The 60,715-nt window shown below is 42.0% G+C and overlaps 1 protein-coding gene across 1 annotated transcript; it reads left to right on the forward strand.

Annotated features, from left to right (window-relative positions):
- The first annotated feature begins 2,798 nt into the window (after positions 1-2,798).
- Positions 2,799-57,894, forward strand: notch2 (notch receptor 2). Its single transcript, XM_012864808.3, has 35 exons — positions 2,799-3,162; positions 18,248-18,329; positions 31,512-31,786; positions 33,029-33,236; positions 33,357-33,490; positions 33,910-34,032; positions 34,448-34,681; positions 36,051-36,206; positions 36,298-36,483; positions 37,264-37,377; positions 37,501-37,614; positions 37,716-37,949; positions 40,382-40,492; positions 40,578-40,770; positions 41,879-42,024; positions 42,227-42,340; positions 42,465-42,584; positions 42,668-42,820; positions 44,933-45,161; positions 45,276-45,477; positions 45,719-45,872; positions 46,055-46,239; positions 46,355-46,487; positions 47,756-48,007; positions 48,096-48,208; positions 48,817-49,346; positions 49,443-49,787; positions 51,194-51,339; positions 51,594-51,795; positions 51,936-52,023; positions 52,118-52,271; positions 52,358-52,677; positions 54,086-54,233; positions 54,449-54,546; positions 54,771-57,894. Exons 1-35 carry the CDS (start codon positions 3,093-3,095, stop codon positions 56,190-56,192), a joined length of 7,488 nt encoding a protein of 2,495 aa, XP_012720262.3. The 5' UTR covers positions 2,799-3,092; the 3' UTR covers positions 56,193-57,894.
- Positions 57,895-60,715: the final 2,821 nt, after the last annotated feature.

Genomic DNA, 60,715 nt, shown 5'->3' on the forward strand with positions numbered 1-60,715 from the left:
AATCTCAAGTCACTGTGCAGAAAAAAATATTCATCCAATCATACAGACCATAAATATTTAAATGATTTGAAGGTAATGCACGTATTTAAACACAGCTCTTCAAACACGCTGCCTCTGGAGCCGGATACATCCTTGGGTACAGTTTCCAGGTTTTTTGAAGGTGCCATCTTTTCATGCAAGTATATACAATAAAACAAAAGGGAATGTCCACCCGTCAAAGTTTTTCAGAAAGGAGAGGTGGTGTGAAATGTGTGACTAAACCCTCGAAGCATACGCCAACAATTCTGCTGACAGAGTTATTATCCACGGTGAAGCAACTCATGTACAGAAATCGAGAGGGGAAGAAGCTACATAAAAGCCACCGTACATTTTACAAATGTACAGAAGGACAAGGGCCTTCATTTTTTGAAGTGTTTGGCCACGACAGTCATTACATTTGGAAATAAAAGGGAAAAGCTGGAAGCTTGAAATCACCATACTAAATGTGAAGTAGGGTGGTGGCAGCATCTTGTTGTAGGGGTGTTTAGCTTTAAGAGAAAGGAACATCCCTGGGGCACAACTGGGTCTTCCAAATGGACGATGATCCTAATCTTACCACCAATTTAGTTACAAAATTTTTTAAGAACAAAAACATGAATGTTTTAGAGTGACCGTCACAGAGCCCTGGTCAGTCAGGATGAGTGGGCCAAAATTCCTGCTATACGGTTTAAAAAGAAAATCTATTGCCATAAATCAAAAGTGATCATGCACATTATATGATGGGCTGCACAGTCATATAGACTGTGCAGTTGGTAACATTGTTGACTTACAGTGCAAAGGTCCTGGGTTCAAACCCTGGATATCTCTGCATGGAGTTTGCATGTTCTCCCTGTTCATGTGTGGATTATCTCCGGGTACTCTGTTTTCCTCCCAGAGTCCAAAAACAAGACTGCTGCTTTAATTTGTCTCTCTAAATTGCCCTTAGGTGTGTGTGTGTGTGTGTGTGTGTGGTTGTTTGTCCTGTCCAGTGTGTCCCTTTGTTCCTGGAACAATAAAATTAGGCCTAAGCACAAAAAAATAAATCTGGAATACAGAAAAACAATCACATACATTTTATGAGAGATTTATGTTTATCGTTTATATGTGTTTACCTGCAGCTTTGATGAGAGGGGCGACGCCTGCATGAGTGCCCCCTATTGACAAGCTGCCACTGATGGAGAGCTTTAGCAAAGTCGAGGGGGCAGTTTTTTTTTTCAGGTCAAAGAAAATGACATGCTGAAGCTGAATTAGAAGGTCATTTCAAGGAAAAATCAGTTCAAATGTGTCATGCGAAAGTCTACTTTTGTACTCCTTAAATACTTTTTTCCAGGAGTGCAGAAAATGTCAATGTGGTCTCACCAGGTAATTTTTTTTCAAGCCGTTCAGTTTTCTATTTTGGCTATTACTTTTTTTCTTTTTGATAAAAAAAAATTGATCAAAATTTGATATTTTTGATTAAAAATTTCTGGCTTAGCATTTTAGCGAATCCGCCATTTTTGTTTTTCCGTCCTGATTTTGTAGTCCAAGCTGAAGCATGCCGAAGCAAGCGGACAAATCGAAATGTCTGGTTGTACAGCACTTTAAATTATCTTGTTATTGAAAAGTGCTCTATAAATAAACATACCTTACCTTAGCTTATTAACCCACTGGCGTGAAATGCTCCTGTGACCTGGAAAGGGGGTGGGGGGTGTGAAGTTGCTCATTTGCATTTAAAGAGACTGCACCAAAACGAGTTGTTTTCAGACGTACCTTAGAACAGAGGTAAAAGAGGGGCTTTGGGGTAACAACAACGAGGAATTCATAACAAAGCATGGCAGCTCCACTTTACATAGACCACAACTGAATGATTTAAATGTAAAGAGGAAGGCATTAAAAAGCATGATGTGTCCCCTTTAAGGATGTGCACACTTGTCAACTATTGCAGATATTTTATTGTTTACATCCCCCCTCCACCAAGATTGTTTGTTTTCCAACTTTTATGTGAAAACAGTTTTCAAGTGAGTTATCACTGGTCTCATTTATTTCACGTCGTTGATGCGTTTGAATCGCACTGTACGTTTTTTTTATATATATCTGTTAATCTTATGCATTCTCCACTCAGAAATACTGATTTCTATCTACCGAGATAAAATGGAAGCAAAATGTGAAAACAAGATGTTTTCTGTTTTTTGTTGCTGTTAAAATAAAACAGTCACCAATCATTATTTGTACATTATAGATGTACTTTTCCGTTTAATCCACCACTACTTTGTATGTGAACTCCTGTGTTTTTTTGCGGCTCAAATTACCTGAAAGCAGTGATTGGCATCTCAAAGTGGACCTGAAACCTGGGCACGCATTATGGGGACAGCTGGGGTAGTTTAAGGTGACTTAAAAAGCAGATAGCTACTAAGGCGTAGGTTTTAAGAGAGATACCGGGGGGAAAACATACAATTCACGGTGTTCGGAGAAGAACGAAAACTCATTGAACGGGTTAACTTTGAGTCATACCAGACTCCACCAGAAGTAGAAAAATGAGAAAAAAAATTCCTCCGCCACGACGACACCGAGAACGACTTACTTCTATTTTTTTTCCCCCACCTTTCATGGTTTATCCATGATAAAATATCAGTTATCTCATTCATAAAAATCGTGACAAACGCTGCTATATTTACTTTAAAAAAGTATTATTTTCAAGACATTTAACCATCTTTTTTTTCAACCCGATGAATAGATCCCCTGACTTTGAGCGGAAGGATATGTTTTTTTTTCTCGGTCGTGTTGACTTGAGCGCAGCGTAGAGGTGCGAGACTCTCTCAGCGCCGTGGCTGCGCAGATGAACTGAACTTTTTTTTTTTTTGAGGAGGGGGGTGTTTTTTTTAAGCGAATTTAGCGCAACAACTCGTAGAACACATGTAGACGAGTAGCGAGATGTTGTAAGCGGGCACCAAAGCTGGGTTTGAACCTTTTTAACTTCGCGTTAACCCTCCGGTGAGACGTTTTTTTCCTCCGTCCTACTTTTGAGAAGTAACCGTTGACGGGAGACAGCTCAACTTTTTTTGGGCTGGCTGCCCTATGTGGATTTTACAGAAAATATGGAACACCTACCCGGTTTCTTCCTGGGCACGGCTCTCCTGTTCTTCTGCCTCACTCGGCTAACGCTCGGTAAGTTTTTCCAGAACTTTGTTTCGGAGCTCATAGTTTGTGTGAAACACGTTTTTTTTTTGTGTGTGTTGCCTCGGCATCCGTGGGACGCGGGGCAGGCGTAGCATCTCTCTCTGCGTCGCTCCGCGCCTTAGGAGCTCCTGTCTGTCTCGAAAAGGCTCGGTTAAAGTTAGCAAAACGCCTCTTGACTTTAAGGGGACCCCCCATTTTACTCGCTTCCTTTAAATAGAGGGCAGTGTAGTATTTTATTCACCCCTTTTAACCAAACGTCGACGTGCGTGTGTGTGTTTTTTTTCCATTTAACCCCCTAGTCACACAGTGTAAGTTTTGAGTTTCAGCTGCTTAAAATGGTTGCCTTCTTCCCAAAAAAAAAAAAAAAAAAAAAACGCAGATAAGGGATGTATTTTGTCACGTTTAAAAAAGGGGGCCTTAAACTGAGCTGGGCTGCACCGCTGTCCAGATGTTGTCAACCAGAGCTGGAGGATTCAAAATGGACTCTTCATCTTCATTAGGCTGCCGTGCTGTAATTAGAAGAGCTGTCTGTGGGGAGGGGTAGATACGGTTTTTTTTTTTTAATTAAGAGTAAAAATGCAAGGACCTTTTGGCTTTTCTCTCCTATCAAGGCTCTGAGTTGCTAGGCGAGTTTTTTGTCACCTTTGTTGGTGTTAAATGTCAAGTGCACATCTTCTGAGTGTGTGGGATAAAAGGACAGGAAGGGTGAAACGTAGAGGTGTACTTGATCAGGCTTTTCCTGGCCAGTAAAAAGCTTCTTTTGAGATTTGACCTTCTGATTTCAGGTTTTGAGTGATTCAGATTGCTTTTACCTGAAAGGACGTGTGCGAGTTGTCGGTTTCGTTCAGGCAGACCTTTTTGTTCATAAGTGGTTTGTGAATGCAGTGAACCTCCACATACACTCACACACAGGTCAGGGCTGAGGATCAGGATTTTTCCCTTTTGGACACTGATTTCCAGTTTTCTTTGAGGGAGGTCTGAGCTTCCGGTTCCTGGTTTTCAACAGATTCAGATTCTTCTTATTTTAAGGACCATAACACTTGTGAGGAGATCAAAAGTGCTGCAGGCCCTTTGAGAGACGCTTTCGTTTTGATTCCAGCCGAAAGTGAAGGGAAATGATTCCCACTTACTCATCAAGTCCATGACCATGATCGATCATTCAATAACAATATATAACGATTGATAGACGTATATCGATGATAGAAAAAGAAAAAAAGGTCAATAAAAAGTTCAATAGAACAGGTTTCCTACCATATCTAGCATATCAAGTAGGTTAATATTACAGTCATTACATCCTCCCAACCAATCACAAACGCAGACCCAGGAACCAAGCTCCGCCCCCCTCCAAAAGTTATTCTTTTTAAAAACTTGCATTTTTGGTAAAAAGTTGGTTTAATAAAGGATTGCGTTTTAATTCAGTGCTTATGTGTTCTTTATTTACAAATAGGTCGCTAAGCAAGAGCATAGAACGCCCAATGCTGCACTTTTTTGATAATTATTGATATTTATCAATAAAATTTCAATTTTATCGATATGCTTTTTTTTCCTATATCATCCAGCCCTATGTTCATTACCTTTAATCAGATTTTAAGAAGTTAAAAAGTGCATCAGAGTGCACGATCTTGGTCAAAGTCTTACGCAGGTCTTGATGCTCAATTCAGATTTATTTTCTTTTGCTGAAATCTGATTAAAAAAAAAAAAAATACTATTAAATGCATTCGTCATCAGATTGCAGTCTAAACGGTTCAAGACCCCAAAGCCACCGGCATGCGCAGAGAACAGAAGGATAAAGTAGAAGTCAAACAGAACGTAGCTTTATAGACCAAGGTTGTGTAAAGACATGTGACACAAATCCTCAGAAGTGCCCATGCATTGTTTAATATCGCCTATCACTTAGTTTTATAAACGAGGCAGCCATATTAGATTCTGAAGTTGGAATGGGTGAGAAACCTCCGACTCCCCGACTTCAAGTTCTGACTTGAATGCATAATTACATTGTATCCCCTGATCTAGCATTCACTGAATGGATCTTTTTATGAGACAGAACTGCTTTAGAGCTGCACAATATATGGGACCCCAGTATCAATGTGTGCAATATCGCAGGTGTGAAAGATGTAAACTCTAATATTTCAGGTGACATGTCTTAATTCTCTGCATGGCTAGTGGTATCAACTTCCACCAGACTTGATGTCCAAAGACTTGGATGGTAGAAAAGCTTAAACTCACGCAAAGCGCTGGGGAAACCATGATGATGGAAAACAAAGAGAAGAGTGAGGAAAATGTGGGCTAATTGCATCTGATAAATAAATAAATAACATAATCAGAATTACATATTTCTAATATCATCCGTCACATAAACACATGTATGCTTTGGAAAGGAAATATGTGTGACTCAAAATAGAAAAATGTAAAACAGTCAGAATGTCATTAATGTCTATGAAGTTTCATTGTCTACACCTAGTTTGATGACGACTATGACCTCATGCATTTTTTTGATAATTTACATTTCTAGTCAACAGGGACTGATTTTCTTTATTTTTTTTGGCTCTTCACCATTTTATACTTTTACAGTTTTGACTGCTTGGTATGGAGCTCTTGACTTGTCCTCCCCCAGTGGAGGGAAGGTTTTGTACTTCTTTTGATAACCAGTGACAACAAAGTCATTTTTCTGTTATTTGATCATGGTGTAGTGGGAGGAAAAGGGTCTGTACACAAATGACCACCTTAGTGGACCCATCTGTGAAACGGGTGAAGTTTGCGTGCAACACCACCGGAACTGGTGTGAACCCATTTTTGTAAAAACATAAACATATTCACATAAAAAAATATGTGTGTAACATGTATTTTTTATTTGCTGTTATATAATTAATGTCTTTGCTGAGAGCAAAGTGGGAGCGAAGTCAAATTGGGAGCGAAGTCAAATTCCTTGTGTCAAAAAGCTTGTGAATAAAGCTGATTCTGGTTCTTATTCTGATCAAACGCTGTCCATCAGTGGCATGTTAGGTTGATCAGGAGTCGTAGTCTGTCGTAGTTCTTATAGACGGATCAGAACCACAACCAGAGGAAGCAGGGAGCAGCTTAAAGCCACTTACCGTTCAGTTATACGACTTCATTCAATTACAGCTGAGATTGAAGTATTTCAGGGTTGTTTATCTTCTTCATTTTTAAAAACGGACATAATTACAATGAGAAATAAATTAATAATAAATAAATGCAATGGTTTAGTACATGGTTACAAAAGGGTTTGTTTACGGGAACAAAATGGCAACACGAGTACACACTGGGGGAAGGAATTGACTTATCAACTCATGTTAGAAGGGTAAGATTTCAGGCATAGGCCCTTTTTTTAATGAAAAATGCTTTTAGTGTGTGAATTTGCTATTTTTCATTTATTTGTGTTTATAGCAGCCTTTATTTTTCCAGTGTGCGTTATACTCCTTGCTCTGGACATGGGTTACAAAAGTCGCTGTGCAGTGTTTATGCAAATGTACCCGAATAGTAAAATATATTTTTACATCAAAAGCCGTTGTAACCACTCGCTTTGGATTGACGCTTGTTGTGTTTTTCCGCGTGATGCTGTTTTTTTTTCACAGCACCATAGGTGACTTATGAATGGCGATATCACACAAAGGACGAAAACACAATGTAAAAGTGCTGCAGGCTGTGCAAGGAGAAACACTGGAATGCTGCTGGTGTTTGACATTCCTCCCTCCTTGTTTTTCTCTCCTTTTTTCTCCCAAGCACACTTGCACTCGGTGCACCAGGATTTTCTCCTCTTTCTGTTCTCTGGGCTTTTTTACCTGCTAATGATTGTTTTAGGCACTGTAATGTACCTCCCCGTTTAAAACTTTTGCAGCCTTTAGTTTTTAACCCTTACTGGATCCCTGTTAAAATTTTTTTTGTAGAAAAGCCAAAAACATGTAGCTCTTTTGTTGTTTTATATATAATTTAGACACCCTAATTAACTACTTTATTTCAAACAGATCAGTCTATAGAGTTTGAAAACAGTTATTCCATACGTTCATTAAGCGTTTTTATTTTGCTGACATTGTAAGATTAGTGCTGATTTAGCACTGAGTTAAAAAGGTTCCTAAATATATGTGCTAGACATGGTCTGTGTGAAATTCCCCCTTTATGATGACTAAATATCCGTGGTTCGACCCTATTTGAAAAGCATTGGTTTTAAAAAAAAAATTAATGGGTAAGAAAAGGGAAAACTTCATCAGTATGAAGAGATACTTAACATTCCTAGTCTGCACTATGAGTAAATGTAACTTTTTAATTTTGCATCCTCACCTCTGTCCTTTATCCGTGTAGTTTGTTGTCCAAAGTTGTGATATGTATTAGGGTTATGGCACCAGTGCAGCCAAACGTCTGCAGTAAGATTGCAAAAATAACTTAGTAGATGACTCTGGCTGGTAGTCTTCTTGGACATTTACAGTGGGCGATGCCGTGTGCATGCTGATCTGTATGTTTCCTTTCACACATTTAGTTCAATTCAATTCAGTTTTATTTATATAGCGCCAATTCATGAAGCATAACATCTCAAGGCACTTTTCAAAGTCAAATTCAATCAGATTATACAGATTGGGTCAGATTATATAGATTGGTCAAAAATTTCCTATATAAGGAAACCCAGCAGATTGCATCAAGTCTTGATAAGCAGCATTCACTCCTCCTGAAAGAGCGTAGAGCTACAGGGAGAGTCGTCTGCATTGTCCATTGCTTTGCAGCAATCCCTCATACTGAGCAAGCATGAAGCGACAGTGGAGAGGAAAACTCCCCATTAACTTGAAATTATTATTTATTTAAGGAGCACCTCTGACTTTTCATCATGTTTTTATAACACGGTGCATCCCGACAAACACTTCTCTCACATGATCTGTCAGTTCCTCTGTCATATTGTCAGAGTTTATTTATGGACAACTTCTTAAAGCGTCCTGACAGGCGTGGCGGTGGCGCGGGGTTAGAGTGAGCGACTCACGTGAAATGAGGCGGCGTCCCGGTTTCGAGTCCCAGCCCGTGGACGTTTGCCGCACGTCTCCCCCCCCCCCCCCCCCCTCTTTCTCTCAACCCCATTTCCTGCCACCGGAGTCAAGCATCTCTTATTCTCATTTGCGAAAACATCTCACCCCATCTTGCAAACTAAATTAAGATAATCTGTTTAATGCGGGAATCATTACATCATCTTCCGCTGTTGCAAACACCACCGCTCACATCTTCTCTGTGTGAAACGAAGCGACGTTTTACCACATTTCTGTCTTTCTTTTTCTGTCGTTCCCTCGAGCTTTGGGTTTTGAAGAATTTGCTGCGTTGCGTCGTTGCACGTCGTGCATCTTTTTTGAGAAAGTATGCCTGGCACGGACAGAAAGGAATGAACAAACGCATCGGACATTTAATTTTGATGGATGAAACGGTTTGAAGAAGTGCTTGAGCTAAAATTATTGACGTCATTGCTGTCACAATCATACAGAACAAGGAGATTACAGCTGAGTATCTCAGCTTTAGGAGGCAGGGGCAAGCGCTTTGACTGATGAGGAGGCGAGCAGCGTTCTCCTTGGATAAGCGTAGGTGTCATTGTTGTGCCACACGACATGGTGCTACTCTTTGGGTGTGGGCATGCGGATGGTTACATATTTTACCCCAGAGTGCGAACAATAGACAAGCTACCGTGAGTGTGTGCGGACCTTTGTGTGCGCGCATGTCTTGCCTTGTGCAAACCGACAAAGGCCAGCAATTGTGTCATCCATGGTTTACTTCCATTTGACCCAAGCTGGAGCGTGGTGTGAAATGTGATTTATCTCCATCAAGCTTCAGCCTGTGCTCAGGAAGACAAAGATCTTCATTGAACAGCCCACAGCTCTCCATTATTTACTGACCTCCAGATTGGGTTGTAACATTGTGACTGTTTATAATAATCTGCCTTAAAATACATTCTGTCTTAAACGACTCTTTCTCCTTTTTCTCTCTTATCCATCCCTCTCTGCACTCCACACTCACGTTAAACTGGGTTTGGTTTGTTCATATAAAGGAAAACACAATGTTGCTTTTGCATTGATCATCTGATATCATAATTTACCATGTCAAAAAGGCAGAATTAAGAATAACCTAGAAAGCTGATCTGCTGCTGTTGCAGGTCAGCTGTTGTGTCCAGACTGTAATGCTAGCCCTTTTTCCTGAAAGCAGAAAGGCAGAGTACTTGGAGTATAGAACATCAGATTGAAGTACAAAGGAGAACGGACGAGCTTTTAGAGAAAAGGATCAAGACAGAGGTGTTTGATTACTAAGAATGATGTCAGTGGGAACCGTTTCGGATTGTACTACGATTTGTCATCAAAATAAACCCGACAGGTATTTTCAAGAGATATCATAATCTGCAGCATTCAGTTCTGGTACCTAAGCTGTTATTACCAATTGCAGTCCAAGTATCTTTCATTGTCTGAACCTAATTGTAAAATATTTACTAAAATTGCAACACACGTTTAAAATTACAGTGTGACTCAGTGGCCAAAGTGTGTGAAAACGTTTGAGCCCAGATTGCACTACGCACCAGATTAGCTCCTCCTACCAGGCTGTCATCCTTCAGCCAGCAGAAGTCAACACTGGGAAAGTGGCTCTGTCTCCGGTCATTAGAAAGTGCCTAGAAAGATTACTGAGGCGCATCAAAGCAGCCGTCCCATCCACTCTGGGCCCTAGATCAGATTGGCACCCTATCACCCCTCCACCCCCCACCCCCCCTCTCATCTCACGGTACACCGCACCACCAAGAAAATGATCACATCTGCAGATGACATCACTGTGGTAGGGCTGATCACTTAAGGTGAGAAGATGAGAGTGCATAGAAAGAGGAGGCACAGAGACGGGCTGACGGTGTTCCTAGAACAACCTGACACTGAAGACGAAATAGAAAAAATAACCCAGGGTGTACCCCGCCTCTCGCCCATTGACTGCTGGAGATAGGGACCAGCACCCGTCGTGACCCCAATAGGGATAGACGTGGTAGAAAAATGGATGCACGGATGTTTTCAGGAGAAAAAAAAAATCAAGTAGCATCAGCCAATCCTCGTAAAAAGAGTGGAGCAAGACTCCAGTTTTAGATTCCCTGGAACACATACCTCAGAGGACCTCAGAGGACCACATGGACGTCAGACATCAACTCCCTGATCGATAAAACACAACAACGACTGAACTTCCTCAGAACACTCAGGAAGTTAGGACTGTCATAGTATCACTTAGTTTCCTTCTACCGCCGTTCCACTGAGAGAGTCCTGACCTAAAGCTGTGTTATGCTGCGTGTCTGCAGGTAAAAACCCTTTAGTTCACGGAGCAGCTTGTAAGTATGCATGTGTGTTAGTGCGTGCCTGTATGGTCATTGTTGGGAGCCCACCTGGATCTGCTCTTGTCAATATAGTAATCTTATCTTGTCTTATCTGTAGCTGATTCATCCATGGTTGAAACAGAGTAAAATCATCAGGCGTGAAGCTTTAAAAGGAGGATCATTCAGAAAAAGAAACGGGCGGGGGAAGTCCCCAACATTGGTCTTTCCCGGACCGCTCGCCTTGTTTTCGTCTCTTTCTCCAGTCGTACTCTGACGCAGGCTGACAGTAAAACCTGCGCACACCGGCGTGTTCTGCTGGCCTGTTGTTTCAGAAACAGCTCGGCTTCGTACTCTGCTAACACTCCCTAGTTTTCCAGATGTTCAGCAAGGCCACAGCCCACTTTTTAGCCCCTTTTATCCAGAACTTCATGCATCCTTTTACCCGTCTTCCCAACCAGCGTTTTCTCTTTCCAAACTACGGACCTGCAGCGTTTTGCCGGTCACGGTTTGTTGCCGTTGAATTCGAGCAGGAAGCCGTGGCACAGGGCAGTGATGTTCCTGAGGCCTGGGGTTCATCAGGTTTCAAATGCACTTCATAGTTTGGAGAACAACTGTAGAGAATTAGCTTGAGACTTCCCAGTTAATCACATGATTTACCTGTTTTTTCGCTGGCGCTAATCTATTTGTTCAGTCAGGCACCACCCTGAACCTGAAGCAGACCCGGGGCTGGAGACTCGCCGGCTGTGTGAGGTTTACGCACAGCTTGTCTGGTTGGTGTCTGTGCTGGCTGTGTGGGCCAGCAGAGCCCCCTCAGGGGTGAAACTGTTTACTTTGCGCTTTCTCTCCACTCCATGCTGAGCTGAAAGTATTTTATTGCAAATTACCATGCCGGCATTTCTTTACCTTGCCAGATAAAGAGGCTTGTGGAGCAATTCCAGGAAACGGGGTTACTTCCTCACTCAGCGCCAACAACTTCCTGCCCTCTCCTGTATGGATGTGTGCTGGTCTTCAGGGAGAGCCATTTGTGCGCTGCTTCAGAATCACTTCCCCATATTAATCCTCTGCGTTTAGCTCAAAACGTCATTCTTTCACGTTCTGTCCGCCCTTCGTTCTTTTTTTTTCTTCTTCTCTTTAGATTGAGCACTTTATTTGGTCCTGAATAGCAAAGCACGTTAATCTTATTGTTCTGCTAAAGACGTTGTTGTGTCCTGTTACTGTAAAACACCCGAAATGTTCACGCGCTCGAAGGAGCAGATAAAAAGGCCGTCATGTTTTACTCTAATGCTTTTGACGTTGACCTGAGCAGCCAGCCAGCGTGAAGATCCTGCACACCTATAGTGGCTGTGCTGTGATTTGTGCTGGGCTCAAAGTGCTGCGCGCGGTGTAGGGTTTCTGTTTCAGTGCAAGCCCGGCTACTTCGCTAAACCGTCACAAATATCTTCTTTCTGTACCAGAACCGATGCCACACAGATTCGTCACCTGTACATCAGAGCGTCTGTGATCGGCCTACGCGCCACCTTCACACGTACGTCGCCCAGGTGGTGGCTCGTTTTAAATCATTGCACGGTGTGATAACTTTGATTTGTTCTCCAGGAGCTGCAGAAATATTCAAAAACGTACATTAGTGTAAACATGCATATGTATCACACAGTCCTATGCGTTTATACAGCGCAGCCTATCCAGACTGGATGAGCGAGTTAGTTAGTGCGACTTTTATCTGAAATGATGAATACTTAAGACAAAAGGTTCTAAACGACAGTCGTCTGTGTCTTTCAACCACTGGGAAAGGTGTTGCCATGTTAAGGGCGAGGGCTCGGTTTGATTACATTAGGTAAACACGGATTACCTGCACTGCTGACTCTGGGCTTTGCCCCACCAGCTTCTTTTCCTGTATTTTGGAACCCGAAACCCGTGTAAACTGGGCTCTATTGGGTTTTATTTTTTCTACTTTGGTGAGAAGATTTTTTAGAGCATGTTATCTGTGCTTTCCACATATGGATACTTTTATTTGTCCGCCTTTCTTTTCTAAATGAAAAAAAAAAAAAAAAAACTGCTTTCTGATGCAATCGTAGCTCAGCCCTTGCAGAAAAGTCCTCCATCAGAAAACCGGACCACGTGATTTCCTAAACCTCCCTCCGCTATTATCCTCATTATGGGAATAGTTGGTGGTAAATAAAGCACGTCAATAATTTCACCGTCACAGTTTTATTGTAGCTGCAGGCAAAGCAAGGATTGTCCAGTTTTATGGCGTTGGGATAATATCTATGCAGTTTTTATTGTTGACATTTAATATTAATTGGTAGCTGAGTGCAGTTGTTGAAGACATCAGTCGTATACAGGGGCTCTCAGACATATACACACCACCTTTTAAAATTCATGGTTTTGAGATGTAACAAACTAAAAATTAGATAAATAATATTATATCTTAACCTTTTCTGATTGTATTCGTATATAAAGTACATCTGAAAAACAGAGAACAGTTGCAATTAAAAAGGTGGAAGTTGTTTGCATTAGTGATTGTTGATGTACTTTCAGCCTTCAGTCTTCTTGACTCTCCATTTGCTTTTAATTTTAGTGATGCTAATGAACCTAAACTGGGTTCAGCTGTCCTAATCCTAATATATAATGTATTCCTTTTATCTAAAGAAATACTTTGATTATAGAGCAAAAAAAAACACTAACAACTACGTTACAGAATAAAAAAAAAATTCAACTCTGGAGGATATGGGATAGAATAAAAATACCTTAAATAAAAAAGCTAATTTAAAGTGAAGTTGTAAAGCAGAAGAGAACGACCTTATCTGAAAGGGAAAAAAATAGCGCAGCTGTGTCAATTGATAATACATCATTTCAATCTGAAAAACTCACACAGAAAGAAGAGACAATTAGAAGAATTTATTGATACAATATTTTAAGACTTTGGCGCTCAGACCTCGGCAGGAAACATTCACGCTGAATTATACTTCAATATGCATAAGCAGGTGTATGAGAATAGGAATGATCCCCCAGGCCTGAAACTGGTGGTGGAGTGGAGATAGAAGAAGTTTGTTTAGTCCATATGATGATCTGCTTGAGCTAGATGTCCAATTTGATAAACACAGGTTTGCATGATTGTCCATGATGAGCAAGCTTGAAGCGACTGTGGAGAGGAAAAACTCCCCTTTGGGAAGAAACCTCTGGCAGAACCAGGCTCAACATGGCGGTCTTCTGCCGGACCGATTGAGATATGACAGTGAATTCTGTAGAGTCCAGGAGGAATTACACTCTAATAGGAACAAGGTTGTAGAAGCACATAGGAAAGCCAGATGGAGCTGCTATGATGGTGGAGAAGGGGATGGAGGTGGGTTGAATCCGGTCATGGGTTGAGTCCAGATCAGACATCGCACAGCGACTGCTTGCTTGCTGGGTAGAAGTTGAGCTGGATTTAAAGTTCTTTTAAGACGGATCCAGGACACTGATTGGCTTTGAGGAGGAGCAGTTCAAAGCTGATTGGCTTGCGTCGGAGGCGAATGAGTCCCTGATTGATGGAGGTAAGCAATGAGTTTCTTCAGACTGAATTTCCGCATTTAGCTCCATATTCAGGTAAAATTGCAATGTTCAAGTTATGATGAGAGCTTGCAAGAGGCCAGTGGTAACCCTAAAAAGGGATATGTTTTATACACAAAGCCCTGTTTATTACCATCAGAGCACCAGTAAAACACGGCGGTGGCAGCATCATGCTCTGGGGTTACTTTTCTTTCTCAGGAACTACACAGAGGGACACTTCCAAATAGCAGTCAGTTTAGACCTCAGACCCAGAAGTATCTGCTGGAAGGATCAAGATGAAGATGGATGGAGTTTCTCATCCTCACATGCAGAACTGACTCCTAATGGGAAATCTATAAAAAAGGAGCATGTGCAGACTGGAGAGTTTCTAAAGCATAGGCATTACGTACCCACAAACATAGTTTGGTCTGTTCAGTTGGCCCCACTTTCCCCTGCTTTTCCATTTCTCTTCTTTTTCCTTTCTTTCAGCAGTACATAGTTTAGGGAATTGTGGTTATATTTATAATTTAGGTGTGTAGAGTTGTTGCCTTGTAGATTTGCTAGCGGACATTGGCATGTTGGCATTTTTGTGAGTCGTATTGCTTATAACACTATAACACTATATAACGCTGATCAAATATTACCAAAAAACTATTAAATCACATCGTCATAATGAATTTGTTATGGGAAAAACAAACCGTCCAAGTCAAGATGTTGGAGACTGAACGCTAAAGTTCAATCAAAATGTGCTCAAGGAAAGTAATAATTTAAGTGTGCAAACAAGGTTATTGCTTCTCCTTTAATCCTAAAGGATTTCTTCCTTTTCAGTTGAATTGTAGAGGATTTATGTCGAACAAAAGATAAAGATGGTTGAAAACGAATAGTCATAATTAGATTTTTTTTTTTTAGGTCTTAATCCCTGGTATTTTAACAGGGATGTGATGATTTGATTGGATGCTCTACACCGGGCCCACTTGTCATGAAACAGGTCAAAGGCTTTTTAATGCCACAGTTTGTGTTCGTGTCCGCCCTGCTGTCGTCTAGCAGGCCATCCTGACGCTTTACGTGTTCGTGGATGTTATCGTCTGCAGCTAATCTCTTATTTGCAGTTGGATAGTATCTTCTCAAGATGCAGCTACTATCAGTAGACTTCCTTCAAGGCCCTCCTGACACCAAACTGTAAACACTCTAATTCGCCTTTTGTTTCACGTGTAATCTCCTCATGCTGATTATTCCTGCACACACCACTAAAAGGGGAAGTGGACGTTGGAAAGAAATAGAGACTTTTTAAAAGGAGAAGGGTCCAGTTCATGGATGGAATCGGTTAATCGGGTAATGTCCTCCCAGTCTGGTTGTCTCTATGCTGCTGGACTTGGTCGACCTGACCAATCAATTTTCTCACTCCTGGGAAATATTTCCGTCTATGGCCCATTAACTGCGAAGTGTAAGAGTGGCTAGACAAACACCGATCCGTCACAGGTGTTCACGCTCAGCAGCACAATCTGAACGTGGGGGTGATCTTCCTCCTGGTTTCATTTTCCAACGAGCCTGCTTTGGAAACATTTTCCAAACTTTCAGCCAGAGCATTGGTCACCTCTGCGGGATGAGGCAATTGACTTTTGTGTGTCTGCTGACGTGGTTCTCTGCAGGATGTTCCAAATTTGGTAAGGGTATTGCGTCTGTTGTTACAACAGGTCGGACTGGAAGCTTGTCAAACCTGCTGGGGGAAATAAAGGTCTTTTCCTGGTCCGCGCTTCCGTTCTTCGTCGATCTCTGCTTAAAGCGGACGGATGAACTAGGTCACACGTGTGGTAATAAAAACCAAAAGTGACTGTGACTTCCATCTAGCAGGCCTGTCAACATACGACCGTAATGAAAAACAGTTAAATGTCTTATCTGAAATAACTTTATGTAGTTATGGATCTAGACTTCAGGTTGGTGGGCATTTTAGCTGGAATAAGTTAAAAATAATAATCTTCTGTATCACCACATCGGCCTCTCAAATCTCTCCAAGTACCAAACTGAAGTGCAGTCAGGACTGTGTCTGAGCACATGGGTCTTCAACTTCTTTTCGCATTGCTTTAACCAGCTTGTCTGGGTCTTCACTGTTTCTGCTGTGGCTGTAAAATTCATCGACACTTTAGCTCTTAAAAATTTTACATTTTGCCTCGTATTTCTAAAACACATTTTTGGAGTTTTTCTTTCCAGATGTAGCTTAGAATATCGGAGCTATTGTAATATGTTCTCGCTAGAGCGAATGTTTTCTCTTGGTAACTCGCCCAGATAAACCGTGCTTGTTACGGTGCAGTTTCTCTTGATCAGCTCTGATCAGGTAATCGTCAGATCATACGCAGAATAATTGGAACAGCCTGATCAGCCCATCTGTAATTGCCACTGATGCATTTTCCTTCTCGCCATTGTACAACCAGATGCCTCAATGATTTCAGCACTTTTTGCTCTTATTAAAACGCACATCCTTGTTAATGGAGGAATACTGACTTCTACTTACCTGCTGAAACCTAAAAGGGATTGGGGAATTTCACTCCATGCTTCTGCCTTTTGGCCTAAGTTTGTTGGCGTAGTTTATATTTATCTGAGTTCTTGTTTACTTCTGTTCTAGAAAACCTTTGATCTCATTAAAACTCTGCTTCCTTTTGCCAGGAATATGAAGAAATTCTCATTACATTCACGTTACAGTATGTGTATGATTAACTTATTAAACAGTCCTAAAACAGCAACATATATTCTGTGGACTTTTATCATGTAAGCTGAAAACTTTATTCAGATTTCTTCACTGAACAGCTATCTAGCAGAGTGCACATACAGGGTAGACTGAGTGTGTGCCAGTGTGGATGTGTGTGTGGGGATGCCTGCTGGGATTATAAATTTCACAGGGCTTTATGTGTTGTATCTCCATGTCTAAATGGGTATGTGTGTTTGCCTCACTCTAAACCATTAGTTTGCAGTTGCTCCTTTGCCTCAGCAGCTCAGAGATACACCGTATCACATTTTATTTGCAGTAAAAACGTGTCCCAACTTCTGACATTGCATAACGACATAAAGCAAGGACGAATGTTGGTGTTTTGTGTCATCACAAGGACTACTTAGGTTGAGTGACACTGAGGCTAATCTCGAGGCAGGAAGTAACACAACTGCTGAGTGCACTTCCTGTAATGCAATGACTGTTTTTTTTTTAAAGACACTGTTTCTTCAAAATCAGCTGACCCACCCCCGTGTTTTGTTAAAAGAACACAGGCTGAGGCCATTTAGAGAGGAAAATACTACCTAACCACTGGCAATAATTTCTGCCAGTTTTCTTAAGCAAATACCCTCATTAGGCTTCACTGTCCAGCCTTATCACATTAATGGGTGAAATGTAAAAACCCACTTCTGCTTGGCATGTTGTCTTGGCTTGGTGCGCGTGAGGACGTCTTGAGCCATGTGTCTCTGGTGGCTTGAAGGCACAATGGCCGATGTGTCTGGGAGTAAGTGCTTCATTGGAAGGGGAATAGTTGGGCTTTGTTGTCTTCGTCAAGGCTAATTTTTTTCTCCTGCCAAGCCATCCGGCCTGCTTGTGGCCAATGACTGGGCCTTGCCAAAGTGGAAAAGAGAGTACGGAGTCTGCTGCCTTGTGTTACGGTTAAAATAAGCAACAAGGGAAGAGTTGGAGCAAACTCCTGGGCACTTACTATTCCCTTTGGAAGATTTTCAAATGAAAACGAGCAACGCTATGTCTAATTCTAACTTAGTTTAAACTTTGATGTACCTCCGTACATTTATTTTTTTCATTTAAAGTGTCAATATACTGCGTATAGATTAGTATGCATCAAATAATGTTACTTTAATGGATAAGAAAACTAAGTCATTTAATCTCTGTTTCTTTGACTAGATGATAAACACGTACTGCAGCATGTACTGGAAAATCATTTAATTTATTCAGAGGAGACGATAAATGAGTCATCCTCATTACCCACGAGGCTATGCATTTCAATAAGGAAATCAATGTTTCTGCAACTACTACGTTTTGATGTGCTGTAAAGCTGTGGCCACCGTCGATTCACACCCGCAGAAGCAGACAGCTTTTGAAGTTAGAAAAGGGACCGTTTAATTGTGTTCTTTACCAGAAATCCTGCTCTGATTTAAAATGAATAACACATGTTTTGAATGTTTTGACCAAAGCTTTCGCAGCAAAGCAATCGGGTTGTCTAACGTGGCTCGTGTCTCTTGCAGCTCTGCAGTGTGTGGATGAGAGGGCGCCTTGTGTTAACAACGCGACGTGTCTGACCTTAAACGATGGCACCGAATACTGCAGGTAAGATGCTCCACCCGACACAAGCTTTGCCGTTTCATTTACGCAGCTCCCACTGTGACTTTTAAAAATGTAAGCCCAGAGTAGACACCTATGAGTAAAAGTTGAAAATAAAAGTCCAAGCTAAAAAAATCTGGCTTCTAGATTAACCCCGGTGTCTTCAGAGGATCACGAGGTTTTGTTTGAGCAACGGACTGCTTGGACTAAGTCCATTCGTACTGGGAACAAAATCAATTGGCATATTTCCATTTCACTGTTCTATTTCAGCAAGAGTTGGGGTTTTTGTTAGATACTATCTTGGTGTAATAACGTTTAAGCTTAAGGAGTTACAAACATATTTACTCTCTCTAAATTATTAGCAAGAAATTAAACTGTATTGAACTGTCCAAATCCAAATTAAACGTAAGTTCTCTACCAGAGGGAGCCAACTCTGCCTCATGTAAAAGCTAAAAAATAAAGTTTTTTTTCTGCTAGTGTATTAAACCGACCATGTAGGAAAAGGACTATAACGTAAAGGGTGCGAGAACTCCTACTTTTTGATGACTTAGCCTAGTTTGTAATTAGGTCTGAGATGTCTATTTAATTCTGTTGCCACTCCCAAGCCCGATTCCCAACAAAAACGCGCCATAGCTGGTTCATGAACCTGATCATGTTTCATCAGATGTGATGAGAATGCTGCAACGTGTCTGTTCCCAGAGCTGTAGGAATGTAAGTACTTGGCTGTCATCGTAGAAAGTGAAGATAAAACCAACAGCACTTAATCACCATTAAACATTTTCTCTGTTAAACTGAAGGTCAAGTCAACATGTTTCCTGCAGGTGCCGAGTTACCTGTCGACAGTTTGCACGTGTGTGGGAACAAAGCCTTGCTGGCCTCAGCTGGCCTTTGTCATTTCTCTGATCAGAAATTAAGAGAGGGATATTTTATTGTTAGTAAAATATTGCATTATTGAAGACAAAAAAAAAAGGATTTTGAATGTAAGTCTAAATGAAAAATGCAACTTCTCATGGTATTCTGTGTTCTTAATGCAGCCTGTTTTATCCCAAGAGATAAGTGATGGTTGGGATGACTGCTTAAAGGAGATTTTTGGTATTAGAAGTGTAATGTTTTAGGGAACCAGTGCTTTACAATGTGGTGTTTTTTTAGCATTTTTATTTCCAAATGACTCTCAAGCAGCACACAGATCAGCTACACTCTGTCCATACCCACAGCTAAGTTGAATTTTTTTTTCAAGCCGTAGTGCTGCTGGGAATGAGATAAACATGTAAAAATGGTGGCGTTAGAGAAGCAGGACCGGGCGACTTTCAGCTTGATCGAACATGACTGATAATTTGTCAATCGGACACTCAGACAACACCCTTCAGTGTGGACGCTCTTACCGATCCAAGAAGACTCAAAGTTGAATGTTTTCAGTATCCGTGAAGTGTTTTTAAAGTTAATTCAGGGGGACAGATTTATAAGAAGCCGTTTAAAAGAAAACAGTTTAGACATTTTGAGGCGCGTCTTTTGTTCATTCAGGGCGAGGGACAGCGAAGGAGAGCAGGACATTCAGTAGGGAACAGGGAGACTGAATCGAGTCAGAAAGGTTATTTTTGCTTTGGAGCTTTCAGCCTCTGTCATGGAGCATGCTGGGTTTGGAGATGTTGGCACAATACCCACTGAGAAGGCGGTCTTGGTAGTGTTAGCCTCGCTATCTGCTAGTTTCAAACGTCGACTCTAATGATTTTGTCTTTATTTCACGATAGAACATCTTCCAGTGACTCCTCTCTCAAACAGTACGGTTGTGATCAGTAGGTAGAGCGGCTAGCAGCCCTGAGGACATACAGACACAGCAGTCAGCTGACAGAGAGCAGGCCTTGTGTGAGACTGATTAACTAGTGGGCTTTTTCCCTGCTGTCTACGAGCCAACATTAACAACACGTACATTATCGTACAGACATAGTGTATGGACCCACAGCACATATGCCTCTGCTGAGCCCCTCGACTTCCATCTCTACTCTGTTGTTATGCAAAAAAAATGGGATTATATGTTCATTAGTCTCTGCTGAACATTAAAGCCAGATAAACGGTCATTGCTGCCCTTTTGACATAAACCAGCTACATGTCTTGCACACTTCTTCAATTTCTTGAAAATGCTATCTTTAATAATGAATAAATGAACAGAATTTTTTTCTAATGCTGTAAATTTGCTCTTTGCTGCTGGTCCACCTGAATTTCCCCACTTTGGGACAATAAATCATTTTTCAGTTCTATTCCTCTGTCACACGGATCCTAGTGGGCGGTCAAACAGAGCAGCAGAATGATATTAATAAACCCATAAAAAGAAAAGCCGGGGCTAGAAAATGCACACAATTACTGTCGTTATTTGGAAACAGAAAAAAATGCATTACATGAAGAATGTGTATTTTTTATTTATTTTTTTTTTTTATAAATTCAGATATTTCGGCTTCCCTTTTCAAGCAGAAACAAGAGAGAAATTATTGAATGTTTTTCTCTGTTGGTTCATTTCAAGATTAGCTTTGAATTGTTTTCAGTTGTCATTAATGTTTTATTTCTATGGGTTTCATGTCACCAAGCCTAAGGCTTGTTAAAACAACATTATTTAAACATGTTTGATATCTGCTCTGCGTTGGGGTTTTTATCAGACCTATGTTTTCCTGTTAAAGCATGTCACACCAATTGGGTCATTGACGCCTATTGTTGGTAAATGTGGTTTCAATGATCATGTTCAATTAGCTCATTCTCTACTGCTGAATAGAAGGAGGCTTAATTGGACAGAAAGCAACTGTGCAATGTCCAGTCTAGCAATTCAGTTTATTTAGATACTTGTACATCTTGAACTTTTTACAATTTGTTGTAAACCCCAATTTCTTTTATTGGAATTTATTGGAGCAAAGCTATGAAGTTTGATGCAAAATGATATATTTCTTACAAATGGAAAATCTGTAGACTGTGGAGGTCTCCTCTATAATTGTTACATCAAATCCAGTGCAACCAAAAGCATTCAGGAGTCAGGGAATTAGCAAATAGAGTCTCTATTTGTGTTAGATGGGTGTTAGGTTTATAAGTGGACTTTACTAGACAAACGGTAGTATAAGGAGCATGGAACACACCAGGCAGTTTGGAGCAAGTTTAAAGCAGAGTTAGGTTAAGTTATATCACAACTTCCCAAATTTTAAAAATCACAGAGCACCGTTCAATCCATCGCATCAAGATGGAAAAGTATTGGAAAACTGCATGCCTACCAAGAAAGTGGCCCCTGGCAGGCCAGGTAAGAAGCAATTTAATCAGAGAACAACCAAAGAAATCCATCGCTAACTTTGGAGGAAAAGTATAGATTCACAGAACAGTTAGGAAAAACTATTAGTTGTGCACACGCCCCAAATCGGGTCTTTTTCAAAGAATTGCCTCAAGCCTTGTATAGGACACAATAAAACTTTGTGGAAGAAGGTGCAAACCATCATAGTTGGAGAAAAATGCTTGAAAACTGAGTATCATATATATCGATATATATATATATATATATATATATATAGATATAGATATATATATAGATAGATAGATAGATAGATAGATAATATGCATCCTATGTGGCGTGTGTTTTTTTTTAAAGATAGCTTGGAGCACTGTCTGCATTAGTTAAATACCTAAATCCTCTGTTCTTTGTGATGTAAGAGTATGACATATGAAGGTACCTGCCAGCCAGAGTGGAGGGAGGTTTTGTCGATGGGCAGAAGAAGAAGCTTCTGATCACAGTTCAGCATGGCTTCACTGACCTACAGAAATCCAATGCATTGTTGAAATCCTGCAAAACTCATATCTTAGTCATGTGAAGTCTCACCTTTTGTTTAAGCTTTTGTTTAAGGAAATGTTTGAGTTAAACCCTCTGTGCTTCCATCGTAAAGTTATCAGGTCAAAGTTAACGTCTGTGGGAGAAGTCAATTGACTGCTTTTGCAGGGCAGGGTGCAGTAGCAGTCTAACCGGTGAAACTACAAACCATTAGCTTAGGTGTGGGAAGTTCTAGCTCAGTCCCTGTATGGATTAGCAAATGGCAGCTTGAATGGTAGGTATTTGTAGCTTACATCACAGTAAACCGGGTATGTGCCAACACAACTAAAGCCACGGTCACTGAGGATTCATGTTTAACTTAAGCATGAGACTGCACACCATGTTTTCCAGCCGCACAGAACAACACCTTTTTGTCTTGTGCTGGCTTCGGTGCAAACTGATTACCTCTTCCTTCCTCTCTCATTTTGTAAAGCCCTTCTTTTTTTTTTTTTTTTTTTTGCAACGTTTTCTGCAGGATCTTTGAAGAGATTTACTGTGTTGTGTGGGTCTGCTGCCTGTTTGATCTGACAGGTAGAATTAACCTGCGGGGCAGGCAGAGGAAGAGAAAGGGCCAAAACAAAAGAGGATGTCTCTTTTTAGGTAATTTGAGACGGAATACCTCAGAGCACAACTCCTTACTAATGATGAGAGACTGTCGGGAAGGGGGGGGATGGGAGACCAGGGAGTAGTGGAGAGAGGAGTGTAATTTCCCCTTCTTGCTTTGCCTCCTTCATCAAACTGTCATTCAGCCATCTCTTTCCCAGTCCACCCCACGGCTGCAGGGATTTAGATTCCTCAAGACAAGTCACCTGGTGTGGTAATCTTGGCGTGACTATTTCCTAATTCTAGATGGGGTTAGATCATAAATCTTTAGTCTGTCTTTTAACAATCGCTACTTGATCTGCAGTTTTTATCTTGGGGCTTTATGGGCTTTGCACTGAACTTTCTCCTTCCGCCTTTTTTCTATTAGTCTCCATGTAAAATCACAGTCATTTAGAGTTAAAGTGGCTCTCAGGCTCACACACGCTTTTTAGACATTCACACAAAGTCTTAGAAATGGGTTCAGGATATTATTCAATCAAAGGTCCCCATACCCATCCACAGCACTGATCTGCCAAACTACACTCACAGATTTATCTTCTTTCCACAGCCAAGTCAACAGCAGTGTAGTTGTGATTTAGACAGGAACCACAGTGATAAGTGTTTTATCGTGTGTGGGTTTAAACTCTTCACTGCTGCCGTATCTGGAAGTCTGTGGCATCCTGAGCTGAGAGCAGGCTCACGTGCTGCCACATTAATGCCTAGCTCTCAGTGCATAAATTCAATATTTGGATGAGTTTTAGCTCCGTATGACTCGGGGTGTGTGTGACACTTCATTAGTACAAAACAGCTTTGCACCACCCTTATGTGGCTGTATCATTTAGCCTCATCTCCTTTTTCTTGCACAGTTCCATGGTCTGAAAGCCATAAAGAAATTTGGATTCCTCAGAAAGGGGAAGACTTTCAAAGCAGTGGGGAATGTAGCAACCAGACCGTAAACCCACACGCAGTGGGTTGACAAGTGACCCTCTGTCGCACATGAATGTGACACTCTGAGGTTAATCATACCTCTGTTTTGTCATAAGGTCACACAATGTCAACCCATACATTGTGATCACGAGTCCTTATTTGGCTACACTGTAGAAATCTAACCAATTGTTTCAACTAAAAAAAAAAAAATCTAGTTAATGGGCTACTTTATATTTTGTTGATTTTATTTAGTTATTTGTGTAAAGTGCTTTGGGTAATAATGATAGTTTGAATCCACAGATCTATTTTAGCACCAGGATATTTGAAGTAAAGTGTATGAACCTAAACACCAACGCTTCTTTTTAACCCATAATGTTTTTATCAGACGTTATTTTTCGCAAGAAAGTAAAACCCTATCTCTGTACCCCAGAATTTTAATTTTAATAGTGATCCAACACCAGCTAATATTGACTAATTAGCTGGATTGGATATTGGATGAATGACCGATCCAGTCATTTCTTTTTTTTTTATTAATATCATACAGAGCAATGCAGTTACAGCGATCTCACCTATTCCTAAACGCTAATGCACACATTCATACCCTGATATGCAGGTAGGTGTGCGTGGCTTATATACCTAACCTGAGAGCATATTGAGATCGGACATGGGGATGCTGTCAATGGGCGAGAGGCGGGGTACAATTCTACCAGAAATGCAAAATGTAGTTAAAGAACAAAAGGTCTTATCATCAGACAGGGGAGATAGCAAGAATAGATATAGGTTATATGGTAATAACACACATTTTATACACCCACTCACCTGACTGCCCCCTAAAATACATGTATTACAGTTTTGCTTTGCCATTGACTTGTAATATGACATTCATTTACAACAAAGTACTTAATAGCTTATTTCATATGTCCTGAAAAAAAAATCGACAGAACCCCATCTTTCAGTGCACTGAAGTTAAAAATTGAGAGATAAAATTGACATGTTTTGTTCTTTGCTCAAAGATCAGCAGCCGGACCTTCAGCCAGAGATTGACTCCAAAGCAAACTCTTTTTTTTCTGTCCAGTTTCTAAGCTGGGAAGGCTTAGAAACTGGACAGAAGTGGTGGCCTATTGGTGAAAGCATTGCCCTTCTGTCCTGGAGGTTCTGAGCAAGACCATTAACCCCTGATTGCTCCCCAGGCGCCGCACAGTGGCAGCACACTGCTCCCCAGGGGACGGGTTAAATGCAGCGAACTAATTTCATTGGATTATACGCAGCAATGACAATAAAGATGATGATGATGATGGATATTAAGCTATGATATGGCATCTTAATCTGTGTTAGTTTCAACACTACATGTAGCGCTTTTTTTTTTTATTGTATTTCTAATTTAGCCAGTGGTGTTCTATGCATAGTGTAGAGCTAGATGTGGAGTTTTTATATGCCGACCGGCCTATTGTCGGAAACTTGTCTTTAAACAACCCCAGGAACAGGATAATGACAGGGCAACGTTGAGAAACGGGCACTAGGAACATTCGCAGGCTGAATGGGACTCGTGCTGTGTACCACGGCAGCTTCGATGAGTCTTTTTGGAAGCATTTCTAAACATGGCCTGTGATTTTACCACTTGATGCTAGTGTGGACTCCACCCAGCGCGACACTCCTGTTTTTTGGTTAGCACTGATGGTTTTAGTCCGCCTGCCTGATTTCCTTCTCTTTCTGCTATGCCTCATGCTCTCTTTACTTTTCTTGGCTTTTTACAGTAGTTCCACCTCTTATTACTCTTTACGCTTTATCTTTTCTCGTTTGATTTGTGATCTATGTAGCTTGACACAAAACCATGACGGCACCCAACCCTCCAAACTAATCATGACTTTTTTTTATACTCCTTCTGCTATTTTGTTTGAAAAGTTTATACTGTGGCAGTAATTCACCCCCCAATTCTGAAAGAAGAGACTCGCAATTGGAATTGAGTGTGTGCGTAAAAATGCATTTTATGTGTCCATGGTACTCATTCATTTAGCAGACACTGTTCATTGCATTCAATAGATTTGAATCCAACAGCAAATCACACAGATTTATGCCCATTTATGTATCAAAGCCCCCGACCGTAAACTATATCTTAATTTTATTAAAGTGCATGAAAGAACACGATGTTGGTGGAGGCTTTTATAAACCCAAAAAAATGATTGAAGTTCTTAGTTGTGACGCATTTCATGAATTAGGAAGAAAATCAGATTTCTCAGTGCTTGACCTGCTGATCAGTAATCAGAGCCGTTCAAGGGAAGACTCACCAATACTGATTGGTCCATCTGTATTTTGAAGAGACCTCAGAAACTGTTTTAAATACGGCACATAAATACAAATCTTTTAATCTGTTTATGGATAAAAAGGTTAAAAAATATATTTGACAACACGATCTGTTAATCACTAATCCGGGCTGCTTGAGGGAAAACAGACTCTGATCAACGGCTGATTGATCACTAATGCATCACAAAAGCTAGCTGATGTAGTATTTTTCTAGATCAAATTAAACGATCTTTATGCACCTTTGCACAAAAGAAGCAGTGAAATAGGCCACCTCTGCTTCAGCCAAGTGAGGGAATGATCCAGAGATGGAAACTTGAGCTGGTTTATACTCTGTCTTGTTGCTCTTCACGATGGCCGCAGGGTTCCAACAAGTTATTAACCATAGCTGAGAAAGGAATAGTAGAAAGCGAGGGTGGGGGTGGCGGATGGAGGTGGGAAGATTTGGCAGCAGTAGAAACACTGAGAGACAAAAGAAAATCGGAGGAACGGGGAACAAGGAGCTTAGGAGACATTAGATGAGTTAGTTCAGTGGTTACTGAAAACCCCCCACAGCTAGCCAGGACAGACAGAGGTCAGCTCGAGGTAGAGGAAGGGAACGAAGAAAATGAAGGCGCACAGAGAAAGAGCGAAGAAGGGGTGTGCATGAGATGGGGGCGCTAATGTGAACCAGCTGTAGTAACCTGACACCTCAAGACTGGGTTGGAAAGGAGAGGTGGAGGAGTGAGAAAGAGGGGCTGCAGGAAACGTCAGTGAACGAGGGACGGAGAAAAGAAGAGGGGGGGGGGGGGAAGTCCTCAAGAAGTAAAGCAAAGAAAAGAAAACCGAGGCAGAAAAGTTTCTCTGCTGGGCCGGTTTCTAAAAGCAAAGGTGTTGGAGTGCTGTCCAGTGATTTGCATGCAACATTTGACTTTGTTGCAGTTTTAGAAAGTCGCCAGAAGAAGCACATTGGGACCCACATTGTTTTTAAGCGGCGCGTGTGACAGGTTATTTGGTTAGAGCGTCCTCGGTGAGACGCCACTCCCTGACAATAATGTGAATCATGCACGGCCTTGTCTGTTTGCTCCGGGCTCCAGCGATACAGCCAGCGGCAAATAATGAGCTCTCTATCTGGCAGCGAAACCTGAAGGACAGGGTATCGCCTCCTGACGCCGCTGCCTTTAGCTCTGTCAACACTGGTTAGATAGCAGCGATTGAATTTTAATAGAGCCTCCCATGCATCTCTCCTGTCAGCACTTTTAAATTTTCACAAAAAATCCCTGACAAGCGACTAATTCTCGACAGGTGGAGCTGAGTTCAAAGAGACCCCCAGAACAGATGTTATAGCAATCGAGGAGACAACACATAAAAGATCCCCAGCAAACCCACTGATTTAAAACATCTTTTATTTCCCACGTCTCATGAGGTGGTATCGCCTCACTTTTGAAGATTCGGTTCGCGTTTCCCTGTTGGCTTTTTTTTTTTTTTTGTAAAATGTTCCTAGTAAAAGGTAAAGCTTGCATTAACCAGGACACGGTTCTCTGTGTGACAGCCCGCTAATGTAATATATGTTGCAGGGCAGAAGGCTGTGTCATTACTCTAGTACACGGGGTGAAGAGGTGCCCCACCAACCCCCCCCCAACAAAAACGAGCGAGCCTTTTTCCCAGAGAAGGCCGTCTTGTTGTGATATCACGACCAAAGCTGTGTTTGTGTTTACAGTGGGGAGTCAGGCTGGGGAGGAAAGTCTCTCTGCGTATTTATGTGTGGTGTTGTGGAGGAGTTGAGCAGCAGACTGGCTGATTCAGGGACGGGGAACCGTGACTGTGACCACGTCTAATCTGAAGTTTGTCCCTTTTAAAAAAAAAAAAAATCTTATTTGCCTGTGTACTGACTTAACCACGCTATTTACCTAAGTGGTACTTTCAAGGAAACCTTTTAGAATATCAAATCATATTCCCATAAAAACACAGCGCATGTTTTTTTTTTTTTTTACATTATCATTTCTAAGTCCCCAAAAGTGCAAACAAAGAAGCTTGTGTCCTGTCTGGCATTTTCCTTTGGCCCTTATACAGTCTTTAAATTAGCACGCCATATGACAGCCTGTGGGTTTTTCAATCACATTTAGACGTATGGATCAGTTTTAACGACACTGGGGAATTAAAATATAGCTCCTTTTAAAGAGGAACAAAGGAGCAACATTCCTAGCGAGGATAACATTTTGCCACAAACACATTTTTTCCCATGTAAAATGGCTAAAATCACACACAGGCCTATCACACCAGTTGGACCTGATTAGAACATTATTACTCTGCGTTTTGAAGGAGGTTTGCCCTGGTTAGACCTCCGACCTGCTCCTGACTGATGAACAGTGAATGAGATTAAAAGAGCTGTCTGAGGCCTTCACACGGAAGATTGTAGCAGCTAATGCCAACATACCCAGGACTGAACGTCCATGAAAGTTCGGCAACTACATCAGACGCTCGCTGCAGTTGATATGAAAGATACTACACGACCAGACTGACGTCTGCCAGAGGGAATGGAGACATAAGGGGATAACGTTGTTTGTGCAGACACGTCTAAATTAATTATCTAGACACCAAAACAGAAAACCTGTTTGACATGCAGCATTCCAGGAGGAGCGTCTCCTAGCCGCCATAAAGATGGAACCAGAATGGACACGGTTTGTTGACGCTCCGCTGCTGCAGGTCCCGGCCAGCTCACCCTCATAGAATCCGGCGTGGTTTCTGACGCATATCAGAGGCTTCCAGAGGGAAATGCGAGTCCGTCTGTGAGCCTTCAGCCGGCCCCTACAACATGACCTAAATTACACCAGTAAATCCACCGAGGACCAGCTGAAAACTTAGAAACTGAAAGTCCTGGGCCACGTCAAAGCCAGATGTTGAGCTCGTTGAGATGCTGTGGGGTGGCTTGGAAATGGGCTGTGCATGCAAGAAACCCATCAAACATCCCTTAAATTATTCCTTCATTGAACTCAGACACAGGCTAACAAAAACATGGACCGGTGTGGCTTTTTGTGGCTAATCCAGTTTTTTTTTTGGTGTTTTTTAAAGTATTATAACACATTAAAGAGAACCAACCTGCTGCAGGTGCCTTGATAAAGGTAGTAGCTTTGAAACAAGCAGAAAATGAAGGAACTACAAAATGATCCCCATTAAGGCATCATACATGTCCTTAACCTCTAACCCTACTTGTTCATTAAACAAAAAAACGTTAAATGACGTACATGCTGTCAGGTGATGCTCTTTTAGACTGAAAACAGGACAAAACATTCAGCTTTACTTGTGTTAAACTTGTGCAGACAACTGTCCACAGCCAGTCAATTAAAAATAGTCAGATTACGATCTCTGGCTGGTTGGTGCCTTTCTGTAGCCTCGTGAGACCATCCTGATCTCGCGAGCTTTCAAGGTTTCACTCGCAGATCAGTCTGGCTACTCTCCGTTAAAGAAAATTTGGAGCAGTTCACCAAACGAACGTCCAATCAGCGTTGGCTTTGAGGCGGGTTGAGGTGTGACGCAACGAGGAGCACGACAGTTCAGTCTAAAGAACATGGCGGCTTCAGCCGATGAAACTAGCGTTCGCGTGGCTATCGAGCAAGTTTTATCAGAATTACAGAGTATTTCTTTGCTGAAAGAAGAGCAAAACACTGCTCTGGAGGCTTTTCTCAGAGGAAAACATGTTTTTGCTCTTCTCCCGACTGGTTTCGGCAAGAGCTTGTTGTTGTGTTTTTATCGTCGCTGTTAGTATGTCATATGCTTCGTTGATCTGATTGGTTTATTTGGCCCGTCTATCACCAACATAGGCCAATCAGCTAACCAGTATTTTCGCACCTTCCCAAAATTACTTCAACGGAAGGTTTCCAGATGGATATGCGGAAAATAAGCGTGTGCTTATGATCTCTTTTTAGGTCTCTTTATATGTCAGTCTCGGCACATCTGTAAACAGGCTCCATTATAGCGGGACTTCACTGTCAGATGTTTGCTATTGAGAAGATTTTCTTTTCTGGCGACTCACACATGGTACCAGGCAGACGTTTCTGGTCCCTGATCGATCTGTGAGCCTTTGGTTTGACGTGATTCATAACCTCCCCTCCTTTCCCATGCGCTGACAACCTAATAGCTTCAAGCTGGTTTGGGGTGGAGCAGCAATTTTAACTATAAGCTGTGTGTAAGTGTGGGGCTGAATTTCAGACAACTCTTCACTACCTCATTAAATGTTACAACACTGTTTTCTGGACAATTATTTAAAACTAGTAGTTAATATGGCCATATATGTACAGTATATGTGTGTGTTTGTGTTAGTCCCTACGTCATGTATCTCTGCCCCCTTATTGTGTTACCTCACCTCCTCAAGGGAGGAAAGTTTAGAGGCGTCTGTAAGAGGCCGCGGGTCGCCCACGGTCCCCAGGCAGCGTGTCTGCCATGTGCCGCTGAGGACACAAAGATGACGAGTCTGTGCAGCGTACACAGGAAACTACCTGACTACAGACGTTTCTGTCACTAGCGGTATCCTAGCTGTGACCAGAAAACTGCCTCGTATGGAGAAGTGATGAGTGAGAGTGGGAGTGACTGAGCAAAAACAGAGGAATAGAAAGTCACAAAGGGAACATTGTCCCAGATAAGATCCCTGGTGGACACATTGTGCAATGTTATAAAAGTCTCCGAGCTGCCAAGCATGCAGATGAATCATTTTACCAGAAAGAGAGGGAAACTGAAGAAGGGGATGATGAATAAGACTTTACAGACTCTTGATTAGGAAAAGACCACTATGATAACCTTTTTTGGTGAATAACTTGCTATAAGGTGTAGAAATGTTGGGAATTATCCTGGGTCCCTATCACTACGCAGCTTTCTTCTTGATAATGTTTTTAGTTTCTGCCTGGCATAGCCAACAACTTCCATATGCCCTTACGCCACATCCTTCTGCTTTTCAACTTCTTCTTGTCGCCAGTGACCGAGGTTTAACCCTTAGCAGCGCGCTCTGTTTTCTCTGAGGAGGATTCATGGGGCAACAACTCAGGGTTTGCAACACTTCCTGTAGCAATTTTAGGGTTAGGGTATCTATTCCTGTCAGCTTCGTCGGTCACAGAGGTGTGGATAAAGGTTATGCAGCAAAGCGCAAGCTACTCAAACAAAATGGAGAAACGGACTTTCGATAAACAAAAATCTATTAACCCTCAAATGTTCGAACTGGCTCAAACACCACTTTCTCTTTAGGAACAACCACACATTTAGCTAATTCTGTGGTTCCCCGCATACTGCTCTTCGGGCCGCTTTATAGCGGCAGACAGTAATTAGACACAAGTATTTACTGGTGCCCTTTGATGTGTGTTTTAGAGCAAGGATTTGTTTTGCAGACAACACATGCAGCACTTGGTAGCAGTCGTCTGATGTGGTGTACGACATCCACCTCACTGAAACTCCCTCTTGTTGCGTCTGTTTGCATCTCTTTAAAGCACACAATTGTCCACTTCTTCTTGAATTCGGGTGTTTTTTTTTTGTTGTATTGTTTGTTTGATTCCCTACCTCCGTGTTTCTCTGTGTGTAAACAGGTGTGCTCCGGGCTTTCTGGGCGAGTACTGTCAGTACAAGGACCCTTGTCAACCAGGGTACTGCCTGAATGGGGGCAACTGTTCAGTGTCCATGTCAGCTGGCGTACCTGTTCCCGGTAGCGCCTCCTGCACCTGCCCTCTGGGCTTCACCGGACAGCACTGCCAAACTCCCCAGAACTCCACGTGTTATCCAAACAACCCATGTGCCAACAAGGGGGTCTGCACGCTGCTGTCCCTCGTCAAGTACAAGTGTGAGTGCACCAGAGGGTGGACAGGTGAGATGATGTTTTAATCACTTCCCACATCTGCAGTTAAATAGTATTTTTCTGAGCTAATGGTTTCAACATTGCTGACAGTGGAGTTGCTCCTACTAAGCATAACTTCCCTAAAATAGTTTCAGCTGTTTTATGTGGCGATGTTTCAACATCTTAGAAAAAGTGGGGAGCTTACCAAGTGAAAAACAAGGGCCATTTTAGCAAAGATTCAGCTCAGGAAATTCCATCAAAAGGTTTTGAAACAGCTCTGATTGCCTAATGTGTTGCGTTTTCCCCTTAAATGTCACAGTTTTGAGTCATTGCTAGGGCCTAACATCTGACTGAAAACACGAAGCTTGTTTGCTTTCTTCTGCATTGGGCCCTCTTAAAGCACACGCCTCCGCTATTACCCACTTTCACCAACCTTTTACTTAAATAAAAGGTTACCCAAATCTTGTGAGGACATCTAAGACATACTAATGGGTGCAGATTTGTCATGGAGCTGTATGAGATTCTCACAGTATGACAAGTTTTGGTAAAAGTACCACAGCAAATATGAAACTTGCTTTTATTAAAAACAAAAAAAAGACCCCCCCCTCCCCCACTGCTGCTGTAGTAAGATAACATACAGATTATTACAGCTAAAATATTTAATATAATACCATGGCAATAAACATGTATTGATTGTGTCAATTTGTCCTACATAGATTTAAGCAACAATGCAGAATAAATACCCACTAAATTGATATGTCGTTTTAAATAAAAATGCATTTTGTCCAGAATATTAGACATTTCTTTAGAGAAGTTCAAGTCTTACCTCTTAATTAGTGGCCCATCTGCTTTAGCACACATGATGCTCATAGCTGTACGACTGTGGTTAACAATCATTACCGTAATAGGAGAGATGAGTAATGCTCCTTCAGGATGCACACCATGATTATTTTTGGGTTTTTCTATTTATTTATTTTTTGCCTGGAAATATTTTCAAACAGCCAAATCTGCCTTTCTCGTAATGAAAGGAAAAAAGTGTTGTAGCCTTATTTAGGTCTGCTGTCCAGCAGGGAGCAGCTATTCTGGTCTATAGAGCTGGGGAAAAGAAACCGTCTATCCAGCACTTTCCCAGCTAAAACATATGAACCGTATGATTGAAATGACAAACCCAAAATCCATATTGATCGATTTGTATTGTTTTACTTAAGGTATTCTGTAGGGGGTGTAATATTAATGCTCCAACGTTAAGCACTTTGTCCCCACATGTCCCAGGTCCACGCTGTGAGCATGAGGACAGCTGTCTCTCCAGCCCCTGTGCCAACGGAGGACGGTGCAACTCTTCGCCTGGTGGCAGCTACACCTGTTCCTGCCCTCCCGGCTACAAAGGTCCCCGCTGCCTTAATGACACAAACGAATGCGCCGACACACCCTCTCCCTGCCAGAATGAAGGCGAGTGTGTCAACACCCCTGGCTCTTACAAGTGAGTTCACAGTGGTCAGATCTGAAAAAATGCTGCTGCTTCCAGATGCTTTTCTTGAAGAAATGGTGGATATTTTCCAAATGCCTTTGTTAAATGAAACGGACTCCGCCTTTGCTGCAGGTGCATCTGTAAACCAGGGTTCACAGGCCTCCACTGTGAGAGTTCATACATCCCCTGCTCACCTTCACCATGTCTAAACGGAGGAACCTGCCAGCAGAGCAGCGAAACAACCTACTCCTGCCACTGCCTTCCAGGTAGAGCGATTACGTTTGGATCACAACAAATTCAAAAGATTAACCTGCCACCACACCCTAGTGAGACGTATGCATTTGGAGGAGAAATTAAAACCAAATAAAAAATGGTAACACTGGCTGTTTTTTTATGAATAAATAACAGTAGCAGTTGAGGTTTCTAATTGTTACACTACGCTGTTTGAAGTGCAAACACTTTGAACGTCCTGACTGTGTTGTATTAGAAACATAGCAGCCTGTTACAGTTAGCTAGTGGAAACAGTAAACGCTTACATTTACTGTTTATACTGCACCAGGACATGTGGTCATACCTCACACTAAGATAAACGTACACAACCATTGTTCGTCTTTCATAACATACACATATTTGAAACTGTGAGCACTATATTTTAATAGATACCTCTGTTTTTCGCTGACGCCAGGTTTTAATGGAACCAACTGTGAGAACAACATTGATGACTGTCCCGGGCATCAGTGTGCCAACGGAGGGACGTGTATAGACGGAGTCAATACCTATAACTGCCAGTGTCCTCCGGAGTGGACCGGTAAGACATTTATCTTTTGGGTGATTGTAGTTTGGTTAAATTACACTCGTTGCTTTAACTAATGCTAGATATTTGTAGTATTTTCAAATAAAGACAGACAAATCAAGAGATAATCTGCATAAAAATGGGTTTGCTGTTGGTAAAAATCTGTACATTTGTTTTCTTGTGCCTGCCGTGAGTTTTAAACCAGCAATCATCAAAAATATGACATGGATATCTATTTCCTACTGCAGTTAGGCTCTGTAGAAAATAGTAATATACAATTTCACTCTTTCTCTAAAGGAGCTTCCCTCCAGAAGTGGATCATTTGATTTGTTCTTTCACCAGAAACTCGGACTGCACTAATCATGTTGCAAGTCGGTACCCAGAGCGTTAATCTAACCTTTCCTGTTCTACATTAACTTCCCATCCACAGGTCAGCACTGCACAGAAGACGTGGACGAGTGTCGGCTGCAGCCAAACACTTGCCAGAACGGCGGCACGTGCAGCAACCTGATCGGCACATACGTGTGCGTGTGCGTCAACGGCTGGAGCGGTCCCGACTGCTCTGAGAACATCGATGACTGCGAGACGGCCTCATGCAGCGCGGGCTCCACTTGCATCGACCGCGTTGCATCTTTTATCTGTATCTGTCCCTACGGAAAGACAGGTGAGCTTATATTCAGAAGACACGGGAAGAAATATATTGATGTACTTTCACCTTCATTTATTTTATTTGTTTATCTTGTTTGGATTGTTGAAGCAGTATTCCAGCATACTTAGTACTGAGGTTACTGTTATTAATTTAGAATGACTTCAGAGAATATTGCCATCAGATTAGGCAAAAGTTTGTATGGTTTTCAAAGTGTGATAACCTTTAGTAAAAATATCTATGTATAACATGAGCTATATGCTTTTATTAAAATCAGATAAGCAGTATTTTCTCCTTTTGCTGCTAAAACAATATAAATATTGGTTGTCACAGTTATCTTATCTAAAGCACTTATTTATTATTTTATTATTTATCTTCAATTAGGCTACGCAGCAGGCTAATCCGACCCAAATCTGATCTTTTTGTCCAAAATTAACCATATGCATCTTTTTCATGACAGTGTGAATGGTGCAACAAGATAAAAAAAATAACAGGTTGGCGCCGCTTCCATATGTGGTACTAAATTGAATACGTATCCCATAGTTTTCAAAGCGTTCCACAATCTTAACAGTGATGCTGCATTTGTTTTGTCTTTTACATCACTGTCCTGGCTCTCAGACAGAGGTCTGATGGTGGTCGCATTTAATTAGCATGAACGACCATGCCAAAAAGAATAAGTCAAATTTAAATAAAAAAAACAACAACAAAACTGATCTTCAACACCTGCAGTGTGAACATAGCCTCAGCGTTAGATCCCCCACAACGTTTAGTAGCTTTAAAACTGTAGTAATGCAGAATATTTAACTTTTTTGACAGTTCTGCTCTTTATAGAGGAACACACGTCCGATAAGTAACTAAGTGAACTTTATTTATATAGCAGGTGAAAAACCACAGTGTGTTTACAATAATAAAAAAGGATAAAAATACAGAACAGAAAACAAAAGCATAAACGTAGAGTTAAACCAGCATACACATAACACAGAAAACTATTTAAAAGCCAGCCTAAATAAATACATTTAGCTGGTTAATGTGTTGGACCCTCTACTCGTGCAGATCCACAGTCAGTTGCTTAACTTCACTTTTGCACTTGTAGCTTGATGATTGTAGTTGTTACACAAAGAGTGATGAATAGTACTCCTTTAATTTCAGCAACGTGACTGTCTGTGACATCGGTAACCAGCCCAGGTCTAATGCAAATAGGGAAATTACACACCGTGTATATTTACATTTATTTCTTAAAGTGATGCAATAGGTTTTTTTTATACTTACCCCTCATTAAATATCCTCTGGGTAATTCTCTTTCACAGAATAGCCAGCAGAGTTGTATCCTAGGTTTTATTGTTTTTTTTTTTTCTACACAACATGTCTAACACACTGTTTCCTTCAGGGTTGCTCTGCCACAGAGACGACGCCTGCATCAGTAACCCCTGCAGAGAGGGTTCACATTGTGACACCAACCCCATCACTGGCATGTTTAATTGCAACTGTCCACCGGGATATATAGGCCCCACCTGCAACACCGACAGAGACGAATGCAGCATCGGTGAGACAGCGTCTGAGAACGTGTCCCTGCTCAGCCGTCTGCTCTTCCGTTGTTATTTCTGCTTAATTGTCTCCTTGTGTTCGATCATCAGGTCCCAACCCATGCGAGCATGGCGGCCAGTGTGTGAACACGGACGGCTCCTTCACCTGCAACTGCGTCAGAGGTTACTCTGGGCCTCGGTGTGAGCAAGATGTCAACGAATGCGCATCCAACCCCTGCCTGAATGATGGCACATGTCTGGATCGCATCGGGGAATACAGCTGTATTTGCATGCCCGGTAACCGTCATAAGAAACTCGTTGAACTTAAAAAAGAAACAGTGCAATGCTTTTACAAAATGTCAGTCTTTGTTTTTGTTTGTCTTTAACATATTGACCAATATGGACCAAAAATGATATCTCGATGTTTTTTGGCTGAATCCCGATATACAATACACTGCAGAAATAGAACTAAAAACAAGTAAAATTGTCTTGAAATGAATGTATTTGCCCTTGATTTGAGCAGGTAAATAAGACTATTTGCCAATGGAATAAGATTTTAGCACTTAAAATAAGAACAATTCATCTCCATCATCTTATTTCAAGTGCAGTATTTCTAATTATCTTATGTTAGGGGTAGAAATACCCATTCCATTGGCAAATAATCTTATTTACCTGCTCAAATTAAGGGTAAATACATTCATTTCAAGAAAATTTTACTTATTTTTAGTTGTCTTTTTGCAGTGTATTTATTCCTTTTTTTTTTATAAAGTCATTATATAAAAGCATCTCTCAATCAAAGCTTTATCCCAAATGTCTCACAGGCGCATTTTTTAACAAACAGCTGTAGATAAATATGAGAAACAGCTGGAAAATAACCTACTGGAACACATAAAAGTGCAACTATGACATAAAATTGACCATCTTGACATGAACAATATAGTCTCATCTTATATCTCTTTTAAAAAATCTCAATATTTTTAAAATCTTGATATGTCGCTCAACCCTAGTTGTTTGTTTTTGTGCTTTGTTTTTTAATACCTTCATGCAAATCCACTCATAAGAATAAAATACTTGCAGGATTCGAGGGGATTCACTGTGAGATTGACGTGAATGAGTGTATGAGCTCGCCCTGTCTGAACCAGGGTAAATGTGTGGACCAGGTCAGCCGCTTCGTTTGCCAGTGCCCAGCAGGTCAGTGCGCCACAAACTTGTTTTTTATCCGTTTCTCTGGCAGATCCGAGTCATTTCACAGTCTTAGAGAACTTGCATAGTACATTGCTAATTTCAGCTGTTTTTTCCATAAAATGCCCTCAGGTTTCAGTGGAGAAATGTGCCAAATAGACATCGATGAATGCTCCAGTACGCCCTGTTTAAACGGAGCCAAGTGTATCGACCGACCCAATGGATACGACTGTGAATGTGCAGAAGGTGAAGACGACATGATGTTTGACTTGAATCGCTAAACTATCTGAATTCCTCATGTGTTTTATGATTAAACTTCTGTTATTAACAAGAACCTTTCTCCTCAGGCTTTACTGGTCTGCTTTGTGATGAGAACATCAATGACTGCGATCCACCGCCTTGTCACCACGGTGTGTGCAAGGATGGCATCGCCACCTTCTCCTGTGAGTGTAACCCAGGGTACACAGGCTCCATCTGCAACATCCAGGTCCAGGAGTGCCTCAGTAACCCGTGCCAGAATCGAGGACGCTGCATTGACTTGGTCGATGCATACCAGTGTAACTGTCCATCAGGGACCTCTGGTAAGTGATTGGCCTGTTTGAAAAGTTTATTATGCTTTGTTTTGTTTGAGAAAGTGATCCTTATGTATTCAGAAGCGGCTTTCTTCACCAGGTTTGTGCACACAGACAAAGATATTTAAGTTCGGTTCCACTTTGCTCTCAACGAAGACATTTAATTTTAAATATAGATATGTAAAAAGGGCGAATAAAATAAAGGTTTTTATTAATATACAGGGTTTTTACAAAAGACGAAGAGGTGGTGTAACTTTTAGGTATTCATCAGAGTTACAGCCTGAAGAAAGAAGTTGGCTCGCTTTTGTAGATGGCGCTCTGTAGAGCAGAGCTGCAGATCAGTCTAAATAGTCTGTATGCAGGATGTGTGGGGTCTGCAGAGATGTAAGCTGCACCTTTCCTGACCCTAGATTTGGACAAGCCCCGATGAGTCGAACCAAACAGTTATTGATGTGCACATGTGACAAAGACGACCTGCAGCTCCTGTGAAAGATTGTATTTCAATAAATGAGTAATGGATGAGGCTGCTTGCTTTATAGGGCACATATTATCATTTTTCACAACTTTCCCTTATCAAATTTGTCCTGGTTTGTAGCTGGCAATAGTTATAAATGGAAAAGGTGACACAAATCAGACACAATGCAGCTGAAAACGCACCTATAAGTCGTTATAGAGTCATGACGTTACATTTGCTTCACCGAACACAATGACTGGCCAACTGTGCCACCGTAGTATTGTCTGTGGGAAGGGCAAGTCTCGCACAATTAGCTCATATTTTACTCGTTAGGATTTGACTGCTCTACAGCCATGAAGCTGTCACGCCTTCTGTCACACCCCTAAAACACTGGGTCCTCCTACTACTACTATTCTAACAACCTGTCATTTGTCCCTAAGAAGTCCCTTCAACTCAGTGCTCTGCGTGTGGTGGTTAGAAAAGTAGTAAAAATAGATTTCATCTGCGGTACAGCTGCAGCATATGCTATATAAGTGTGTGTATAATCGTATTTGGTAAGGACTGCTTAGATGCAATGTCTGGTGGGGTGTTTCAAGGGACATGCATTAACGCTCTGCATGGAAATCATTTATTGGGCCGGTTGAATGATCTTTGACTGCCCTCGATTCAAACTTGATAAAGATATTTAAGCTCACATAGTGTTAGAGAGAATGTGAATATAAAAAACAAGGAGAAGAAAAAACATGTTGATCACCAATGATACTATAGTTTCACTTATTAACAGCTAATTATTATGGATAAACGTGTAAGAAGACCCTTTTGAGAGGCCGATTATGGACTGATATAATAATCATGTTTTGCTTAGATCTTTGTTGTAAAAAGGGGGGCACACATCTGTTCAACAGAGCTTTGTTTAAAAAATCTTTTTGTCAAGAAAACAATCAGTTTTCTGTCAAGAGCCATTGAGAGTGACTGGTAGAGATGATCATCCATATATGGCAGTGTCTTCCTGTTTAGAAGACATCACTCAATTGGTTCTTTTGTGTCAAAAAAGTGGGTTTTAAAATTACTGATCTGCTTTGCAAATTATTTAATCCATATTCGGATTTGTTCATGTTTGACACTTTAAGGATTCGTAGGTTTTCTGGCTCTAAATTGTATTATATTTGCCCTTCAAGTAATGCTTCTAGTTTATAAAAAGCATTAGATGTGTCTTGCCTATATTCTTATTTTCTTATAAAAATAAAGGTATTTGAAATATTACTTCCTCAAATCCATACCAAGCCCTTGATTGTCATTGTGGCCAGGTACAAAATCTTTTACTCATTTGTTGCAGTAAGAGCTGTAATTGCATGTTTTGAGTCGCGTCTGTTGTTGAGAAAAGGCTGGAAGAACTTTCCCACTTTATTGTTGGAGGACACAAAACTTTGGTTTGTGGAGCATTTTGAATGTTCAGAAGTCTAAATGTCTGCTGCTTAAAGCTAGTGGTGCCAATTTAAAAGCTGCGTGGATTATTGGCTTCAGTACCACCCTCAGGCCTGGTACTGCAGACTGACTGTCTTTACTTTACTAAGCCTGATGCCAGGCCGGCCTGTCAGCTTTCATGCTCCACTTCCTCTCCTCTGCTGTGCCTTGTCTTTCTTTCTCTTTCCCATTTCTCCTCTCACTTCATCTTTACTAAGTGTTCTAGTAATGTTAAGCACTAATGTGCTTGCAACTTTCCTGTGTTTAACTCAAAGTCTGTGTCAGTTCTCCTTTTTACGGGGTTTTACTAAATGCCCTTTACTTGGTGTCCAACGCCCTCTGGTGGTATAATCTGAAAATTAAGTAGTTTCCACAGTAAGATACACGTCTCACTGTCATTTTACTCCAACCTTTACTTGCTTCAATCATCAGCTACTTAACGTGATGTTTTGGTAGTATTCATCGACACAACACAGGTTGGTTACATTTTTTTGACTTCATCCTTGCATTCTTTACTCTTCAGGTGTGAACTGTGAGATCAATGAAGACGACTGTGCCAGCAGGCCTTGTAAGCACGGTGAGTGCCAAGATGGCATCAACGAGTACAAGTGTGTGTGCCTCCCTGGATACACAGGTATGTTTTTGCTCTGTGCCTGAGTATAATCAGTAATAATGGCCATGCTGTTGATGTCGCTTACGTCTGGATACCTACCCAACAGGAGATCAATGTGACGTCAGCATCAATGAGTGTAACTCAAACCCATGCATGAGTGGGGGAACCTGTGTGGACATGGATAATGGGTTCCGGTGCTTGTGCCCACCCAACACCTATGGCCCCTTGTGCCTTTCAGGGACGAATCACTGCGCTTCTGGGCCTTGTGATCGCGGAGATTGTATCGAGCAGCAACACGGGTAGGCAACATCGCTGATTCCTGTTTCAAAGCTGGCAGATAGCAGCTCCATAAACGTATCAACTTGATCAGGAAAGTTTTCTTTTTAGAGTTATATACATAAATGGATTTGTTTTTCTAACTGTCTGATATCATTCATGTGATTTTGTAAAAGCAGGTTTGTACTGTTGCAGTCGGTTAACGTAGAGAAACATTTTATTTTTTATGCTAATTTGGTTGTTTATTTTATTAAAGTGGAACTCACCCCGATGTAACGCCATAACCCCGCCCCCAGACAGAGTTTGAAAAATGCCACCATAGTGGGAGTTCACGGAGCGCGGGGCTACGATGACGAAATCATGCACCGTTTGAACTATTAGGAAAAGTCAACTTCAGTAGCCGCCTTTCAACCCTAATAGGGCAGCACTAAGGCGGTTTTAAGACAACTATTGCAGAACTAAACAAGATTACATAAAAATGCAAAGCATTGCATAGTAACATTTAATTCTGTTTATCTTCAAAAGAAATTGTTTTGGGGTGAGTTGCACTCTAAATTGAAAAAGATAATTAGCAAATTAGTCCTTAGAGACTGCTTTGTTTGTTCCAGATAATATTTACTGTAAAAAACTGATTTCTTTGGCAGTTTTTTTTGTTTTTGTTTTATTTGTTTGTTTTTCGAAGTTCAGTTTGCCTCGCCGGTTATTCTGGCAAAGAGAAACACATTAGGAATTTTTATTGCTTTGTGATTAAATGAAATATTCGGTTCAAACACTTGTTGAAGTTGACTTGAAATGAAACATTTAAGACTTGAAGATCTGATTTGGGTAAAAAAAAATCTTGTGACTTTCTTGTGACTTGCAAGACAATGGCCCTGTTCACCTTTGACTCCCATCAGCTTATCTTGTCTAGACATTTTGATTGTATCTTTGGGTTATTGAATCAAATGTTAAGAGCAAATTGCTTTTCTTAAACTTTCACTTTCATCACAATTTTTGCATTTCTTGCGTAAGATTTCAGAGTTCACCCGTGGTAATCAGATTAATCGACAAGGTGCAAAAACAGATAACGGATGCCTTTAAATCAGCAGAAAAGACTTCACATTCTGAATGATTGTTTTCCCTCTGATCAAGGTACCGATGTGAGTGTAAGCCTGGTTGGGTGGGGCAACGCTGTGACCAGGAAAAGAATGAGTGCCAGCCAAATCCATGCTTAAACGGGGGCACCTGCCAGGACCAGCTAAATGGCTATACATGTCAGTGCAAACCAGGATTCAGAGGTAACACTATGAACAGCTTAAGCAAATGTTATTTATGTGAAATCTGTTAATGTCTTTCACATTGATCAGTGTTTATTTCAAGTTATTACACAGCAATTTCATAAAGCACTGATTAGATGAAAGCTTTCTTCTAAATAACAGTGGTCATAAAATCTGATCATGATGTGATGAAGGAGCGCTGAGTTGTCTCTTCTCTTGTTAGGGGTCAATTGTGAGAAGAACGTAGATGAGTGTGCATCCGGCCCATGTCTGAACCACGGCATCTGTAGAGATGGAATCAACAGCTACACGTGCCAGTGTAGTCCACCGTTCACAGGTTGGTAATCTTACATTTACACTCACAGGCCAAGCAGAGTTTTGTCACATGCAAATGGGACTACTTGAGCGTTTTTATTGTTGTATGAAAGGTGTTTTATCATATATGTTTTACGTCAAAACAGGAAAACACTGTGAAGTGGAGCAGGTTCCCTGTGCCTCCCATCCATGTGAGAGGGGAGGAGTTTGCCTCCCGTCTGCCGATTACACTTCCTATACCTGCCGATGTCGACAAGGCTGGCAAGGTACCTGTTTGAGACGGATATTTATTATTGTGGATGACTTTAATGCTGCTTGCTTTGCTAACAAAGTTTATTCACGCAAACAGGAAAGCACTGCAATGAAGATGTAGACGAATGCCAAACGTTCCCTTGCCTGAACAAAGGCCACTGCATAAACAGCCAAGGAAGCTACAAGTGTAACTGTCCACGGGGATACAGCGGACACAACTGTCAGATAAACGTAGACGACTGCTCGCCAAGTGAGTTCAACTATTGCTAGAGTATTCACGTCATTTTCCTTAAGGTTACTGAATCATTTAGCCCTTTAGGAGTTATGGTTTCATTTTCAGTGTATTTGTACTGGTAATTTACTTTGTAGTCGTGTGTTTTTTTAGACACCTTCTAAAGTTAACACAGTTCTTCCTTTTCACATTGAAATCATTCAGTTGTGGTCTATATAAAGTGGAACTGCAATGCTTTGGTCTGAAATCCTCATTCATTTACTCCCACGGTCCCTCGTTTTACCCGTATTCTGAGGTGCATCTGAGAGCAACTTGTTCGGGTACTGTCTCTTTAAATCTAAAGGAGGCACTTCACACCGTGCCCCCCTCCAGGTCACAGAGCGTTCCACTTCCCCCTGATAGACCATTTTTGGAGTATCTGCTCCACCATTGCTAATGAATCATGGGATAGGGTGTGCCACCGGACCCGTCCTTTAAATCGTGTTAGCCAAGTTTGAACGAGCCTTTGATGGAGTCGTCACTTTGGGTCCATGGGTTGGTTGGAACCCAGCCTGGGGTCTCTCTGTATGGAGTCAGCATGTTCTCCCTGTGCATGCGTGACTTCCTTCCCGTGTCCAAAAACATGACTGCTAGGTTTATTGGTCTCACTAAATAACCACCTGTTTTTTTTTCTTTTAAAATTACTTTAGCCTGAAATGTTCAAATCAAAGAGTATTTCTACTTTTGAACAGTGTTATACCAAAGAATTATTTTTGCTCTTTAACAATGTATTATGGGTTATATAACATGCTCAGTTATATAACTTGTTTCACTTATATTATGGGACGAACTGGTACTTGTTTTTGAGTTCACATAAACTAAGAGCAACATATATGCTCGTGCTCTGAGTTTTGCCTGTTATTATGTTTCTCACATAAAACTAAGAACAACATGTGTTATTTTGTGATACATGTGTTATTATGTGATAACTTGTTTTTAACTTGTGGTGGGAATTTCTGACGTGTTGTGAAAAGGACTGTTCGCACCTGGGTTCACAGGAAACTGGGGGCAACATGTCTCATTTCACACACGGATTCGCTCTCTGTATCCCTTATTTTGTTTATATTCCCAAACTGATTTCACGTGAAACTAGAATTATATTGTGCTTCACACACTGATTTGCGCTACGTTATTTTATTTCTCACATCGATTGCGCTCATGTTATTTTGCTTCGCACACTGCTGAGATGCTGGGAACGGTTTCTGTTTTGGAAACATGTTTTGGGAAACGGGCGGCTGTGGAGGGAGAAATGGCAACTCTCGCTCCACATCTGACTCTTTCTTTATAAGTATATAAAGAGGAGACTGCCCTCTGCCGTGGGTTTGAGGAAGCCCGGCCGCGTGTGTGTTTTCTCTAACCTGGACTTAGGGCTCCCAGTTCCGTGTCAATGGTAAGAGCTGATTCTGAGAATCTGTTGAACATCACGCCTGTTTGAAAGCTTGTCGGCTTTAATGCTTGCTACTTCGCTATATTCTGTGGGGAATAATGAAGGATATCATTATTCTAGCAGAAATAGTGTTTGAGAAGTGCTTGCTGTTTTGTGTTGCTGTATCCTGTGGGAAATAATAAAGGGCATAATTATTCTAGCAGAAACAGTGTTTGAGTCCTTATTTGTGTGTTGCCGATCTCTTCCGAACCTGAATAAAAATGTCATAAAACAAACAGAAATATTTCCCTTTAAAGGGCGATATGTTCACATATCTACTGTTTTTTTGCTTTTTTTTTTACGTAAACTCTTAAAAACAGCAATAATCTCCCGAAATACATTTTTCACACACATACTATTGTCCAAGTTCAATAGTGAGACACACTTATGTTAGTAGCAAAAAAAAGTTTAATGAGAGATTGTTTCCTGTTCTTAGGTATTTTAGGCATTTTTTATGTAGACAACAGTTCTAAATATATAAAAAAAATAATCTGGCAGTTTTGAGCAACATTCATTCAGTACAGCTCAAAAGTCTTTAAAATAAAAAAAGCAACATGTTTCTATGATATCTGATGGGATGATTAAATATTTGAGTGAATTCTGAATACTGTTTAGTGATTATCTTTGTCATACAACACCTATTTCCCTGATTCTGCCCTATTTAGACCCCTGCCTGAATGGAGGCACGTGTTTGGACGAAGTGGCGAGTTTCTCCTGCGACTGCCGCGCAGGTTTTGAAGGGGAGCGCTGTGAGACTGACGTGAACGAGTGCGCCAGTCAGCCCTGCAGGAATGGAGGCGTCTGCCATGATTACGTGAACAGCTTTGTGTGCAAGTGCCCGGCGGGCTTCAATGGAATCCAGTGTGAAAACAACATTGTTGAATGCACCAAGAGGTAACCCACTTTATCGTCTTTTTACTCATAAAACCGCTGTGTAACTTCAGAAAATAAATATTCTGCATCCTTCCCTGTTAAAACGTTGCTTTCTAAAATGATTTTTCTCTCCAGCTCCTGCCTCAATAACGGCACGTGCATTGATGACATCAACACCTTCTCCTGCCGTTGCCGGCCGGGTTTTTACGGCACGTTCTGTGAGTTCGAGCAGAACGAATGTGAGTCTGCGCCCTGTAGGAACGGCGGCACCTGCACAGACGGCCTGGGGACCTACCGCTGCACCTGTCCGGTGGGATACAGCGGACAGAACTGCCAGGTAAAGGGTTTGTTTGCTCCCACGTACCAGGAGCTGCAATTACTTGTTCTTCATTGTTGAGAATAACGACAACAAAAATGTAAGAGAGGAGATTTAGTTGAAAATATTGGAGTTGTAGGTGTACTACAAGAAATGTTTGCTCAGTCTTTTGTTTGGATGATTTTGTTTTGTCATAAATGGAAGATTCATTTTTACTTTGTGCTGTAATATTAGCATTCAAAGACGTTGTTTTTGTTTGCAGAACTATGTGAACCTGTGCAACCAGGTTAAATGTAAAAACGGAGGCACCTGCTCTCAGACAGCCACGTCCTGGACCTGCCGCTGTGTGATGGGCTGGACGGGACTTTACTGTGATGTCCCCAACATGTCTTGTCAGGACTATGCTGCCAGGATTGGTGAGGGATTATTTTCATTTCAAAATAATGCCAATGTTACGCATGAACACCTGTTTTGATCTGTGAACCACCCGTTTTCTTTTTACTAAACAGATCAAACATTACTGTCTGACGGCTGCGTGTATTATTTAATTAAATTTTTTTTAATCCAAATATACCGCTCCTTGATCACATCACTGTAGGTCTGGAAGTGGAAAATGTCTGCAAGAATGCGGGTCACTGTGTCAACGTGGGGAATTCCCATCAGTGCAAGTGCCAGTCAGGATACACGGGCAGCTACTGTGAGGAGATGGTGGACGAGTGCCAGTCAAACCCATGTCGAAATGGCGCCACATGCAAGGATTATCAGGGCACATACGAATGTGTAGTAAGTACATTCTAAGGCTTCTTTCTCTCCCTGGCTCTGAAAGTGGGTGCTGGGTGGGACGCTCATCCAGATCCTACGCTGGAATAAAAACGACGTCTTGTTTCATTGTGTCCAGTGTAAACCAGGTTACCAAGGAGTGAACTGTGAGTATGACGTCGACGAATGCCACTCTAGGCCCTGCCTCAATGGGGGAAGGTGCATCAACCTCATCAACCGCTTCATCTGCATCTGCCCACCTGGAACACAAGGTGCGTTGAAAATATTCAACCATTAAGAACAGATGCATCATAACAGTAAATCTGTCTTCCAACGAATCCTCAGAAAGGATACATTGACTTTTAAAACCAGATATTTACATCCATTCTATAGAAAATAAAGCCCCTTTGTTCTGAGTCTTTCTCTGCTAAATCCCAGAATAAAAAGCAGGAGAACTACAAATTTTTTTTCTTCTAAATCCAGAAGGTTGCATACGTTTATCCGGCCTAAAAGCTTCTCTCCTATTCCTCAAAATGTAATGATGTTGTTTATGGCCAAAGCTTTCACTTTCATCTCAGGGCTTGTCTTCACTAATGAAGGTCTTCTTCCCAGAGTCCATTTGCAGACTAATCAGACTTTTTATGTTGCTTCATCTGGAGTAATGACAAAATAAAGTAAGAAAATTATCTGATAAAATATCTAGGGCTGGGCGATATGGATTAAAAAATAATTCTCCGATTTTATCATACCAAATCCGATTAATCGATTTTTTTCCTCCTTTTTGTTTTATAAAAAGAATTTAAAGAAATTATTTTAAAACCTTGCTTTTATGTCAAGCATTTCATCAGGGAATTGATCTGAATTCAAAGTGCAACCAAAACAAGCTGTGAAACATGCTTGTAAAACAAGATGGCAGCCGTGCCATTATAAACAATGAAAATATAACAAAACATTTGCTGCTAGTGGTATTACACATTGAGCTAAGAACAGGCTTCACTGCACTTGTGAACTTCAAACTAAGTTAAAAAAATTGTCAATATTTTGACAATACATTTGCCTAAACATATATTCAGCATCACATGCTGTTCTCTTCATGGAAACCCAATGAGTGTATTGGCAAAATAAAATCCAGATTTTCCAAAAATGATATCTGAAAACAATTGTAAATTCGAATTAATCGATTAAATCGATTTATCGCCCATCCCTAAAAATATCTTGCTCATTACTCATTACTTAGCAAATAGAAATTATTTTGGTTATTCTGAATGACCCAAAACATGGAAGGTTTAGTCTGACTTAAAGTCAGACAGTGAGCGGAAAATGTTTCTTTTTATACACTGTATGTAAATATCTGGTTTCCTCAGGGTTTTTTTTTTTTTTTACAAAGCCTTACATCTTTAGGGTTGAACCTACAACTAATCTCTGTAGGATCAGCCGCAGCCACCACTCCCTCCTAGAACATAACGTTGCATTTGGCAGCTCTCAAAGGAATGCCTCACTTGATTCATGTATTGAGAAAGATCTGTGTGTGGTTCTGCAGGGGACCGTTGTGAAATGAACGAGGACGACTGCGCCCCCAGTCTGGGCTCGTTGGAGCCGCGCTGCAGAAACGGAGGGCAGTGCGTCGACGGTGTCGGCCGCTACACCTGCTCCTGCCCTCCGGGGTTCGTCGGAGAGCACTGCGAGGGGGATGTCAACGAATGCCTGTCTGGACCCTGCCAAGCTCCTGGCAGCCTGGACTGCATCGAGCTGGTCAATGATTATAGGTGCCTGTGTCGCCTCGGATACACAGGTACATCCATATCACACGCTACCTTACAGCTGGTCTGAGAGCAACACGCAGGACCCCACTGATCCTTCTCCCCTCCCTGTTGCTTCAGGTCGCCATTGTGAATCCATGGTGGATCTGTGTGTGTCGAAGCCGTGTCGTAACGGGGGCACCTGCTCCATGAACGTGAGCTCGGTGCACAGCTACACCTGCTCCTGTCCTCCTGTAAGTCTTTCTTAAAGTTAGCCTTTTTAAATTGTAAAGCTCTACATTGAATTAAAGCATGTTAGACATGGAAGCTCTGGAGTATCTGCTACTGTTTGCTTACATACAAGTTTGTCCTGATGACTATAAAACATCCAAGGGGAGGACATAGAAAAATGCATGATGTATTTCCCTTTTAAGGGTTCCCCAAATAATTGCAGTCCTGTAACAATAGGAATTTGTTTTTTTTTTTGTACCATGAGACCAAGCGTAAAAGTGACAGGGCAGGCCTTTGGCTGTCAGCTGTTATCTTTTGTTACCGTTTGTCTGTCCCTCTTAACTAACCGCTTGTTTTTCTACCCTAACTTCTTGCTGCCTCTATTTTTTCATGCTTGCTTCAGAGGCTAATCCGTGGCTCAGGTACAGTAGAAGCTGATTTGTAGGACCACCTAGTGGCACTTATTGGGAAGGTTATTTGGTGCTTTAAAAAAAAGTATTCACACTGCATACCTTTTTCAGATTTTGTTCTTTTCAACCTCCAATTTTAATGTATTTTAATGTGTAATATGAATATTTCTAATATTGAATATTGTTGAAAATATGAACCTAAATCAAATCTTGCTTCATAGGGTTATTCCGGATTCAACTGTGGTGAAGTCGAGGGTTACAACTGCGCAAAACCCAGTTGCCAAAATGGCGGCCAGTGCATAAAGACACCATCAGGGTACCCGTACTGCCAGTGCCAGGCGGGCTTCAGTGGGACGCTCTGTGAGATAGAGGTGGAGTGCTCTGTCCCCTGCCAGAACGGAGGGGTCTGCGTCAAATCCAACCCATTTCAGCACAGCTGCCGGTGTCCCGAGAACTTCTTTGGACAGTTCTGTGAGAACAGAGTGCGTGTGGCCGGGCCTCCGACGTGCCCCTATGCGCAGTGTGAGCAGCGCTCGGGGGACGAAGTGTGTGATGATCAGTGCAACAATCATGAATGCCAGTGGGATGGAGGGGACTGCTCGCTCAGCTGGCCGCAGCCGTGGGCTAACTGCACAGCCAGCGTTCCCTGCTGGGATCTGTTTAAGAACGGACAGTGTGATAAGGAGTGTGACAACGCCGGGTGCCTCTTCGACAGCTTTGAGTGTCTGAATAACCATACAAGCCCCTGCAAGTACGTCACGCTCCTCCTTATTCTGTCGAAGACGATGTTTAAAAAGCACCAGCGTGATTCAAAGCTATTTAAAACATCTTCTCCTGTGTTTTAAAGGTATGACAGGTACTGCAAAGACCACTTTGGAAATGGCTTCTGTGACCAGAGCTGCTACACTGAGGCTTGTGGCTGGGACGGACTGGACTGTTCTGATGACGTACCGGCAGAGCTGGCAGCTGGCACGCTCGTCATTGTGGTTCGACTGCAGCCAGACGAGCTGCTTCGAGACCTGAGTGGGTTCTTGCGCTACCTAGGAGCCCTGCTCCACACCAACGTGCGGGTGAAGCTGAACGAAAACAAGAAACCTATGGTGTACCCGTACTACAGCGGCGAAGAGCAGCGGGGACGTGCTGCACAGCGGAGCAGGAGCAGGCGCAGCCTGGGCAGCAGAGAAGTTATCGGGTAAGAGTGGCTCATCGTGGGACCTGGTTAACAAACATACGGTCCAGGTTTTCTCCAGGAAAAGTATGGAGTTTAATTTATATAACTAAAAAAATAAGAAAATACAACTGTGGTAGCATATTCTTATTTCATGACTTTATTCCCTCTTTCATTGTGTAAATGTTGTTACTTTCTGTCCATTTTCACTTTTTTTAGCCTTTTTTGTATAATTTCTTATGTTCAGTAATACTTTCTCCTATATTTCCTTCCCTCCTTTCTTGCTTCCCTGCTATGTTTTGATCCATCTTTCCCTTTTTGCGTTTCTCCCTACTCAAAGGCTACGTTCACACTGCAGCCTGAAGTGACCCAATTCCGATTTTTTTTTTTTTTTTGCCCATATGCGACCTGGATCTGATCTTTTCATGACAGTCTGAATCCGATACGTATCTGATCTTTTCAAATGCGACCTGTGTCTGTACAGCCAGGTCGCATTCATCCGACCTACACCTCATTGATACTTCACAAACGTCACTAACGGTGGACTTGGCTATGCCAAAGAGGTTGGCTAAAAAAAAAAAAAAAGAAGAGGTTGGCTATTGTGCGGTAACAAACACCTGTTGCAAGTCCATACAGCCCCACGGCAACGCGTTTACTCGCTGCTATGGCCGCTGAAGATGTGTTTTTACATGAGAGCGCTAAAGAGATCCGTTCAGACGCACATAAAGGTTTCCTTTGTCATTTGAAAATTATGAATGAAGTCTGTATCAGTAATGCCGCTGACATCGCTAAAATTTGTCTCCCTTCCTTTTCGATCTTCTTAAAAAGATTGCGTTGGTAATCTGCTGGCTCCCGTTGGAGAATAACGTAAAGAAGGCAAGATACGCTGCAACATTACGATCCATGTTTACTTCCGCAAACAATGAGGACGCTTGCTACGTATGACATCATCGCGTCCTCTACTGCGCATGCAGGACACTTAGGCGTATGAATGCAGTTCACACAGGAGATCACATACAAGTCGCATATATCTGGAAATGTGAACGGACACGCAAAAAAATCGGATTTCACAAAAAAAATCGGAATTGAGCATCAAGGCCTGCAGTGTGAACGTAGACTAAGTCTCTTATGCTTCCTTTTGTCCTTCCTTCTTCACTTTAATCCTTCTATTTTTCCTTCCCCAATATTTCCTTCCTCCTTAACTCCCTTCTTTTCTTCCTTCCATACTTTTCAGTTTCTGCTTTTGAAGCATTCCTATTTAGATTCTGTCCACTGTGGAGCTTTCAGCCACCAATGCTTGATTTTATATTTTCGAGTGGATTTTAAAGCAACAAGAGTTATGAAAAGTTGGAAAACTGTTGAGTTTTTTTCATGAGGATAGTGTGGAAACCCAAACCAGTGGGTTAAAGTAATTGTTTGTTTTGACACAGCTCTGAGGTGCACCTGGACATCGATAACCGTGAATGTTCCAAGAGCTCCTCCTCGACCTGCTTCTCCAACACCTCCACGGCCGCCTCCTTCATTGCAGCAGCTCACATCAAGGCTGACCTGCCGTACCCCCTGGTGTCTGTTAAGAGTAAGTAGAGATATCATCTAATGCCATTCAGCAGTTTGGCTTTAGTTAAAGGAGACTAGGGTTTCTCTGAAGTGGGTTTTGGTAAAAAGAGAAAATTGCCTTTTTGGTTCTTTGTGTTTTTTAGAGAAGTATTTTAATCTCCATTTTTTTTTATAAGGGATGCAACATCATTAACATAGATGTTCAATCACTTCTAAATATGATTATCCTGAACTAGATGATCATAAATTAACATCTGCCTTCCTCTGAAACAGGTGAACCAACCGTGGCGACGACCTCAATATATCCATACCTGATTGGAGTTGCTGCGTGTATCATTCTGCTTATTCTGGTGCTGGGGGTGCTGGCAGCCAAGAAGAAGCATAAACATGGCGTTCTGTGGCTGCCCGATGGCTTCTTGGCCACTAAAAATGACAAGAGGAGAGAGCCTGTTGGGCAGGATGACTTTGACATGAAGTGAGTGAATATAACACTGGGCTAAACAACGAGTAAAACCCAGCATGTCACAGTGGGTTTTATAGACATGGAATAAATAAATAAATAAATACAGAATAAATGGTTGATTTCTTACTAAATCTGTTTTCTTCTCATATTAGGAATTTCAAGACACCAGACGGAGGCATGGTTGATGGAGGTCAGAGTCAGAAATGGCTTGAAGATGAAGCGCCATCCAAAAAAGCAAGAGTATGTGAATGATGAGTGGGGCGTTATGGTTCGTGGGGTGTTAAGTTGTTACTTGTGATGCGAGCGTTGTGTCTTCTTTTTCATTTTCTTGCAGACCGAAGACAAGCCTCTGCTTCCCATCCCAATGGATGGAGGCGTTGACCATCGAGAGTGGACCCCGCAGCATCGCAAAGCTGCCGACATCACTCTCACCCCTCCACAGGCTGACTCGGATGTTGACTGTCTGGATGTTAACGTCAAAGGACCTGGTGAGACAGCGCTTTTAATGTCACGTGTCGCATATCTGAAAGTATGAGCATGAGATGTTTAGTTCATATTTTTTCCCTTTCCTCAGATGGCTTCACCCCGCTGATGGTGGCATCCCTGCGTAACGGTGGGGGCCCCGACTGCAGCCTGCACGGAGACGAGGAGGACGAGAGCGGAGGGGACGAGCCTGGACCAAGCGTCATCTCAGATCTGATTGGTCAGGGAGCAAATCTGATGGCCCAGACCGACCGCACGGGTGAAACCGCTCTCCACCTGGCCGCCCGCTACGCCCGGGCCGACGCCGCCAAGAGGCTGCTGGATGCTGGAGCAGATCCCAACGCCCGCGACAACATGGGCAGGACGCCGCTCCACGCCGCGGTGGCAGCTGACGCACAGGGAGTCTTTCAGGTAGCTCTGCTTTCTGCTCATAAGGAGCTACTGCTGTTTAAAACTAGCAGTAGTGATGAGACAAACAAAAAATTGGATGTATTTTAATACATCTAAGTAGGGGTGGGCGATATGAAGAAAATCTAATATCACGATATTTTTGGGCGAAACACGAAATATATCGCGATATGTTCAAATAACCTTGAATAACAAATGTTTTTAGCCAAATAGTGCCTAAAGCTGCATTGGTATATCTCACATTAACGTGTCAAAATTTTTTTGTTTGAAAAATTTATTGCAAAATAAAAATTAATTTAAAATGTTATATTTTAGCCATTTTTTAACCACAGCTGCACATAGAAGCTTTTCACAAATTACAGTATTGTCACATTAGAGCTCTTTAAAAAACCTTAAAAAACAGAACATCCCAGCGGCCAAAAGGAACACCAAGGAAAAATCTGACGCAAAATAAACCTGAAATAAAAGGTGCTCTTTTGTGCTTAAGACATATAAATCTGTATAATAAAAATGCGACAATCCCAAAAACAAAAGCTTGTATAGTGACTATAAAATCAACTGACCAATCGCAGCTACATATTCAGAGCATCTCAAAAATATTTCCATTGCTCTTTAGGTGCTGGGAAATTTTAAATAAACGTTTTTTTCTGTCATATGGGATTTAGCAAAAAAAAGACGCCAGTTTCAACAGTTTTAGGGCTGGTTTAATTGAAGTTTCCTACGGTGTTTGGGGGGGGGGTCGACACGCGGAGTTTACAAGAGTTGCACTGGATGACTTTTAGGTGGAACAAATTTGTGCTACTGCTACCTTTGTGGCAATGGTGTTACGGCATGTTTTGCAAATTACCGCATTTTATTCGACATCCTTCTTGTGAAATCCAAACCGCTGCCTGAAACGCTCGCTGTCGCCATGGTTCTCGCCGTCTCGTCAACGTAAGTAATGGCACGGGTACGTTGTTGTGTGTGCGTGTTTGCGCCAGAGCGCTTTCTGGCTTGGAGGCGGAACGAATGATGCGTTCACAGAATGTGGGAGAAACTAAACTCACAGTGAATCTAATACAGCGGCTTAATCTTGCCAGTGAAAATTTGCACGTGATGGTCGCGATAAAGCCATTTTCAATATCGCGGCGAGGAAAACTCGAGATACATCGAGTATATTCGATATATCGCCCACCCCTACATCTAAGAGCAATCTGGATGTTCAGTGTTAGACCCAAAGCAGCTTCACCCAGATGTTTATGTCCCCTACATGGAGGAGCTTCGCTTGACCATCTTTTCACAATTGCTTTATTTTTAGCACTTTCCCAAAAGTATGGCTACTTTTTCAAGTCAAAGCAAAAGCCAATAATTTTGTCCTCCTGAAGAAAGGTGGGGTTGTGTTGGTTAAGTGTTTTTGTTTGCGTTCTCCCAGATTCTGATCCGTAACCGTGCCACAGAGCTGGACGCCAAGATGAACGACGGTACGAGTCCACTGATCCTGGCAGCCAGGCTCGCTGTGGAGGGCATGGTGGAAGAGCTGATCCACTGCCACGCTGACATCAATGCTGTGGACGACCACGGTGAGAGAAAATGATGTAGGATTTAATGGGGAGGATGGGTTGGCAGGGTGGGATCCAAGATTAGACCCATCGATACAAGTGAAGCAACAGGCTGTGTATTAAAGGCCAAAAGTGAAGAGTAAAAATAGATCTGATTGCAAATAGAACGGAAAATATCAAGCATAACATCTTTTTAACACAGCCACGGTTTTTTTTTTTGTTTTGCTGCTGTTTAGGTAAATCTGCTCTGCACTGGGCAGCTGCAGTAAATAATGTGGAGGCTACTCTTGTGCTTCTGAAGAACGGTGCCAATCGTGACATGCAAGACAATAAGGTGCGTTATGTTGTCGTTTGTTGGTGTTTTCTCCTCAAGTTTCCAGAAAACGTTTTAACAGCTACAAATAAGATTTTTTTTTTTTATACGTCTGCACATCTAAAGCTGTTCAAAATAAACATATTTGTATTTTCTGTACTGCCCTTGTAAGGTATAGAAAATACATGCATGAATCAAGTTGCTGGATCACCCCAGACTGAAATCTTATTTTTTTTTCGTTTCAGGAGGAGACCCCCTTGTTTCTTGCAGCGCGAGAAGGCAGCTTTGAGGCGGCTCAGGTTCTCCTCGACCACTACTCCAACCGTGACATCACAGACCACCTGGACCGGCTGCCCCGGGACACCGCTCAAGAGCGCATGCATCACGACATTGTCCGTCTGCTGGACCAATACAATTTGGTTCATAGTCCACACAACGGGCCCAACCACATGGGCGGAGGAGGAAACTCCTCGGTCATGTGCGGGGCCAACGGCGCCGGCTTCATCGGCATGCGCCCGGGACCTCAAGGCAAGAAGAGCAGAAGGGGAGGAGCCGGGGCCAAGGCGGGAGGTGTCGGCGGAGGGCCGAAGGAGCTTAAAGACATGAAAGCAAAGAGACGGAAGAAACCCGCTGGAGGAGAAGGTCCAGGTTTGGCTGCTGCAGGAGGAGGAGGAGGCGGTGGGGGAGGTGCAGGTGGAGGAAGCACCAATGGCGTAAAGGCAGCAGGAGGACTTTCAGAGAGCTCTGTCACCATGTCACCGGTCGACTCCCTGGAGTCACCTCACTCCTACGCGGGGGAGGTCTCCGTGTCGGTCTCCAACACGGCCAATTCCCCTCCTCTCCTGAGCAGCCCCACCTCCAGAGCGATGCTGCCCCCTGTCAGCCACATGCTGGGACAGCAGCAAGCCTGGATGGGCATGCCCAAGCATGGCTACAACAGCCACATGTTCGGTCTCCTCCCGCACCGGATGAGAGGAGCGCACCCCGGCATGAGCCACGGCCAGAGCGCCATGATGGCCCCCATGAACGTCACCATGAGCAGGGAGCAGCTGCCCCCCATCGTCACTTTCCAAATGGTTCCCACGGGGACGGGCCAGGCCATGCTGAAGCAGCCTCAGCCGGGACAGGTCACGCAGGCCCAGGGGCAGAACCAGAATCTGTGTCACGCCCAGCCAGTGCCAGGACAGGTCCACTGCAGCCAGGGCATGATTTACCCCGACCAGATGATGCAAGGTCCCTCCCACACGCTGCAGCATCCCCACACCATCAACCACTCCGGGGGCATGGAGGGCCAGCCTCGGCAGCTGCCCCCGTACGCACCCATGCAAAGTCCGGTGGATAAATACCCGACGCCCCCCTCCCAGCACAGCTGCAACGCCGGCTCAGACGGCACCACCCCCGGGCACTCCGCCCACCCGCCCAGCGAGCACCCGTATCTCACCCCTTCCCCCGAATCGCCGGGCCACTGGTCCTCCTCCTCGCCTCACTCTAACTCGGACTGGTCCGACGTCACCACCAGCCCCACGCCGCTGGGGAACTCCCACCACCCGCTGCCGTCGTCACGCCACACACACATTCCAGAGCAGGCGCAGATGCAGCCGCCGTCGCAGCAGATGCAGCCGCCCGCTCAGCAGCCTCAGCTGGGAAACATGCAGGTGTTCGCATGAAGCTGCCAGAGGTAGAGCAGAAACAGACTGACTCTTTGCCTCAACACAAAAAACACACAACCAGTGCCTTTCTCTGACCTCTTTATTCTCTGAGATCATAAGTACCCTCCTCCTTTTTTACATCCCTTCTCTTTCCAATAAAAAAAACTGTATAGTTTGTATACCGTGACTCAGTACCTTCAGCTAAAATCATTCTCTGGAGCAGATGCTTGGCTATAAACCCTTTCCTCTTCTGTTTGAACCAGATTTGCACAATAATAAGCCCTGCTACGACGTTCAGGTGCATCACAAACTGGTTCTGTGATTGCTGAGGGATCACAAAGTCGACCAGAAGGAGCTCAGCTCCTAATGCATCAGCAAAATAAGACTTTCTCTACACTGACACTCTCTATTCTGGAAAGGTTTGATAAATCTGCTTGCTAGATGCTACCTTTACGTGTTCTTCAGTGTTTTAAACCTGCCAAAACTAACTCCTGGTTGACGCCGTTTACTCTAAATGTTTTAATTCAACGAGTCTCAATCAGTTACTGCTTTTTACTACTTAAACCTGCTTGTGGGTTCTTGTTTTTTATATTTTATTCCTGTTTAATGCGTTAAAGGCTAGTTTGTACAAAGGTTCTTCAACGGTGGGAAAGAAAGGAAGAAACAAGAAAAAAAACAGGAAATTTTCAGCATGCCGTTTTATGGTTTCACATTTCCAGTCTAGTTCTTTTAAATGGGGCTTTACGAGCAAACAGCCATGACGAAATATTTATGTTTGATCCGTTTCCATTCTTATCAAATAGCGGAGGGATTGATGGTGTTGCTTTAAAGCCGTCTGCTTTAGTTCTGCCAGTCGTTACTGTTGTTGTCTCCAGGTTTATTATGCTGTACGAAGAAATGTACATACACTTAAACCAGCTTCTGCTTGTTTTAGTTGAGCTAAATGTGGTGTAGCCTTCTTAAAGTGCCTGTTTTTTTATATATATATAAATATCTGCACTTCCTGAATGATTGTGAATGTTACAGAGGCGCATGTTTTACCGTTACACTGCCTCTTGTCTTCCAAACATAGATGAGCTGATCTGCTCGTCTACCATCAGCGTATGCCGGGATTCATAACCAAGTCTGACCGCGAGCAGTAAAAGATGGCTTCCTGTCCGTTTGTCGAGTGTTGTTTTCACTCTGTATTCACAGACAATCAAACATGTTTTAACTTGGTGCGTTTAGAAAAGGAGTGGGGAGACCAAATTTAGCTTTGTTTGGCCAAAAAAATGCTGACATATCTATGTGTTGCTTTTAAAAGGCTTGTGTTGGGTGGGCAGGAAGAGACGCGTCGCGTACGAACTGAAGTATTGACTCAGTGAGGACAAACGGGTCGTTATTCCAGACCTCTTGTCTTTGTTTCTGAGCACTCAGCGTCTCTAGTTTTTACAAACCCAGGTACTGTACGATGAGATGTCAGTCTGCATTTTTAGTCATAACTAAGTGGTACATATGCAAGGCTGTGTTTATGTTTTGTATATAAAATGTATTTTATATGTTTACCATTATTTTCTATGTTAACCAAATAGCCTATATTATCCATGCAGTATGAAGTAGTTGTCATCATGTTTGTAGAAGGTAGAGTCGAGGTTGATTGAGGAATTCTGTTCTGAAAAAAAAAAAAAAAACAATAATAAACCAAATGTGTTTACTTAAATAAAGCCCTGATCTTCCTAGACCTATGCATGTATGCTCCTTTTTTTCAGTCATCCTGGGATATTTTAACATTTTATCGCACTTCAAAAGTTCTACAACCACGTCTAAAAGTATTCACACCCGCTGTACCTTTCCACATTTTGTAACCATAACAATTATACTGGGATTTTATCTGGCAGACCAAGACAAAGTAACACATAATTAAAGGTGGAATAGTATTAACAACACACCTAGTGTTTCAAATAGGAACAACACAGACACCAATGACAACAGCCTATCATGCCGTTTCCTCAATGGTCCGTTGCTGCTGTGAAACCACACTGAATATTTACCTCCACAGGAATATATGATGTTATATTCTGTTCTCTTTCTGGTCCGCTTGTCTTACTGCCTTACATGTTTGCAGGCTGCTGCTCTTTTATCAAAATAAAAAAAAGCAAATGCTGCAATCTGTTTTGGGAATCCTGGGAACTCTCATATGATTGGCTCAGGAACCAGGAAGTAAACACGGGCTACACTCTGATCTGGATCGTACCTCTGGGTTTGAAAGGAGAAAAATGTGACTCAGACATTGTTGATGGGGAGGACCGACCGTTTATAGGGAATGATACTTCTGTCCCAGGTGACAAATGAGAATTACATAGGTTAATTTTTTTTCTCTTTTTTTTTTTTTACATAAGTTAATTTTACAGTAAATATCTTACACCTCCTTTAACAAGTGGAAGGAAAGAAATTTTCTGTATCTTTCTTTTAAGTCAATATCTGAAAGTATGTCATGCATACAGGGCTGTGAAAATGTATTAACCTGGTAACAGATTTCTATTTTTTTGTAGCACTTTAATATTTTACATCAAACCAGTATCATTAATATCAGACAAGTATAACTAATGAAAACATTGTAACTGTAGTTTTCAAATGTTCATTTCATTTATTAAAGGAAAGAAATCTTAATTAATGATTTAACTTTGGGAACGCTCAGTTCAATATCAAAATATCAATAGTTGACAATTATTCTTGTACATTGATTCACATTGTCATGCAACTGCTGGACAGGCTCTCCACAAGGATGGGTTCTGAGTCCCCTCCTGTTTACGCTCTACACATCTTACTGCTATCCGACCGCCATCATAAAGTCTGCGGATGACACCCCCGTGGTCAGACTGATCTCAGGGGGAATCGGTCTGACTACAAAGATGAGGTCAATACACTGACAGCGTGGTGCTCGGTACACAACAAATGAGCCACTAGTGCTTTCTGAAAGAGCATTCTGATACTTGTAGTTGGTACTACCTTTCTGCACTTGTTCTTGTCTTTTTTAATTTGTTGACTCACTGATGGACATAAAACAAACGCATATTAGCACATTCATTATATATACATAATATAAAAACAAAATCAACTTAGCATCTCCACATCAGTAAAATGTTAAACGAAAAATGTGGGGTGACCTAAAAAATTGTTACACTTCACTACAGGTTAATGTTAGGCCTCTGGAGAGTTATGTGTTGAACCCAGTTATTCCAACATGCATCAAACAGATATATTTGTAGTTAACTACCATTGTTGCCTTCTCCATTCTAAAAATGTCCATTGTAACCTCATTGCAGCTGCTGAGGGTTGGCCTTTCCTACGTTAGCTATTTCCTTGTCAATGCCTTCTTACTTGCAATCAGTAACATGTTTAACAGGCGTTTGTCCTTCTTTCCCCAGTCCTGTGGGATGTATCCAAAGAACTGAGTCTTTATTCCAAAGGGAAAGGCCCGTTTAAAAATGTTCTGTAAGGCAACATTAATGTCTCTCCACATTTAATGGCAGGATGCATAATTGCGGGGAAACAACTGCTTTGTTGCCAAATTAATCCTTATTTGGTACTTGTATCCACAGGAACTTGTAACAAAAATATTAGGGCGGGTACAAACCAGTGGGTTTTCTTGGCATTTGGCTGCGCTTTAGTGCAGATTAGACAACCCCATACTTACCCCAGCCAAGCGATTTATCTCCTGAAAGCTCAAAATGTTAATCAATTAAGGGTTAGCAAGAATTATTCTAGACATTAACAAGTTTTAATGAAACATGTAACTGATACAAAGATACAACACAAGACCCAAATAATGGTCAAAACATAAGGTTTGATCATACTATAATTATTACATTTGATAAATTGGTAACTGAGACTTCAAACGTTCCAAGAAATGTTTAACAATTTACCTTGAAAGTAGGCTATATGTTTTCTCAGAAATATTTCTCTCTATACGGAATAATTTACTTGATCCTTTCTTTCCAAATAAGTGCACATTTTAGGAGATCTCAAACATAATTTAGGATCACGGCAAGATGTTTCTGCTGCTGAGAATTTTGTAAATTCTTTACTGTACTCTACAGTCTGTTCTTATTACTTTCTACTGAGGCCTTCCTCTTCTTCTCATAAACTTGGACGTGGTTTTCTTCTTGCGATCATGTTTAAAGTATATGGTGAGAGCAGCGGAGCTACATTGAACGGCTACCCGCTAAGCTAACCAGATACATAAACACTAGAAGTGCTCATGCGCAGCCAGTAAGCGGAAACTAACAAGGGACGTGCACAGACACTGGTGTTAGGTGAACGCGTCACAATGATTGGCATGTGGGACAACCAATAGATAAAACGATCCCCCTCGAACTGAAGGGACAGAGGGGGGCGTGGGCAGGATGAGACATGAAGGCTTCTGATTGGTTCTTTCCTTTCAGACCGAATTACAGGATTGGTCAGAGTTTTTACAGGCCTGCATCTCTCACAGAGATCACATTGTTAACCTCATTTTTCTGAATACATAATGTATTGACTGCTGTCAGGATGGAAGGACC

The sequence above is a fragment of the Fundulus heteroclitus genome, chromosome 9 (assembly GCF_011125445.2).
Source record: "Fundulus heteroclitus isolate FHET01 chromosome 9, MU-UCD_Fhet_4.1, whole genome shotgun sequence".
NCBI classification, from domain to species: domain Eukaryota; kingdom Metazoa; phylum Chordata; class Actinopteri; order Cyprinodontiformes; family Fundulidae; genus Fundulus; species Fundulus heteroclitus.

Excerpts from the sequence above, each read along its gene's own strand:
- notch2 (XM_012864808.3), top strand. The coding sequence starts at position 3,093 with ATGGAACACCTACCCGGTTTCTTCCTGGGCACGGCTCTCCTGTTCTTC. Across the intron at positions 18,330-31,511 it reads GATGGCACCGAATACTGCAG|GTGTGCTCCGGGCTTTCTGG; the intron begins GTAAGATGCTCC and ends GTGTGTAAACAG. Across the intron at positions 49,347-49,442 it reads AACCATACAAGCCCCTGCAA|GTATGACAGGTACTGCAAAG; the intron begins GTACGTCACGCT and ends TGTGTTTTAAAG.